Source organism: Panthera pardus, unplaced genomic scaffold, assembly GCF_024362965.1.
Source record: "Panthera pardus isolate Hobbes unplaced genomic scaffold, ASM2436296v1 HiC_scaffold_18, whole genome shotgun sequence".
Taxonomy (NCBI): Eukaryota; Metazoa; Chordata; class Mammalia; order Carnivora; family Felidae; genus Panthera; species Panthera pardus.
In genome coordinates this window covers 30,358,365-30,430,453 of record NW_026526743.1, presented here as the reverse complement: position 1 = coordinate 30,430,453, position 72,089 = coordinate 30,358,365, and the positions used below count along the sequence as shown (strand labels likewise).

Genomic DNA, 72,089 nt, shown 5'->3' with positions numbered 1-72,089 from the left:
CATACCCACCAATAGTGTATTTTGATTCCCTTTTCTCCATATCCTCACCAACACTTACTATCCTTTTTTTTCTTTAAATACCAGCCACCCTAACAGGTGTGAGGAGACACCTCACTGCGGTTTTAATTAGTATTTCTCTCATAATTAGTGATGTGGAGCACTTTTTCATCTACCTGTTGGTCATTTGTATGTCTTTGTTAGAATGCGTATTCAAGTCCTTTGCCTATTTTTAAATCTGCTTTTTAGAATTTTTTTTTTTTTGTTATTGAGTTGTGTGAATCCCTGGTATATTATAGCTATTCACCCCTTATCAATGTATGGTTTGAAAATATTTTCTCCCTTTCTGTAGGTTGCCTTTTCATTTTGTTGATTGTTTCTTTGTGCAGAAATTGTTTAGTTTGATGCAAACCCACTGGTTTATTTTTTCTTTTGTTCCTGTGCTTTTGGTATCATATCAGAAAAAAAAAAAAGTCATTGCCAAGACCAATATTAAGGAGCTTTCCCCCAGTGCTTTCTCCTAGGAGGTTATAGCTTGAGGTCTTCCATTTAAGAGTTTAATCCATTTTGAATTGATTTTTGTGTATAGTGTTAGGGTCCAATTTCATTGTTTTGTATGTTGATATCCAGTCATGTTGATACCCAGTTTTCCCAACACAATTTATTAAATAGACTATCCTTTCCCCATTTTGTCTTATTGGTGTCCTTGTCAAAGATTAATTGACTGTATACACATGGGTTTATTTCTGGGTGCTCTATTCCCTCCATTGGTCTCTATTTCTGTTTTTATGCCAGTACCACACCATTTTGATTTCTAAAGCTTCATCATATAATTAATTTGAAATCAGAAGGTGTAATGCCTCCAGCTTTTTTCACCTTTCTTAAGATAGCTATGGCTCTTTGGGGCCTCTTATGGTTCTAGATGAATTTTAAGATTTTTTTTTCTATTTCTGTGAAAAATGCCATTGGAATTTTGATAGACAGTACATTGAATCTGCAGATTACTTTGGGCATAATGGACATTTTAACCATATTAATTCTTATAATACATAAATATGAAATATCTTTCCATTTATTTGTGTCTTCTTCAATTCACTCTTTAGTGTTTTATAGATTTCAGTGTACAGGTCTTTTGCCTTCTTGGTTAAATTTACGACTAAATATTTCGTTCTTTTTTGTGCTATTGTAAATGACATCATTTTCTTAATTTCTTTTTTGGATAGTTCATTGTTAATATATAGAGATGCAGCTGATTTTTGTATGTGGATTTTATATCCTGCAACTTTACTGAATTTGTTTACTCTAACAATTTTTGTGTGGAATTTTTAGGGTTTTATATATATAGGATTATGTCATCTGCAGAGACAGTTTTACTTTTTCCATTCTGATTTGGATACCTTTTATTTCCTCTTCTTGCCTAATTGCTGCTCCGATGAGGATTTGCAGTACTATTTTGAAAGGAGTAGTGAGAGTGGGCATCTTGTTGTGCTCCTGATCTTGGAGGAAAGATTTCAGCTTTTCACCATTGAGTATGATGTCAGCTGTGTGACTGTCATATATATCTTTTATTATATTGAAGTACATTCCTTCTATACCTAATTTGTTGAGAGTATTTATTTTGAATGGATGTTGAATTTTGCCAAATACTTTTTCTGCCTTTATTGAGATGATTTTTTGTTATATGATACTACACCAAGCTGCCTAAAGAGTGATTTTCCAGTGTCGTTGAAGTAAGTGAAAGAGACTGGATTATAACCAGGAACTTAAAAAAAATGTTTATTTACCTATTTTTGATATATATAGAGAAAAAACAAGTGGGGGAAGGGCGGAGAGAGAGAGAGAGAGAGAGAGGGCGAATCCCAAGCGTGTGCTATACTGTCAGTGCAGAGTCCAATGCAGGGCTCTATCCCACGAACCGTGAGATCATGACCTGAGTTGAAACCAAGAGTTGGACGCTTCACTGACTGAGACACCCAGGTTCCCCAAGACCAGGAACAGTTTGACAATTGAAAAAGTGTGTGTGTTTGTGTGTGTGTGTGTGTGTGTGAATATAATGTAATGTAATATAATGTGATATGATATGACATGATATGATATGATATAATATATAATTTAAACCAATGCAATATATTGTTTAGAATGGTAAGCTCAGAACAGAATAAACACAGGTTTGCAACCTTAATTTCTTACTTCTATATCATGGTTCTTTTAGCATTAAATCCACACTGAATACACTATTAAGCACAGTAATAAGCTGGAGATGTAATTCTGATTAATGCTATGTCATTTCATGGTGAAGTAGAGAAGGTCATTCATCCTGTGGTGACAGTGTATTAGAGGGCTTCGTGCACTGGGCTCAGTGTTGGAAGAGCTGTGGGCACAGATCTTCACATTTGTTGTGGAACCCATCTAGTGAATACTGCCGGTTAGTTACTGTATTTTTCAGCTCTCTGATTAATTTTTGGTACTTCCAGTATTTTCTATCTCTTTTTTGAAATTTTCACTTTGCTCATGCAAAGTGTTCTCCTGACCTTCCTGAGCATCTTTATGATGGCTATTTTGAATTCTCCATCAGATAAATTTAATTTCATTAGGGTTCATGTCTGAGGATTTGTTCTTGTGCGTGGAACCCATTTCCCTGTTCCTCACTTTCCATGACTCTCTGTGTTAGTATCACTGTGTTAGACACAGCCACGTTACCCAGTCTTCATGGACTGGCCTCATACAGAACACCCAGACCAATCAGCCTGGCCATGGATTTTGGAGGTGTCTCTAATTTTGTGCTAGTCTAACCTGCCTTTTTTGTTCTTAGCTTCCCCCCTGGGGATCTGGAGTATACTAGGTCCTGTCAGCCCTCTGAGACAAGTAAGACTAAGGCCAGTTCATCAGAATTTGCAACTCTTTTCTTCCCCCAAGGAGAAGCTGGGAGCTGGAGGGTTTCCTCTCAATCCTATGGCACTGTGCTGGAGGAGGAATTATGGAAATTCATGAAGGTGTCTTGAATTTTCAATGTGGATAGTTTTGTGCTCAGCCACAGTGCTGGAGCCTCTCAATTGATTTCTGGATTTCTCACAAAAGGAATTTGTCCACAAATTGTCATTGATTTGCTGTATTTGTAGGGGGTAGGAGGGTCAAGGACTTCTTATTCTGTCATCTTGCTAATGTCACCCTTCTCCTCCCATAAAATGAAGGGATTAAAGGAGATGATTTTGGCAGACTCTTCCAGTTATAATAAGCTTTGGAAAAGCAAGTATATTCTCTTTCTCTCAAATCATAATTTGCCACATAAACCTAATTATATCTCTACTCATTTCCTCCTGCCACGAGTTTTCATACAACTCAATGATAGCAAGTAGATCTTCATCAACACCAGAGCAGGAACAGGTTGATGGACCTCATTCGATTTGCCTGGCCCTTCCTGCCAATCTGATCCATGGAACCTTGTCATGAGATAGAAGCCCCAGAATTACATGTGATGGTTTCTCATTCCACAAAAGGGGAAACAGATGTCAAAGATCTGCTCAGATCCACAGAAATTCAACATGGGATGAGGCCTCTTGCATTATTTGCCTCACTCCGTCACCGTAGAGAAAAGGAAATAGAGCTGTCTCAGCCACCGCTACCATCACCTAATCTCTTAATTAATTGTGCTCCATGCTCAGGTCTAACCAGATTGGACGCACAGAGTCCAAAAGTGCAACCCAAATCAGATGTGTTGATGAGTGAATGCTTCGTGATGCAAACTCCATCCAGTGAGAGAAAAAAGGCAGCAAGGAGTCTGCACATAAATTATTTACTCTTTCTTCTTCCAAAAGACAGTTCCCAACTATAATGATTCCATAGATTTTCCAGGGATGTCCTTCATGACCAAGAGATTGACTGTGTTTGTTGTGAGTCCGTGGCAAACTCAATGATACACCGCTTGTATTGGCTTTTCCCCCATCCTTGCTCGGGATCTCTTTTCCCTCACTCTTGATGCCTTGGTATTGTACTCTCTAAGAAAACCCTGGCATGTAAGCTTTGCCTCAGGCTGTTCTCCAAGGAACTGTGCTAAGACATCTCTTGGCAACATTTCCCACAATACCGGATACTCACCACTTGCATTGGAGATGTTACTTTGGGTGCCCCACACAGACACAACAGTGAATCCTATGGGGTGAGAAAGTTGCTTTTGTATCACTTTGCTTTTTATCTTGTTAATTAACCCACGGGGGGGGGGGGGGGGGAGGAGGGGGGGAGGGCGGGGAGGGGGAATTCTATTTGGAGCAGCCTTGTCTTAAATAACTCTCCACAACTCATAAGTTCCCTCTTGGCAGAGACCAGAGCTCAGCCACAGAACTTTCAGCAAAAATTCTAAGTACCTATCATGGAATCACATTGTTTCATATCCAGTGTATTTAGTCTCTATTTCCGCTTTTCTCTGTGGTCAGTGATACTCATTTTGCAGTAACCCTACTGACATAACATTTCCCTTTTAAATAAAATGAGCTTTAAAAAGCCAGTTAAAAATAAATAAGCCAGTGAAACAGGGAGATGATTGAGGATAGTGAAGAAACATGCCCTTTGTACATAGTGCAAGGATTTGGTCCAAAACCATGAAAACACAATCAGCTGAAATCTGGGAAACCACCTTATGGTGAAGGCTTCTGCTTGGTATCATGGGGGAAACAAAATTCTATCAATTGAAAAATCCTCTTTTTCCCTTTCCCAGAGACCTTCCTCCCAGGGTATAGGGCCTCCTACTCTGCAAGCAGATTTTGGCAACTGTGTTTTATTCAGGGCAACAATCACTGAGATTCTGCCTTTCTGCTGTGACTGCAGGCCCTGAACTAACCAGCAAGAAGGCTCAATGATAAATAGACCCCAGCGCTAAACATGAGCCCCATCCCAGTAGCCCCCACCCGCAGTGGTTTCTCTAAAACTGTTCTGGTTGCTGTGTGGCCCCAGCCTTACCATCTATTAGCTCCAACTGCAAGATCTTCTGTGATTCACTTCTTGGCTTTCTTTCCAGGTCAGTACACCCAGTGTTGACACCGAGGGATGCCATTATGCCCCCATAATCTCCACTGCCCCACACTGTTTGAGATGGCAATTGATGACAACATAGCCTTCTGTAAATACTTCTAGAAGAGCATCTTCAAGTCCTCCTGCCTGCCAGCTTTCTTCTTCTAGACCCCTCCTCCTAGCTGAAAATTTTGTCATTCCTGAGGGCCCTTCCCTCTTTCTTTGTGGCTTTGTTGGCCTACTCTGCCCTCACTGCCTGCCATTTCTTCTTTCTTTCTCTTCCCTCTGTCTCTCATTCCAGATCTCCTGGGTTTCTTCTCGAAAGTTCTCTAGGCCTTCTTTTGACCTTACTCACTGTGCTGAAAACACAATGATTAATTTTTTTAATGTTTATTTATTTTTTGAGAGACAGAGGGTGAATGTGAGAGGGGCAGAGAGAGAGGGAGACACAGAATCGGAAGCAGGGTCCAGGCTCTGAGCTGTCAGCACAGAGCCCGACGTGGCGCTTGAACTCACAAACCCCCAGATCATGACCTGAGCTGGTCAGACACTTACTTAACTGACTGAGCCACCCAGGTGCCCCTGAAAACACAATGATTAAATGTCACCTTTCTCCCATAATCCACAGAGGGAGGTTCCCCAAGGTTTAGGAAAGACACCAAGTCCCCTTCCTATAACCTGTCACTGTCTTCTCCTGGCACCCACACGTTGGACCAGAGGTGCACTTCCTCCTGTGATGTGGTGTTCACTTCTGGGACACCTTTACCCTCCAGGAATTCCCTTCGTGCCAGAACCAGCAAAGGGGACAGCAGTAAGGGGACAGTGAAGTCTCTCCTGCTCCTGTGCTGTAGGCCTCACCAGACCTGGGGTCAAGCCAGGACCCCCTGCAGAAGTTGTGATCACAACAGGAAAGCCAGGCTGAGAACCACAGTTTTTGTTCAGATGGAGGAGGCTCCCAGGAGAGTCCTAAGGACATAGAGCACCCATACTGAGCTCCTTCTTCCAGCCTCCCTTTTGAAAGAAATAAGCCAGAGAGAAAAGAAAAGGGAAAGAGAGGAGGGAAGGAAAAGTAAGGAAAGGGAGGAGGGAGAAAGGGGGGGATGGAGAGAGGGGAAGAAAGAAAAGAAAAAGGAAAGGAGGCTTCCTTTCTGTCTCCATCTGTGAAATGCAGGTCTTACGTTTTGCTAATAGAGCTGCCTCTCTCACCATGACTGCTAGCATCTGGGATAAAGGGAACACAACATCGCATCATGCTCTAAACTCAAGGGGAAAAGACCTTGGTAGACATTTGGTGAGGCCTCCAGTCACCCTGAGAGGGCCAGTCACCTTGAATGCCAGGTTTGGAAAGCAGCGAGACTTCTGCCCTGCTTCCCAAGGCACTGAGGGCACAAGTTGTGTGCAGTCCCTCCACTTATACACAGAAGATTCTGGAAGGAATGGAGCAATTTTCCTGCACCTCCTTTTGAGGCAGCCCCAGCCCCACCACCTTCTGGAAGCCTTCCAGAATTACCGAGTCTCCTCTTCTCAGGGACAGTGCAATTCCTAACCTAATTATTCACCATCCTGTCTTTCTATTAAGACATACTACTTTTCTTCCCTTGTTTTCCAACCCTCCCCCAAAATGGTGTCTCACAGAGATACACATAGTAGGTGGTCAACAATTACTATTTTTTTAGGTTTTTATTTATTTTTGACAGAGAGAGGGAGAGAGAGAGCACACAAGTGTGAGCTGGGGAGGGGCAGAGAGAGAGAGAGAGACACAGAATCTGAAGCAGGCTCCAGGCTCTGAGCTGTCAGCACAGAGCCCAATGTGGGGCTTGAACTCATGAACCATGAGATCATGACACATAATTGACTGAGCCAGCCAGGCACCCCAGCAGTTACTATCTGTTGAGTGAACAGACCAGGGAAGTACTACGGTCCAGGTAAGAAAGAATGAAGGAGTCTTTGGAATCCCGCATTCCATCTCCAGCTGTGCCATTACTTTATCTGTGAGGCTCGGGCAAGTCTCTTCAATTCTTTGCCATGTGCAAAAGGAGGGTAATAACACCTACCTTACAAAAAAGTCTTAACATTTACAGGTTGTGATGGACAGGATAATGCCTCCCCCTCAAAGATATCCACATCATAATCCCTGGAACCTGTGAATATGTTATGCAGGTGGAGTTAAGGATGCTGGTAATCATCCTGGATTATCTATGTGGGCCCAATGTCATCACTAGTGTCTTTAATAATGGGAGAAGGAGGCAGGAGTGAACCAGAGAGATGGTGCTACAAGAAATGCTCAGCCACCACTGGCTTTGGAGATGGAGGAAGACTCCAAAAGCCAGGAATGAGGGTGGCCACTTGAGACTGGAAAAGGCAAGGAAATGGAGTCTTCCCTAGAGCATCCAGGAGGAATTCAGCCTTATTGATACTTTGCTTTTAGCCCAGTGAGACCCATTTCAGATTTCTCATCTCCAGAACTGTAAGAGAATAAATTTGCATTGCTTTGAGTCACTAAATGTGTGGTAATTTGCTACAGCAGCAAGAGGAAGCTAATACAGCTATTGTGGGTAAGACCCCTGGCACACATTGGTTGCTTTAATACCAATTTGATAGCAGAGAAGGAAGGAAGGAAGGAAGGAAGGAAGGAAGGAAGGAAGGAAGGAAGGAAGGAAGGATTAGTGTTTCCAGCTAAACTATCATCAATGTGAGGGCAGTGTTTCTTGTACATTTCACTCACCACCTGGGAGAGTGCTGGGCACACTCCAACTCAAAAAGGCTTCTAGAATCAAACTGAATTTCACCTTTGGGGATTGATGCTAGCAGGAGGGATGGAAAAGAGACGCTGCATTGAAGAGGAGCCAGAGGGGTTTTAAAGCACAATCTGAGTTCCTCCCAAAGGGCAGGCTACCTCTCAACGTACATAATACAGAAGCCATGTTTTAATGCCACTGTGCCATGGGGCTCCAGACAAAGATGCTGGGGAAAATGGGAAAGAGGACTCTTACCTCATCTCCAAGACACAGAAGAGGCTGTTTCTGTCAGTGAGAGATGCTATCCATCAGGGGGAAATGTTCATCATGAGGAAACTCGTTTCTATTTACTGACACTGTTTGCCGAGGCATCAGGCTGAATTCACCCAGTATCTAAAGAGCCAGGCCCTGGTGCAGGCTAAGACAGTGATGGCCGTAGTAGAGCTGGATTTTGCAAATTTTCTGGATGCATTTGGGCCCTCCCTGAAGTCCAGTTTCCAAAGAGGAGACTCAGTTATCGGGATACCACTGATGGATTGATCAATATGGCTCTGTTGCAAATCACCAAATGTCTTCCTTCATTTACAAGAAAGGAAAAAATTTGGTTTCAGTTCTGAATGCATGGGGTAAGAAACCCAGAGGTCACTTTCTCTTTCTTTCGAGCTCTCTCTCACTCTCTTAAATAAGGAGAAAGGCTATATTTTTCCATGGATTAAGTCCAACACAGAGAAAACTGTCACTGTGAAAACAATAGAATTTATCTCCACTGATATAGCTTGACACTGGGACAAGTGCCTGAATTGTTGCCATAGCAATAAATGTGTCGGACTTATGCATGCGTTTTCTGCTATAGGATTTTGATTAATGGCATTGACTAAATGGTGTGAAGGGGGAGAGACCATGCAGAAGGCCCAAGGAGGGAGACCCAGGCTGCATAGGGTTTGTCGTGGTCCACTACGGAGGATGGCAAACGGGCTTGGCTGGAAACCAGTTAAACCGGGGTAGAATCTCATCCATGGAGCAGCATCTGTATGCCAGCAGTGTCTCATGGCAGGGATCTGGGAGGTGGAGGGGAGGGTGGAAGATACTGTGGCCAGAGCTCAATCAAGGCCAGAGAGCTAATGAAATCTCACTGCTTCCTGTGTACCTGTATGCTAAGGATTTTGTGTGTCTCAACTTAATTCATCCTCCTACAAACCCTATGAGGTGGCTATTAATTTTTTTTTTCTGATAAGAACAGAGGCACAGAGAAGTTCCTTAACTTGCAAAAAGTCACACAGTGAGGCATTGGCAGAATCAGGATTCAAACCCAGGCTGTCTGGCTCTGGAGGCTGAGCTTAAATCCCATGCTTTGTGTCAGGAACAGATTCTACCCTCCTGACTTTGCCTGTCAAGGATGGTGATGAGCACGGGAGACACTAAGAGAGAAAAAGAGAATGAGAGAGGATGGTTCAGTGAAAGATGTCCCCATGTTTGGAAAATCAACGCAAAGCCATGAGCTGTCTGAGGGGAGGGGGCATACTTTACTGGGGCTTGTGGATGCTACCCGCAGTCTGTACTGAGCGCTTCGAGAGGCAGGGTGGGCAGGGAAGCCAGAGTGTGGAGGCCTAGGAGCCAGAAGGGCTTGGTTCCTGACTGTTGGCTCTCAGTGTGACCTTGGACTGCTCACCTCATCTCCTAATACCACCCTGCCTGTGGCTGTGGGGATTAAATGGGGCGACATAGTACACACTCAAGTGAGTCCTCAAATTAACTCGTTTTTTAAAAGACTCATTTTTCACTAATTTGCCTGGTATTTACTTATTTATTTATTTATTTTAAAGTTTCTTTATTTTGAGAGAGAGAACGAGTCAGGGAGGGGCAGGGAGAGAGGGGGACAGAGGATCCGAAGTGGGCTCTGTGCTGACAGCAGACAGCCCGATGCAGGGCTCGAATTCACAAACCGTGAGATCATGACCTGAGCTGAAGCTGCACCCTTAGCTGACTGAGCCACCCAGGTGGCCCTTGCCTGGTGTTTAGAAAATTCAGTTTTCAATCCTTAGCTCAAACAAGTTTTCGGCTATCATTTTCTCAGATTTTTGCTTCTGTTCCTCCTAGTTATTTGGGTAGTATTTGGGCACCAAAGTCAGGTGCCCCTATTAACCGACTGAGCCACTCAGGTGCCCCTATTTGTTTTTTTTTTTTTTTAATATTCTTTTTGACTTGTGGACTAGATCTCCAGAACATGACCACCCCCATCCCCCCATCTCTCTTCTCTCCTCTCATTTCTAAACTCAATTCTCCTTGGAGGTGAGGCTCCATTTGTCAGGTTTATTCTCACCCCACCCACTCCGTATTTTTCTTCAATACGTATTCTGCTACTCACTCTTCTGAAATGGTTCTTGCTATTATTTATTTATTTGTTTAAGATTTTATTTTTAAGTAACCTCTCCACCCAGTGTGGGACTTGAACTCACAACCCTGAGATCAAGAGTTGTGTGCTTGATCACAGAGGACAAGATTCCCCAGACAGCCAGGCTCCCTGGTTCCTGCTTTTAGGTTATTCCTTTGTGACTGTTTAGTCTACCTTCACAGATGCAATGTTATATTAAATATTTTTGAAATCACTGCTTGGAATTCTTTTAACATTTTGTTTTTCAAATTTCAGCAGTAAATCTACATGAGAAAGGCTGTTTCTCTAAGGTGTCCCTGTTGTGCTGGGCTACAGTGTTACTCTTTTGATTTCATTCATTCATTCATTCATTCATTGACTCACTCAAGAGTCATTTATTGAGTGTCTGTTATACACACATACCATCCGTCATGTCAGATGGTCACAAGTTCTCTGAAGAAAAAACAGGATAAGGGGAACTGAGGGTCGCAGGGGTAGCTATTGCTATGGCATGGCTGGTGAAAGCCTCTCTGTGGAGTCAACATTTAAACAGAATCCTGAAGAACGAAAGGGGGCAAGAGATGTGGATTTCTGGGGTGGGGGAGGATATTCTAGAAAGAGGGAGGAGTCAGTGCAAAGGCCCTGCTCTATTTGCAAGATCAAACCTGTTTGTTCTGAAAGTGGGAGACTCCAGGGAGATGGCTGTCACCTGAGTACTTCTTTCTGCCTCAGGGCTTGCTTACTGCACAGTAAAAGATTTTTTTAGGGTTTTCTCAAATCCCCAGAAATAAAGGGATTTTTCTTTTCCTCCCAGGAGAGGGAATTTTGAGTTGGTCCACAATGCCCCCTTGAATCAGATACAGTTTGCACTGAAGCAGAAATCCTTTGAATTTTGGGAGGCAGATGGCAGGTACCCTAGTTTTAGGGTCTGGTACTGGTATGTTGATGGCATGAAAAGAGGGGTGTACCCCTCTCCACTGCAGACCAGGGATGGCAAATACACAGCCCAAGTGCCCTGCTCCCATGGCAGAAAGCACTTGTGGACCACGGTGCTTTTTTTTACTGAGACTACATGCCACTTGGGAATCCTTCTCAACACTCCCAGTTGGTCATGATCGGCACCCACGGTGAAACCTTTCAGTCATCCTTGATGATGGTTTCTGACAGTACGCACACCAATTGAATTTTTGATTATGTCAGTGAAATTGCTAAAAGGTAACTTTTTAAAATGTTTATTTATGTGTTTTGAAAGAGAGACAGAGACAGAAACAGAGCCAGAGAGAGAGAGAGAGAGAGAGAGAGAGGGAGGGAGAGAACTCCAAGCAGGTTCTGTGCTGTCAGCGCAGAGCCCGACATGGGCTCAAACTCACGAACTGTGAGATGATGACCTGAGCCGAAATCAAGAGTCTGACACTTAACCAAATGAGCCCACATAGGTGCCTCACAAATAGGTAACTTTAAAAATATCCTCAAAAATGGCAATTTCATGTGATTTCATCTAATACATTAAATTAAATGCAATTCTGTTCAGTGAACTTTTGCTAGGAATTCTTTGGTGAAGCCAAGATTTCTTGTCCTCTGTGAACACTTACACCCTAAAATACACCCTACTTTTCATATACTGAATTTTCTTAAAGGAAGACCCACCCGTATTCATTAATATCCTAACATATCTATCTTGGCACCAACTCCATTTCTAGCCTTTGTCTAATTTTTCTTTCCTTTTCTGAAACTATGAGGTGGTCAAACCTAAAATAAGGAGTCCCCAATAGACATGCCAATAGGTCATAGCTTTTTCCTCTAACTTCTATGCAGTAACTTGTGTTAGTGTTCTCTTTCATTCACTCTCCTCCCTGGAAGTTTTTACTTTCCTCACACATCACCATGTGACCTGTGGTTCTTCCCTGTGGGAGAAATGTACTACCTGTCTTCTTGACATTAGGCTTAGTCATATGACTTGCTTTGACCAATGGAATGGGATGTGTGATAACTCTGGGAAGAAGCTTTAAAAGACATTGCATTCACAGTGCTCTTTTCCTTCTGTCATGAGACCCGGATCTTGGGCTGTGGAATATATGGGGAACAGAAGTGTAGAGCCTCAGCTTTGCTTCAGGGACATATGGGGCCAGTGAAAAAGAAACCTTTGTAAGCCACCAAAATATTGGGCATTGTTCGTTACTGTGACCATACCTAGCCAAAACTGACTAATACACTTGGCCAGCATTAGATACCATGTTAAGAAATAACTTTCCCAGAGACCCATTCTGGGTGAGTATTATGTAGCTATAGAGCTCCCTAAGGAGTGTTTCAGTCTACATACCCTGTTGATATTAAGGGAATGGAGGGTGTGAGACCATCCAACCTTCTAGACGCAACATATGATCGATGTGCCAGATACCTTCAGTACAATGCATCTAAACCACATGATCACAGATGCTATGGGGATCAAAAGAAGAGAGGGAGAGAGAAATTTTGACTTCCAATAAGTTTGCAAACAATGTGTTAAATGAAGTTAAACAGGTTTCATTCTGACAAGACTTCTCAAACCTTTTAATATGCTAAGGTGCATTGTGAGTCTCTAAGGGAAGAGAGTATATATATAGAATTCATTGTTTTCCAAAACTGTTTGATCATGGAATTCTTTTTTTTTTCATAGAGTATTTCATGGTCTTAGTGTTCTGCAAAAACTCTCGGCAAACGCTGCCTCCGGTGGCTGCAGACTTTGTGTATTTCTCTTGTATTTCCCATCTCGTCCAGCCATGCATCCTTCTTGCTTTTTCTTTGCCATTATATGACTTCTCTCCTCCTTTGCCACCTGCTTTTCCATTTCCTATCATTCTACCTCCCCTATTTCTCTGCTCTCCTCCCCTCCTTCCCTTCTTTCTTCTCTCCTCTCCTATTCCCTTCTATACCCTATTGTCCCCTCCTATCCTGCGCCTCCTATTCACTCTCCTCACCCTTTTTCTCACTCTCCTTGACTTTTCAAGAAGCCAGAGAGTTTTCTCCAGCTGGATGACTCAGGGGAGTGTCCTGCCTGATTGTCAAGTATCATTCCTGAAAAAGCAAGCCAACGATGGTACTGCCTGCCCTTCCCAGGTGTAGTGTTAATTTTAAAGTGATGGGCTTTAACACCACATCAGCCTCCTTAAGGAGAGATCCTTTGTTCTAGACTCAGACAAAGCAGCACAGTCAGCCTTAAAAGAAAAAAAAAGCTGTTTCATTTTATATTGGAAAAATACAATGTGACATCTGGAGAATAAATTGTTCAGTCAGCCAGAAATACGCCTCGTAAAAATTGCTTAGGTTTCTGTAACAAGATTATTTACTGCGAGTGTTCACCTATAATACAGCACACTTTTGAAATGGACCTTTTATGAAACACATCAAGAACTGTAGAAATGTATTCAGTGCATTAATCTACAACACTGAACACTTTACCACACTTTTAGAGCAGATTTCAAAACTCAGACCATCTAATGAGATAGAAAAAAGTTATTCTTGTCCTATATTCATTCCAGTCATGTTTTATACGGAGCCCTTGGGATATTTAACATAATGCAATAGGTTTTTCAACATACACACACATACACACACACACAATCACACACACTGTTATACTCTCACACACAAACAAAATATATGACTGCTCAGACAAGTATTCAGTTTAGAATGCACTAGGCCCATATTTCAACCGCCTGTGTGCAAGGCAAAGGCTGGCTATTTTAGATACCAGAACTTTATAAATATTTAAAGATCTTGATTTAATCCAAATGAGAGATCGCTCAGGTGCTGTCAGTTACTTTCCATAACTCCTTCTTTTCTGATCAGGGGGTGACAGTTTGGATAGCAATCTCCTGGCAATTTGAGGAACAGCCTCAGTTAGCATCTGGCAGCTAGGACGGGGCCTGAGGTGGCTGAAGCAGGTGGATCATGAGAAGTGGGTCAGGTGGGGGAGGCAGGGAAAAGCATGTCCCATGACTGCCTGCCTCACTGACCTTGACTTTTCTTTGCCACGTGGAATGCACAAATGGGTTCCTCCAGCCACACACCTCAGACTTAGGTGGTCCAGATCCTTCTGCTTCAGGGTCAACTCAACTGCTCCCTTGGTTCCATGGTCATCAGCTCTAGAAGATACAGAGCAGAGAAAAGACCTGCAGAATGATTCTGCCACCAACCAAATGAGAGGCCCTGGGCTCTCCAAGTTTACCTTGGCCCCGAGATGTTAGTGTTGTTGCTGACAGAGTTAAACAAAGGAAAGAGGCCAGTATGGAAATTCCAGGGAGGAGGACAAGAACCACACCAGAATTCTCTCTCTGGTGCCAAAGATCACCTAATTTCTCTGCCATCACCTCTCATCCTTTTGATATCACCATGCAGTAAAGGTTGCATGGAACTCAAGGTAGAGCTGGGAGCAGTTGCATATCACCTGTGTCTTGGAGAATGGAGTTCTGGAACAGTTGTCAAGCTCTGCATTCTGATGGTCTCTCTTCTTAGAGACTGCAGCTCTGGAGAATGCTTGCAGGAGGGCCTTGCTGTTCTCAGTGCAGAGCAGACCCTTTCTTTCCACTGCTCCTCATTTACTTTGCTGAATTTCAAGCTTCTCTTCTGCCTCTTATCTGCCCCCTGGTCTGACCGAGACTGAAGAATGACATTTTTTACTGCCTCTGCTCGGCTTCCTCAGACTTCTTCAAAATGGGTTTTAGCATTTTCCATTTTATTTTTTTCTTAAGTCGCACACTCTGGAAAACTACCAGCCTCTTTGAGGCACTTTCCTCTGCTTACTGTTTCCATCCCTTTCATGGTTGTCTTTATTCTTCATGGTCCAACCTAAGACACTTGTCCTTCATGAGACTTTCCATGACGCTTTGGCTCATACCAATTTCTCCTCTGTATCTTTTCAGGCAATGTATTGAACCATGTAGTTTAACACTCAATCACACATGGCCTGCCTTGCTTCATCTATCTTATTTCCCCATGTATGTTAAGCAGAGACATGGGAGAATGGAAAGCCTAGTGCACCAAGGGTAAGAAAACTAGGCATTCTAGTTTCATTATACAATCATATATGAAAACTTACATCATCATGTAACCTTTGGGCAAGTGCCTTAACCATTTTGAGCCTCAATTTCCTCATCTATCACATTGCTGTCTCAAGAAAAATGTCACTAATATTAAGTGAAGTAAGTGAAAACACTTCTTACATGGAAAATCCTGGAACATTTATAACATATCAAAAGTATTGAGCTTCTGGTCTTATATTTGCTTCCATTTTTCCACAGTGGTCAGAAAAGTGTTGAACACACAGTAGGAAACCAACAAACCTTTATTAAATAAAATGTTTATCTGTTCTTCTTGCCTTCAAGGTGTCCTTACAAGTCCTAGCTTCTGGAAGGTCTACAACAAAGCGCAGAGCAAATCCTAATCAGGATGAAAAAGAGTTGAGGGCCCTGTCTGTTCTTTTCACAAGGATTTACAAAGCTGAGTTTCGATTTTCCTCTACAATTTTCTAGAAGCTGGGTTGAGAGTCTTGTTGTAGACGACTCTTTGGAAAGTTGCTGGAAAGTAGAAATCTGAAAGTTTAGCACGAACCATGAGATGAATTTTCTTCCCTCTTTCAAGAACAGAAAATACTAAAGTTAGGACCATTTGATAGGTCAGAGGTCACAATGAGTTCTTATAAGGTAGTTTTATGTCTATACTAAGAAAAAATGAGAAAAATCTAAAGTCTTGGTGAGAGCCCCTTTGATTAAGAATTTGGTTGGCTTGTTTCTCAGTATTTCTCCACAAATAAACTTTCCCTTGAATTCTGAAGATAGGCAATGGATTTCCTTTGCTGCATTAGTGGCCTGGTGAGGGCAGTAGGGTGTTATTTCTGACCCTAAGGGTCAGAGCCACTCAGATACTTGAAGAAATGTGTGTTGTTTGTGGATATAGTTTGGTTATTAAGATAGCAAGAAAAGGTCAATCCTTTGAGTCAATCTCTTTTTCTCAGAGTTCTAGAACCTCTTATCTCACTGTGATGGAAAAGAGACAAAGTGTGGTCTGCTCCAAATAGGGGAGATGGCAGCAAGTTTGACAGCTCTCATGAGAGATCCTGGGCTCTGCACCCTGGATGGAAACAACCCCTTTTCTCTTCCCTTATTCTAAAGCATGGACACATCTCTAAACCTCAACTTGATGTGGGGGAAGCTGCAGGCTCCAAACTGAGGTCCCCCCACAGATATCACTCCATTCCCCTTCAAATGGTTTCTAGGAAGGAGTGAGAAAATCATATACCAACATGGACCTTGTTCATTGGTGAAATTTTCCCTTTAAAAACATTCTAAAGGCAGTAACTGAAGGGCTTGTAGGTTCAAGATTTTGTGAAGATAACTGTGGGCAAAATGGAGAGAAGACACGGTCTTCTCAATGACACATGATTTGCTGGGTGAGGCTGAGCTGTACAGAAGCAATGATGGCACCATACTGACTGTGGTAAGTACTGTAATACTTGTACAAACGTTCCCTGAAAGAGGCAGAAGAAATTTATGTGGGCTGAGGAAGTAAAGAAAGGAATATCTAACAAGGGCTATCCATGGGGATCAAACCAGTATCTTCAGCCACGGCTGAACCAAGTACACATTAGCCATGGCTTCGGCACCAGATTGATCAAAGAGGCATTTGTGGAGTGGACACGCCATGTTGTAGAAAAGGTCCTAGAAATTGAATGTGTTTCAGCCTTTAGATATTGATTGGGCAATATTTGCCCTTGAGATTTTTCTCATACCCTCCTGTATATCCACTTGGTCTTTATGATTCTTGGTGGCCACTAGCAGGTGGGGATTTAGGTACTGTCGAAAGCATTTGAGTTTCGAGTAACATAAGCCAATTCAAAAGAGTTCAAGCAAAACAAAAACAAAAACAAAACCCAAAAGGATTTACTAAAAAACTATGTCCCACGGAATCGAGGGGAGGAATATAGTTGGGCCACAGAACAGAATTGCTGTCAGAACCATGAACAGTAGCTAGGGATCCAGGCAGTACTCCCTCTCTTTCATTTCTGCGTCTCTCTGAGCATCTTTTCCATTCTCTTTATATACCTGTTCCTGTGCTTCTTCATCCATAGAAAAAATGGCTGTCCCAGATGTCCAAGTTTTTAATGTGTTCTTATTCCATCATTCACACACACTGGTGGTCTGAATTCCTATTTCACATTCCTGGTGAGAATCTGTGTAAAGTAACTTAAGCCATGTGTCTTTCTTTGGTCCAGTTAAGCTTCTAACACCCAATTCCAAAGGGGGGCAGGTGTTCCCCACACATCCATGGAATTCTCTAACACCGGCTGAGTATCCTACGGTTCAACTCAATCCTGACACTATATACCTGGAAGTGGAGCATCAGATTCGCAGGTTAAAGGCTCAGTCCTACAAGACCACACACCATCTCAGACACCAGCTGCAAGGCCAGGTTGTTACCTGTACTGACAGACTGGCTATAAATTAAAGGTTCCCACGATCCCCTCCTTAGGTTTAATTAATTGGCCAGAGTACTTCACAGAATTCAGAGAAACATTTTACTTACTCGGTTACCGGTATAATATAAAAGGATATAACTCAAGAACAGCCAGATGGAAGAGACACATAAGGCCAGGCATGGGGAAGGGACCTGGATCCTCTATGCCCTCTGCAAGCACACAAATCTCCCAGAATCTCCATGTGTTCAGTAACCCAGAAGCTCTCAAAACCCCATTATTTTGGGTTTTTATGTGGGTTTCATTACATTGGTGTGATTGATTAAATCATTGGCCATTGGTAATTGAATTCAATCTCCAGCCCCTCTCCCTTCTCTGAGGTTGAGGATGGGACTGATTCCAACCCTCTGATAGGTGGGTTTCTTCTCCGGGCAATTGACTAGCCCCCAACCCTTGGTGCTTTCCAAATGTAACTCTATTAACATAACAAGAGGCACCTTTATTGCTCTTATCACAGGAAATTCCAAGAGTCTTAAGAGCTCTGTGCCAGAAACAAGACGAAGACCTATTATATATTTCTTTTTATAAATCTCAACATTATACCAATCAACTTTGTCTATAGGATTGGTCAAAGAGTAGAAACACAGCTGTGAAAGTCACATCCCTGTGGTAGAAAGAAGACACTTATAGAGGAGTATTCTTGGGGTTCCTGGGTGACTCAGTTAGTTGAGTGTCTGAGTCTTGATTTCAGTTCAGGTCATGATCCCAGGGTTGTGGGATCAAGCCCCATGCCAGGCTCCACGTGGAGCTTGGTTAAGAGTCTATCTTCTCCCTCTACCTCTCTCCCTGGCTGGCACTCTCTCTTTCAAATTAAAATAATAATAATAGTAGTAGTAATAATAATAATAATAATAATAATAATAAAGGAGGAGGGGCACCTGGGTGGCTCAGCTGAGCATTGGATTCTTGATTTCAGCTCAGTTATGATCTCACGGTTTGTGAGTTCAAGCCCCCCACTGGGCTCTGTGCTGACAGTGCTTGAGATTCTCTCTCTTCCTCTCTCTCTCTCTTCCCCTTCCCCACTCTCTCTATCTCAAAAATAAATAAATACACATTAAAAAATATATTTTTTTTTTTTAAATGGAGGATTCCTTGAAGACTGGACAGATCGCTTCCCCATTCCCCACCTTTGGAAAAAAAAATACTATCTATGCCTTCCTAAGTGCCTGTGCTGCAGGAGAATCACAAATAGGCAGTTTAGGGAAAGCTCATGTACAGGAAAAAGTAAGAAGAAAAAAGAGCATTGCTGATTTTAGATGCCACCCTTCAGAAAACAGTGACACGAACCCAAACTTCTTCATGACCTCAAGCTTTGACCATGTGAAGGTTGTGTTTCTGAGTGTTCCTACAGTGATTCCAAGTCTATTTTGCTTGGTCTCAATAACTTTGTTCTTTACCAGGCATATTATTCTGCACTCCAGATGTGTATATGAAGCTTCCAAACAAGGCAGGTTCATGAAGGCCCTGGGAAGTCCAAACTCTTTGGTATTAAACACAACCCTGTAAACTCTGTCTCCTGTTGTTTGGCCTGTCTCAACTGTCAGCACTCCTGATCTTGCAGTGTATGTTTTGGACATTTAAAAATCCTTATGATTCCTGAAACAATGCATGGTGTTTGTGACTCTGTGCTTCTGAACATCCTGTTCCTTCTTTCTGGAGACTCTTTCCCCTTACCTGTCCATTTCACAAACTCCTATTCACCTGTTTAAACTGGCTCACAGATACCCTCTCCAGAAACTCTGCTTGAGACTTACACACACACACACACACACACACACACACACACACACTCACACACACACACACACTCACACCACTAGAATGGGGTGATGAATTGGCCTAACTCAACACAAAATGGCCCTCCAAGACTGGATGTGTGGCCTCACCTCCAACCCTTCTGTTTTCATCTATGAACTATTCACATATGCTAGACATGACTAAGCTCCCATAAAATGGTTCCATTTTATTTATCCTCATATTCATTCTCCTGAAAACATATATTTTTGCACAGGAAAATGCAGTATAATTTAATCTCCAAGTACAGTTTGGAGATTAAGAGAATATAGTGTAATAATGATCTCTAACAGATTATTCACAAGACATCTGCTGTCAGATAGACCTGCCTCAGTTCAACTCTTAGCTTCTTCCAATTCTTAGCTGTAACCCTAGGCGAGTTCTTCTACTCTCTGTCTCAGTTTCCACACCTATAAAATGGGGAATAATCATAAGACTTAACAGTAAGGGTTATAATGTGGTGATTTTAAAGAGATAATATGTGTGACATCATAAGCCTTCAACAAATGTTGGATATTATCATATAAAAATCTTCTCAACAGAATTACTGTTTTGTTTTGTGACTTAAGCCACTCTATTTCCACAGCAATAAAACATCTTATGTACATTGGGGATCCTCACTAACAACAATGATAAACCATTTTTTTAAATGTTTATTTACTTTGAGAGAGAGAGAGAGAGAGAGAGAGAGAGTGAGTGCATGAGCTGTGGAGGGGTGAAGAGAGAGGGAGAGAATCCCAAGCAGGCTTCATGCTGTCAGCACAGAGCCAGATGCTCAAGTTCATCTCACCTGAGATCATGACCCGAGATGAACCTGAGGTTTAAGAGTCAGAAACTTAACCCACTGAGCCACCCAGGTGCCCCTAATGTACGCTTTTTGCCTTTGATTCCATTTCCCTTTTCCTAGATGGCAAAGAATTGGAAGGACAGGCTGGGCTTTGATTTCACACTTAGGGATTCTCTTCAATGACCACCAGGTTATTGGGATAAAATGTCCTTCCAGAGCTCTGCCATCCATCCTTCTCCCTGCTTGCCAGCCAAAAGCCTCTGGCCGATTCATCCCAGAAGTGTGTTCCTCTCAGGACAATAGAGGAGCTTCTGTAAAGTTCTAGAACTCTGAGTTTCTCAGCCAGAACTCCAGGGGGAATAACCTTTTATTGTGCAAGAGAAAGCAGAGATTAGAGGGGAAGAAAGCAAAGGAAAATTCTCTCTCCTGCTTTCTCATGTGGGCACGCATGCGTATATACACCCTCTCTGTTTGTGAGCTCTTGGATTTTTGGATTTGGAAGAAAATATGCATATTTTTCTCAGTCTGCTGGTGACAGCCCTTCTTCCCAAATCTTATTGGAGGCTGCTCTCTTGTGCCCCTTGGGGAAAGTCGCAAAGGCACACGACTCGGCGCCTCTGCATATATATTGGTCCCCACTTTCCAATGCTTTCTCCCAGCCTCCCATGCACTTGCTCGCCCGTCCCTTTTCTTCTTCCGTCTCTCTTGTCTCTCTTCTCCTCTCCTTTCTCCCCTCTTTCCCTCCTCCCACCTCTCTCTCCCCCGTTACCGGAGGAGCAGGTTCGTTCCTGGTCACATTCTGTCCTTGACTTTAGGAGATGAGACACATTTCCAGCTCCACAAAACCAGCCCCAGGACTGTGCTCCTCACGCGTGAGTGCTGCTTTTGTGGGCAGGCACATGCCCGGAGGGATTCTGGCACCTGCACACAGCCCGGCGGCCTCTTGCATCGCGCTGTAGAATGCAGACAATGTTGCTCCGTCCAGAAAAGCCTGTGCTTCCCTGCCGCGGCCAAGCTACTCTTTGAGCTCTTTATTTTGAAACCATTTCTTGTTGGATTCTGCGACAATCTGTCTCAAATAAAAGAAAATAAAAAGCCACAAAAAGAAATGGCCTGATTGCCATGCACTGATTGCCTGGCCCTGGAACATGATAGATCTCTGGAATGACTCGAGTAACTGTTTTAAATCTGCTGCCACTTTTCTAAATATTAGCACTGGTATTAAACAGAAATGTCTCCTGCCAAAAAAAAAAAAAAAAAAAAGAACACTAGATTTAGGGCCAAAGGGAGTCAATTCTGACACTCATCATTTTTTTTCTTAATATTTCAATTTGGAGAAAATGAGTTAGGGGATAACTGGGTACAGAAGAGAGTTGGGTGTTTTTTTCTTTCCTTTTTTTTTTTTTTTTGTCTTCTTTTGAGGGGGGTTGGGGCTGAAGCCGTGCATGTCAGAGAATTTACCCAGGAGGATGGCCAACCTTCAGCAGAGTCAATTTAGTTACAAGATCAAAATCTCTTGACTCACAGGAGACAGTGTTAAAAGGTTGGGAACAGCTACAGATCTGTTAAAATCATGCTTTTGCAGCAAAATCAGATTCTGAATTGCTTTACAGGCTCTTCATTTATAAAGCCCCTTTCAAGCTGTCAGGTTTTGGTCCAAGCAGTCACGATGCTTAGGAAGCTGTTGAACCAAGGCATTGACTTCATGCAACCCTCCTGCCCCACCCCCACCCCAAATTCCAGCCCCCACCTAGGTCAAGTCCAGCTGCTTGAGGGACAAGAAGGAAAAGTAAAGTCCCAGAGGAGGCCTGGTTTTCAGGTATTTGTGGACTAGGAAGCCACTGCCTGATGCTCTCTTGCTAATCTTTTTTTTTTTTTTTTAATATTTATTTTTGAGAGAGAGAGACAGAGCGTGAGCAGGGAAGGGGCAGAGAGTGAGGGAGACACAGAATCCAAAGCAGGCTCCAGGCTCTGAGCTGTCAGCACAGAGCACGACGTGGGGCTCAAACTCACCAACTGTGAGATCACGACCTGAGCAGAAATCAATGCTTAGATGAATGAGCCACCCAGGCACCCCTCTCTTGCTAATCTTAATAACAAACACTTTAACAACAGCTCTTGAGCACTTACTCTGCGCCAGACTTCGTGCCAAATATTTATGGACTGGGGTCTGCAAACTACAGTGCATGGGCTATTTCTAATCCACTTCTTTTTGTACAGCCTGTGAGCTCAGAATGGTCTTGACATTATTTTAATGGTTAAACATATCAAAAGCTCTTTCATGACTCATGATGATTATATGAAAATCCAACTACAGTGTCTATAAATAAAGTTTTATTGGCTCAGGGCCATGCCAATTCATTTTATGCGTTATCTGTGGCTGGTTTGGGGCTACCATGGCTGGTTTAAGCAGTTGCAGTAGAAATTGTATGACCCACAAGGGACGCCTGGGTGGCTCAGTTGGCTGAGTGTCCAACTTCGGCTCAGGGCATGATCTCGCAGTTGACGAGTTGGAGCCCCGTATCAGGCTCTGTGCTGGCAGCTCAGAGCCTGGAGCCTGCTTCTGATTCTGTGTCTCCCTCTCTCTGCACCTCCCCTGATCGTGCTCTGACTCTCTGTGTCTCAAAAATAAAGATAAACATTAAAAAATTAAAAAGAAAGAAATTGTATGACCCACAAACCTAAAATGTTTACTCTCTGGCCCTGGAAGACCCAAAGAGGGCCATTGACTCTCTGGCCCTCTCTGGAAGTTTGTGGACCCCTGTTTTTGTACATCAGTCTCATGCTTACCGTGGCCTTCCGGAGTAGGGCCTACAGTTACCCTTAAAGCTATATGTGCAGAGGGAATGGAGATGCAGAGAAGTCATTGTACCTGCACTTCGAATGGCTTCTGTCTTTAAAAGTCACTTGTGATGAGATTTCTTTTAAAAAGAGGCACTTCTGTAGGTGCTAGAGAATTAGAGAGGAGCAGCAGGGAAAGTTACTGACCCTGGAGAGTTTCAGTTGAAGGTGGGAACCAGCTATGTGCAGTTAGTGTGATTCTCTGAAGTCATAAAACACTTTTCTTACGTTTATTGGTTTACGAAACACGCCTGCGGCAATCGGTATGCGGCAGGGGTCCTAGGCCAAGTGCTTGGCAAATAGTAACTCATTTAATTCTCTCAGCCACCTTATGAACGAAATATGATTGCTGCTTCCGTTTAGAGATGGGGAAACTGAGGCACATACCGTTAAAGAACTCCCAGTCATACAACCGGCCGATGGCAGAGGTGGGATTTGAATTTTGTTGACCTTGGTCGGAATGCCCTTGCTGTGCATCAGTGTGCCGTGCTGGCTTCTGCCCTCTCCACGTAGCATTTGCTCCTTACAGAAATCCCATGAGAACAGAAGCGTACCTGCTATTCCCATTTAATCGAGACACAAACTGAGGACCTGAGAGGTTAAACGAGCCAAGGATGAGCGCCTATTTCATGGCAAAGCCACTCATGCTCTGCCAACCCCTGCCTACTTCACTTCACACCACCCTCTTCTTGATCTTTGCCCTCAAGCAGCCCCTGATTTTCTTGTGGGTTCACTTCATGGTTCTTGCCTATGAGACTCCCTTTCCCTGCAACACTCTTCTCCTGCACTCCTCATGCACGTGGCTCCTTTTCATCTCTCAGATGACCTTAGCAAACGATAGGTCCTGCTTCTCCCACAAAGAGATACCCAAAGAACAGTCTCTCTTTCCTTCTCATGCAAAAGTGTGTGTAGACATCAAAGGCTGGTAGGCAGCTCCATAATCGCGAAGGACTAAGCTCCTTCTTCAAAATGGCTCCATCTTAGAATCCAAAAATATTGCTGCAGCTCCTGCCATCACATCAGACTTCCAGAAGTCAGCCAAAAGGAGGCAGAGAGAGCGGAACAACCCACCTCTTTTGCTCATATTCCTTAGGCCAGGTTTAAGTCAGATGTCTACACCTAGCTGCAAGGGAGTTTGGGAAAACCAACCTTTTTTCTTGAAGGCTTTATGTGTAGCTAGAAAATAGAACATTCCGGTGATGTGCAAGGAGGAGAGAATAGATATGGAAAGACAACTGCTATAGAACAGTTTTCCTTAAGAGTACTTCTCCAATTTATAATATGATTTGATTGGTGTGATTATTATTTAATGTCTAACAAAGCCAAAACTGAGACCTTCTAACCTGTTTCTTCTACGGCCCCAGCACTTAGCAGAGACTCAGGCACATTGTAGCTGCTCAGTATTTTTTGAATGGATGCCCCAGCAGAGTCAGGGACAGAACTCAGGACACCAAGCTCTTGGCCTGTTTCTCCAGCTCTAAGCCAAGGCAAGCAAAGGTCACCTTATCTTGTGTAAACTATAAGATAAGAGAATTCCAGGCAATGAGTATAAAGGTGAGCACTCTTTTCCTGACCCCTGGGTAAAGTTGTATTGTCCGATCAGTAACTAACTGCCCAGTTGGTGACAGAGATACCCAGGGAGCATGGGATACAATGAACCCATGTACATGTCAACAGCAGTGGCCTGACTCAGTCACAAGAGGGCTGGTCTCCTTTGTGCCACCCTCTAAGTCATGCTTGGCACTTCCATTTTGTAAGCCCCAGACAAGAGGGAATATAACCATGAGTCCATTATTTGAACACAGCACCAACTGAGATCCCTGCTGGCCAAGGCCACTGTTAGAACTTTCTCATCAAGGAGTATCTTTTGCAGCCACTTAGAGTTTTCATTTTGCTGAATGGTAAGTAGAGATATCATTTGTCAACTGCTTACCAAGTGATGGGAACACCGAGTCCCTTGAATATGACATGATCAGCCCAAGAGCTCAACTACTATGAGAGGTTGCCGGTGGGACCAGGGGAAGCAACAATGTTCCGTGTTCACCAAACTATTTCCTTTTTCCTCTTGAGCTCACAGAAAGGCTACCTTTTTATTTTCTCTTTGATGGGGGTGGGGCAGGGCATGCAACCAGATCCAGTTGGTAAAATACGGGCAGAAATGACCTATGCTGCCTCTGGGCTTGGCTCCTTCTTTTTATGTATCTTCCCCTTCTATGGTGTGGTTAGCATGTGTGAAGATGGTCAAGCTATAATATGGAAGAATCCTATACCGGAAGAATACCCCATCGCCTCTTTGTTGGTGGTTGACATAAGACAACTCAGAGGTGTGGGGTGGGAAAGCCTCATTGGGGCAAATTTTGTTTGTTTCTTTGTTTTTTTCCCAGTTTTATTGAGAAATAATTGTCATACATCACCGTGCAAGTTTAAGGTGGACAGCATGATAATTTGATTTACCTATATTGTGAAATGATTATCACCATAGGTTCAACCCACACCCACCATCTCATATAGATACAATATAAGGAAAAGAAAGATGAGAAAAAAATCTCCTTGTGATAAGAACACTTAGGATCTACTCCCTTAACAACTTTCCCACATATCATACAGCAGTGTTAGCTAGAGTCATCATGTTGTACATTACATCCCCAGTACTGATCTATCTTATAATTGGAAATATGTGCCTTTTGACCTCCTTCCTGCAATTCCCCCTCCCCGACCCGCGGCCTCTGGTAACCACATGTCTGATCTCTTTTTCTATGAGCTTTTTAAAAAATTCCACATATAAATGAGACCACACAGTATTTGTCTTTCTCTGTCTGACTTAATTTCACTTAGCATAACGTCTTCGAGGTCCATCCATGTTGTCACAAATGGTAGGATTTTCCACATACAGTGTGTGTGTGTGTGTGTGTGTGTGTGTGTGTGTGTGTGTGTCTCACAACTTCTTTATCTATCATCCATCAGTGGACACTTAGGTGGTACTTAGGCTGTTTCTATGTCCTGGCTGGTGTAAATAATGCTACTCTGAACATAGGGGTAAGAATATCTTTTCGGGTTAGTGTTTTTGTTTCCTTTGGATGTGTTCCCAGAAATGGAATTGCTGGATCATATGGTGGTTCTATTTTGCATTTTTTGAGGAACCTCCATACTGTTTCGCATAATGACTGCACCAATTTACATGCCCACCAACGGTGTACCAGGGTTCCCTTTTCTCCACATCCACACCAGCATTTATTAGCTTTCTTGTATTTTCGATGATGGCCATTCTGACCAGTGTGAGGTGATATCTCACTGTGGTTTTAATTTGCATTTCCGAAAGGACTGGTAATGTTGAGCATCTTTTCATGTACCTGTTGGCCTTTCGTGTATCTTCTTTGGAAAAATGTCTGTTCAGGTCCTTGGGGCTAACTTTTGATCCATGGGGATGGGAGACAATGGATAAATGCTTCATTATTTTTCTGTCAGATACATACTAATGAGGTGCATTTTATGTCCTTTCCCGGAGTGTGGGGTCACACAGCCTGTTGACCTCAGTGGCCTTCCCGAGCTGTTGGCTTAGTAAGGTTTCCTTGTACTGACTTTTCCTTCTAACCTGCTTCATTCTGCTTGTTCTCACTCCTGCTGCCCGCTAACATGGTACCCAATAAAGCACTTGCACATCAGCCTTTTGCTCAGGCTCTGCTTTCTGTGGGACCCTGTTTAAGTTACTCCACTGGACCAAGAGCTTTCCTGGAGAGCCACCTAACCGGGAACATCAATGTTGAATTTTGTGTGAGCGAGAAATAAATTGTGATTGTCTGAAGCTATTGAGAATGGGTTTGTTTATGACAGCAGCAAAGGCTAATTACCCTAATATATTATTCCCCTCTTCCAGATAAGGGAACCGAGTTCAGAAAAATGAAATAACTTTCCTCAGTTACACGATTTGTGTTAGAACTGAGGTTCAAATCAAGGTCCGCTTAATTTGCAGTGAGTCCTAGGCCATCATAATTTGCGCGAGACATTGACAAAGTGTCCACAAAGTGGTGATCTTTTAGAGGAACATCTTCATCGTTCCCTCCATCTCATCCAGTCTCATGGGCTATGTCAGTATCGGCGGACGTAGTTGCCTGGCGAACCTCAGCCCAAAAAGTACTAGTATATGCAACCTTCCCCTTTCCATCAGTTAGCCTCCATTGATGTGCCTGCCTGCTTCTTTACTTATTTTATTAGGTAGGGATTGAGGGGGAAACTTTCTCTGAGGACTATGGAAATGGGTGGGTGAGGCATTGGAGAGGTCTCAGTTCCGAATTTTCTCTCTTAGGATTGTTCAATCAAGCAATCCTCATTTATTATATGAAAAAAAGTATTTCTGTGAAACATTTAGAAAAAAAAGCAAAAAGAAAGGGAAATAACCTATAATATTAGGAATGAAATGAATTCTTCAAAGCAAGAGGGAAAGAACTCCCAGCCTCCACAAGTCCCCAGACTCTATCATTGCCAGACTCACCTCCCCAAGAAGAGCATTGTTAAGAGTTTCTTCCTGTACAGATCCCTCTGTCTTTGTATCTCTATCTATCATCTATCTATCTATCTATTCACATATATAGTTTTGATCGTTTTGTGTGAATACACAGTTAGAAACAAAAAATGGGTGCCATTCCATACGGCTGAAATCTTTTTCTCTTAATTCCATATTATGAAAATTTTCACTGAGCACGTATTCAACAAATATTCAGCATCATTTATTCATCAAATATTTACTGATCACCTGCTGTGTTCTAGGTGCTGTCTTAGGCTTGGGGACACAGTGGTAAATGTGACCAAGTTCCTGCTCTAATGAGTCATGCAATAAAAATTGACCTTATGATGTAATATTCCATTGCTTGGAAGTACCACATTTCACTTAACCAATGACCCATAGACAGGCATTCTAGATTGTTTCAATTGTATTTGCTTTTACAAAAAAAAAATAGTGTAATGAGCATTCTTGAATATCTATCTTTACATACTCATGCTAATATTTCTGTGGAGTAGAAGCCTGCCCCTAAATAGAATTAGTAGCTCCCTTTCAGCATTAAACAGGTACTGCTAATTTGCCATCCAAAATATTGTACCAGTGTTTGAATAGAGTTTGAATCTGCTCTATTCTCCCTACCCTGTCCTGCACTTAATGTTAGCAGTGTTGGGTTTTCTTTCCCCACCTTTAAGGAAAAAATAATATCTCACTGTTGCTTTTATTCTTTAATATGTGGCAAGGCTGAGCACCCTTGCACATGTTGGCTGGCTGAACGCTTCCCTTTCCTGAATGGCTGCTCATGTCTATTACTTGTTTATTTCTTCTCATGATGTAATGTTGAACCCCTGGTGTTGTGAACACAACAGATAGATTCCTTCATGGAGTCTCCAGTCCAGCAGGGAATCCAGACCTTGGACAATGGTAAGAAGAAGCAGATGTATGCATGAAAGTGCTAGGTCAGTGGGGGCACAGAACAGCCTTGGGTGGGTGTCAACAGGGAGGGCTTCTAGGTAGAGAAGATATTTAATAGTAGATTTGGCCAAACGAAAGCAAGGAACAGACTTAAATTTCAGGATAAGGATGCAGCTAGCCTGGTAGCCATGAGGAGACTCAGGTTTTGCTTTATTGTTTACTTACATATCTATATAAATATAAGTTCTCGTACTCAGACTGATGAGACCGAGTGATATTAAAATTACAGAATAGTTAGTCCTCAATAATAGTAATAATAGTAATAGTAACAACAAACATTCCTGTCATCTAGTAATGTTCCAGATACTCCCATGAGCACTTCACATGTATTATCTCATTTAATCCTCCCTTAAGCCCCTCTACTAGGTACTCTTTTATTATTCCCATTTTACTGATGAGGAAACTGAAGCACAGCCTGAAGTTGTGAGGTCTGTTCTTTGCACTTGTATAGTAGGTATCCCTTGAGTTTCCTTGAGTTAGGAAATCTCTATTTCTGTTGTCTTCCCTTAGTATCCACTTTAAGACCTGGGGCTTCATTGGGCTTCTGTCCCATAGCCGCTGCGTGATGCTGGGACCAAAACTCTGAGCTTTAGATTCTTCTTCTGTAAAATAAAAATAATGACAATAATGATACTGAACGTTGGTAGCCCACTTTCTGTGTCATTAGATAAGTTGGCTAATATTTCAGTTTTAAAAAAGGCTTATAATCACAGAGCGTTATTTCTTGCTCATGCTACATCATAAATTGGCTGGGAGCTCCACTCTGCACCTCCTTACTCTAGGACTTTGGCTGTGGGGGCTCCATCATGGCGTGGGTGTCCACGGTCCCTGCAGCTGGGGGAAAGGGCACTACGTGTCTTCCGCTAGTAGCCACAGGCTTCCATTCAGCACTGGTGCATATTCTTCCTCTTCGGCTTCATTGGCCAAAGCAAGTCACGTGGTCACACCCGAGCTCCAGCAAAGGCAGTCCGGCCAGGTGCACAGAGAGAAGAATGGGATCATGGATCGACTACCATAATCCATGGGCCAACTCTGTTTAAGTGTTTTACTGTAACAACCTACTTGCTAATAACCTGGTATAGTAACTGATTGCTGTGCCCATTTTAAAGATGAGGGAATTGAGTCACAGAAATGAAACTTGGCTATTAAGTGGGAAAGCCAAGTTTCAACCCCAGCTGTCAGTCCCCAGATCCCATATTCTTAAACTTTCTATTATATTTACCCTCCAGGGTTATTGGAAGAATCATAGAAAGGACTTGAACAATGCACATGGCCATAAGGAGTATTCGCATTGTTGCTGCTGCTTCCTCAGTGTTCTGGCCTCAGGAAGTCCTTAGGTGAGGAAATTGATTTGACTCAGCTCCTTCTAGCAGTCTTCTCCTTCTCCACCATCCAGCCAGAAAGACACAGACTTTTCAGGAAGCATTGCTGCCCTCGCCATGAATGAGTCCTGCCCAAACAACCCGGCACACAATCTTTTTCCAGTCCAGGTCCCATTAACCTAAAAATCTCAGGCAAGTGCGGTGAATCAAATGAATAAATATCAGTCACCAAAGGGCCGGCTCTGTGAATAAGTCATGTAGCACAATGTAAAGTGGGATAACACGTTGTAAATTAATGTTGTTAAAATGAATACTTGATAGTAATCCCAAGGAAGGCTATTTACCATCGGCACTTGAAGCGACAGGAGCGGCGTGGAAGCCAAAGCAATTTGCATCGCATGGAAACACTCAGGTTTGCCACTGCTGATGAATTATCAAACGCTTTGGCTGTTCTCCATGTGCAGCGCTGTTTAATGTTTACCTAAAAAGCAATGGGGCAGGGAGATGCTCTGTGTGCCTTGCAAATGGGCAATGATAGAGGTCAGTGGTAATGCATGAAGCAGAGCAAAGGAAATCTATTTGAGTAGCCATCCCCTGCCCCTCTCTGGGCTAACACGCGTGGCTTTTATCCCCTCTCGTGAATTGGGTCGGACCAGCCCATCCTGGAGCTGGTTAAAAAGAGCCACCGTCAAGATATCACCTGTCCTCCGCTCTCTTTCCCAGCTTCACCTTCCTGGTGTGGTTCCTCCAATGAGCCGCCTTCAGCTTTTTGGGTTTCCATAAGCCTCAGCAGATAGCTGAGGGATGGTATTTTCTATTACCGTAAGTCTTGGGTAAAAATTATATGTCTCTTTTAAAAATTATCCGCAATAATTTGTAAGTGTGAGCTCCAGGATCCTTGCACTTACCTTGAATGCCTTGGGTGCCACATAGAAAGCAGCACCTAGTGTTGTTGACCTTCTCTCCTTCATCAAAACCTAACATTTCCCTGGACCATACCCTTAGAGTCCTAACCCTGTGTGCCTGCTTATCCACATTATAGATGCACTTATCTGAGGAGAATTCAACTGGAAAGGAGGCAACAAAAAGGAGAAAAAGACAAATGTAATGAGGGCTGGTGAGCTCGCCCACACATCCACCTCCCATGAGAGGGAGAATGAGAGCCAGACGGTCTCAGCTCCTGCTGGCCTCTCCAGTACGTGCACAGCTCTCTCTACTGAATGCAAGGTCTAGCTTTACAGAGACACAGTTTTTATAGAACACGGCCCTTGACTTCTTCTTAAGGGATTTCGAGGGCAATAACTTGCTTTTTATCTGAAGAGGTTGAACCTGTACCCCGAGGTGATGGGGGAAATAACAGTAACAAGTTAACACCATTTCACCTGATTCTTTTAAACCTAACTTTCAACAGTTTGGGAGTTGCACCTTTCAGGAGATGTACCAGAAAGGGCAAATAATTCCTCTTCCTGGGGCTCCTTCTCCATCACCCCACCTTGAAAGGAAATCCCTGTAGTCTAGACAAGATGGCCCATTGCTTGATTTCCCTTTGGTTCAGACCAGGATTTCCCAAACTTGAGTAAGACATAGACTCTGTTTAGAGGAAAATAATCATCATGGACCCCAATGAGAATATAAATTATTTTTATTAAAATGTTAATATACATAAACGTAAAATCAGATATAAAATTTTGTGCTTATTGTTTAAGCCAATTATGAAACCAAAACAAATTAGAAATTAAATACGGACATCACTGCAGATCCAATAAAATTCAAATTACAACTATTAAATATGATGAATTGTGTTCTTTGTCTGAAATGAATCCTCTCTTTGTCGTTCTCTCATACTTTGGGCTTTGGCGCTGGTTCTCCCGAGGTAGGAGACCTCGGTGACCTGCAGTACTCCGATCTTTCTCTTTCTCGTCACTTGGCATGAATTTATCATCTCATGTGAATTCATGCATTGGATCCTTCTCTGTTGTTTTCTGCAGAGAATAAAGGTAGTTGTGCTTGGCACGTGCATGGCGGTCAATAAAAAGTGCAAAAGTCTTTTCTGAAATGGTGTGGCTGAACCTGATCAGAAGGTGGTCATCTAATGATACGGGGTGGACCCACAATATGCTTCTATTGATTTCTTTTTGCTTGTCATTGAAACTGCAGGTGACAGTACAAATTTCTTTCAGAGAGAATAATGTGTGTGGACCCTCAGGGGCTGTGGGCTCTAGTTTGAGCACAGTGTTCTAGATGAATATTCATCTAGAATTCCCTCTCCCTGCCAGCCATCTCCCTTTGTCCCATGCACCATTGGAGTGTGTTCAATTTAAAAAACCCAATTGGACAATCAGGACACCGGGGCTCTAGCTGTAGCCCCAACTAGCTTAGATTCTGGCCATGTCTCTTCTCAGGTCCCTCCATCTCTACCAGCCCAAGAGAAGCTACCGCCATGTTCTGCCCCAGCTGGAATGGCTTCCCAACTTGTCACCCTGCTTCCGTCCTTGGCCTCTCTCCTGCCTGTTCCTTCTCTGGCAGCAGAGGGTGATTTCGTTAAATTATATATTAATCATCTCACTTCCTTGTTTAATACCCTTCCATCTAGGGCTCCAAATTTACTTAAAATAAAACCCACAATCTGTCAAGATGTATGTGATCCCATTCTCCCTCTCAGATTCTATCCACATCTCACTTCCCTTGTGCCCCATCATGACCCAGCCCCAGGGTTTCCTTGTAGTTCTTCAAACTGCCCCAACTCTTCTCTACATCAAGCCTTTAAATGGGTTTTTCTCTTTTTTTTTTTTTAAATGGGTTTTTCTCTACGTGGAACATTCGTGTTGCTTCCACCAGTCTCCTTCTCTCTCTCTCTGGCTTCTTATTATCCTTTAGACCTCATCTTAAATCCCTGCTTTTTTGGGTAGATCTTTTCTGATAGGACTGCCTGGATTAAAATCCCACATTCTCTGTCTCCATCTTGGGTTAAACCTCATCACACCACAATTTAGTTGTGTGATATGGGTGTGTATTTTCATCTTTGGGTCTGTCTTCCTCTACTAGGAGGGCAAGAGGAACTGTGTGCCCTGTTATCCTGGCATTCACACCCAGGGCAGCACTGGCATAGAGGAGATACTAAATTATTTAATTAATGTTCCTGAAGGAATGAAAGCCATCCATTGGGATCATTTCTTTGGGCTTCTTTTTTTTCTTTTCTTTTTATTTTTTTTAGCTGTGAAGTGGAGCTAAGCATATCTACTTTATTTGACATCATTCACTTAACACGGAAAAGCTGTGTTTTGCAGTCAGACCATGTGCTAGGTACCAGGGACACGGAGTATCTTGAAAAAGTTCAAGGGGTCTTAAGGAGGCCAAGTGTTGGAGGTTTGGTGTCAAGAGCTGGGTAGAGGATGTGTGGAGTCAGGGCTGAGTACTCCCTGGAGAGAACTCTTGGGCACTAACAGCCCAGCACCCCAGGTGCCTTGCCTCCCTCACTGCTGATGGGGCTGCCTTTGATTCAGAACAGAGTACTTTAAATGTGCTTACTGGATGATCATGGGCACATACCTGGGAAACTCTTGTCTACTACCTTCCCACTTTGCCTCTTATGTAACCTAGCTTCCTGTATATCTTCTCCCCATGTTGATTCTGGGGATCTCAATGGAGTGAATGTAGTTTGGTTCATCAGTTCATTCCTTCGGTGAACACGCAACGAGCACCTACTGTGTGCCGGGCGCTGTTCTTGGTGCTCGTGAGTGATTGAGAATTTTGTTTCTGCTGCCTCTGACCCTAACCCAAGCTTGGGGTTTAGTGTGCTGGTTGCTTTTCCGAAGCATATCTCGCTTGCAGAATTCTGTCATGTAATGACCATGTGACGAGGTGCAAAGGATGCTGGACCAGGACTTAGGAACCTTACCTTCTTACATCATTCTACACTAACAGTATGACATTGGGCAGGTCTCTTCACCTTGCTAAGTCAAGGACTTCCTATTGTGTCAAACAGGTTATAAATTCCAGCTCTACCTAATATTTTGAGTTCCTTCCGGTCTTGAAAAAGATAATGAATATAAAGGAGCTTAGATGAAGTATAGAACAAAAGGAAAATATAATTAACCGAATTATCCACTTTAGAACCAAATGGCTATAAAATGCTAAGCAGAAGTAAAGAGAAAGAAACTAATGTGGATTACATATTCATTGTGTTAGTGAGGCTGTGCTGGGCGCTTACGTACAACATCGGGCACCTCCCCCCCCCCCCAAAAAAAAAGAAAGAAAGAAAAAAAAAGAAAAACATTTTATGAAGAGGAAACTAGGACCAAGAATATTTAGGTCACTTTTTCAAGACTGTGCAGATAGTGAGCAGTGAGGTCAGTTCTCAAACCAGATTGGGGTGACTATTAAGGCCGGCATTCTTACCGCTCCAGGCAGTCTAAAGCAACCAAACACTGGACACCATTGTAAAGGGTCATTCAGCCTCTCTACTTAAACACTTCCATATGGCTGTGGTCTGGTTTCGTTGAGGTCCTGACCCTGAGGATAGGTAGGATGGGACCAAGGTCAGTACTTCTCTCTACGAGTAACGTTAGATCTTTTGTCTTCCCTCAATACAACTGGAAGTATTCTTCTGGAAGTCACAAGTTTGCAGGCAATAGGGAAATGTCTTGACAAATCAGTTTCTCCTTTAAGACAATCCGGGTTCCTCGAGCTCACTGTTGCGGGCTCTCAGCCTCAGACTTCCAGGAATGCCTCCCTCTCTGCTGGAAACTCCATCACATTGACAACTGCTTTCTGAATTCTGAGGGCAGCTCCCCATTCCATTGGCAATGGACTAACGGGGTCACGACTGCATCAAGAGAGACGAAGCCTGCAGCAGTTTGGTAGCGGCTAACACCCCAAATACCCTGAGCTTCATCTGTATTCATTCTCCCCTAGTGCCGTGGATGGCTTCTGCAGACTCGAGTTTATCTCAGCCTCAAAGCTAATAGAGTTAAACCAGCTGGTCAATTTAAACACGAGCAGAACCAGTGAGATGTTACTGTATTCTGAGATGGTGCTAATAAACTTTAATAGATTTCAGCTAACAATTTGGTATAAATTAGACATTGCACTGCTGCTGAGGTAATAACTTTTGGCACTAAATAACAGAAAATCAAGCTCTGTGATGTGCTTCAAAAGCACCTTCATTGAGCCTCCGAGATTCAGGCAGATTTCACTATTGATTACCGCTTACTCTTCCCCAAGCCTTAAGAAAACAGTAAAGTGCTCCAAAATGCACCCCCAAAGGAGCTCAGACTTTTTCTCCCACTGGCTCAACAGCTCATTTACATGAAAAGGTTTTGGAATCAAAGTGGGGGACAAGATGGCTGGGGACCTCTCATGGGTGAGTCAGGAACTAAGAGGGTAGACGATCCTCTCAAGGCCATACAAAGTTTTGTTCAGACTTTTCTGGAATCTTCCAGAATGTTGAGCCTGAATTCATTTCAACTCGATCCTATGTAACAACAGAATCTGTAATTAGCAAGGTCTGTGATTAGCTTGGGTTAGGCACTCGTCAGTTGGGTGGGTAGCAAGAGGTCTGGACACAGCATTAGGAGAACTTGTTCAGGTCCTGGCTATGACACTAATTAATTGTGACTTTGGGCAAGTTGGGTAACTCACCCAAACCTAGAAGCATTTAGCTTCCATCATCTGCCTGGCTTAAAACATTGTGCTGAGGTGAAAGGAAATGTGATAATCCCTGTGTTGTAGGTGGGAAGGGCTATCCACACATTAGCTGTAAAATGTAATAGGCCACACAACCTTATTCAGGGGTTCTGAGGTTTAGTGGTACCATCATGGACTTCAGAAATGGCTAGGGGTGCCTGGGTGGCTCAGTCGGTTGTACGTCCAACTTTGGCTCAGGTCATGATCTCACAGTCTGTGAGTTCAAGCCCTGCGTCGGGCTCTGTGCTGACAGCTCAGAGCCTGAAGCCTGCTTTGGATTCTGTGTCTCCCTTTCTCTCTGTCTCCCCCACTCACAGTCTGTCTCTCTCTCTCTCAAAAATAAATAAACATTAAAAAAATAATAATAAAGAAAAGAAATGGCTAGAACGTTTCCTTTTCTACCCATAGTTCCTGCCACCTACCCTGTTCTCCCCCTCCACTCTGTACCTGTGGGACCTTCATAGATGTGGAACCATGCTCAGGGCAAGTGCTATAACTTCTGTGTTGGTTTTCACAGGAGTCAGATTTCTCCAAGAACCAAACTCTGCATGAGGGCTTTATTTATTTTTTTATGTTTATTTACTTTTTGAGAAAGAAAGAGAAGCAGTGTGAGCGGGGGAGGGGCAGAGAGAGAGAGGGCGACAAAGAATCTGAAGCAGGCTCCAGGCTCTGCATTATCAGCACAGAGCCCGATGCAGGGCTCGAACCCATGAACCGTGAGATCGTGACCTGAGCTGAAGTCAGATGCTTAACTGCCTGAGCCACCCAGGCTCCCCTGCATGAGGGTATTATTATTGAAACATTTGCCATATTTCATTGCATCTAAGACATGCTTTTTTCTCACAGTTTAACATCTCTGGGTTGGGATGTCTCTCCATCACTGCCAGGTCAGAGTTTAATTAGTGTCTTTTTCTTTCTTAGTGGTACACAGTAATGATGCATCTTACAATTGGGATCATCCTAAATGTGATGGCATATGGAACCAGGTGCTGTTAGGAGCAAGGATCTCTTCTGGGGCCCAAGGCAGCATGTTCTTGTCTCAGGGTGTTGACGTCCTGCCACAGTGGAGCAGGGCGAGTCAAACAGCTGTCAGCTGGACAGGAGAATTTCATCTACCGTGGTGTTTTGGAACAACTCAACAGGGAAAAGTGATGAAGAATGCCTAGGGGCTTGGGCTACTCTAGTGGAGATGGTCCATGAAGGTCTCTCTGAGAAGATGAAGCTGAGTGCCGGAAAGGAGGTTCCCTGATAAGATCTGGGACGAGGGCCTTCCATTGTGAGGAAATAGCCAGATGGACCTTGAAACGAGAATAAGGTTAGTGGGACGTTGTTGGCATAGATCTCCCAGGTAGAATGATCTAAATATGTGCAAATAGAAGTATATGGGGGCACCTGGGTGACTCAGTCGGTTGAGCATCAGGTCAGGATCCAGGTCAAGCCCCACGTCAGTGTGGAGCCTGCTTGAAATCTTGAGATTCTCTCTCTCTCTCTCTCTCTCTCTCTCTCTCTCTCTCTCTCTCTCTCTCTCTCTCTCCTCTGCCACTCTCCCCTCCATCTCTCTCTAACTTAAAAAACAGTCATATATGTTCTCAAAGACCTTGTCTCTCTGTCCTTGATTTTTTTTAAACCTTGATTTTTTTTTTTTACCTTCCTTAAGGACTATATTAGCTGCTGTAACAAAACCCCACACACTTGGATGGCTTAAAACAAGAGAAATTTATTCTCTCTGCAGTTCTATAGACTACAAGTCTGAAAACACAGTGTTGGCAGGGCCATTCTCTTTCTGGAGGATCTAGGTGGAAGTATGTTCCATGCCTTTCTCGTCCTTCTGGGTTTTCCAGCCATCCTTGGCATTCCCTGATTTGTAGACACCACACTCTAATCTCTGCCCCCTCTGATCCCATGGTACTCTCCCAGTGTGTGTCTTTTTTTTTTCCTTATAGGGATGCCAGTCACATTGGATTAGGGCCCACCCTAATTCTGTATGAGCTTCTGTATGAGCCTAATTCTGTAATCCTAACTTGATTACATCTGCAAAGACCCTATTTCCAAATAGGAGGTCATAGTTACAAGTTCTAGGGGTTAGTACTTAAATATATCTTCCTGGGGGATACACTGCAACTCATAACAGAGAAATTGATGATGCATCTCAAGAAAACGTCTTCATAGAGGCTGATGCTACTTTGATAACATAGAGATCAAGCCTTCCTACACCAAACAGATCTACATTTTGCCTACTAAGGACAAAAAGCATGACCCTATCTTCAGTGTGAAAAACTCAAATGCCTGGCTCACCTATGGAGAGCTTCTCTTTTTTTTAATTTTTAATATTTATTTATTTATTTATTTATTTATTTATTTATTTATTGAGAGAGGGAAAGAGACAGAGCATGAGCGGGAGGGACAGGGAGAGAGGGAGTCACAGAATCCAAAGCAGGCTCCAGCTTCTGAGCTGTCAGCACAGAGTCTGACATGGGGCTCGAACCCATAAGATCATGACCTGAGCCAAAGCTGGATGCTCAACTGACTGAGACACTCAGGTGCCCCACCTATGGATACCTTCTTATTTCTTTGTTGTGATTTTGAAGTCAAGGTCTAAGCTTTATTGGTGGAAACAGGTTACCACAACATCTCTAAATCTAATTTACGTGTAACGTTGGTGGCAAAATTAATGTTACTACCTTTGGGAGTATGGGGGTGGCAGCAATAACAAATAGAGAAGTTTTAAATGACACAGGAGCCAGTTGTCATCATTAGTATTGGCATAAAAATAGGTGCTTAATTCCTCAGTATATTCCCTCTACTATCTCCCGCCACTCTTGAAAGTCATCATAAAATAATAACAGCTAACGCTGACTGAGTGCTTACCATGTTTTAGGCATTATGCCACCGAGTTTAAATGTATGGCGAACCCATTCATTTCTTACACTAACTCCGTGAGGCAGGAACTATTATCCTCACTTTACTTAGGACACGAAGGTTAGGAGAGCTTATGTGTCTCACATGGGCTCATAAGCCTGGTGAATGCCAGAGACAAGATTCACATCCAGAAGGTCTAGCTCTAAAGCTCATGGATGTAACCACTCCTCCTACTTCTCTTCTGTGGTGCAACCCCCTCATTTTTACACCAGAAATGGGAAGTGATGTTCTCAAGGTCACACAACTAGGAGATACCAGAACAGGGGGAGGGACCCAGAATCTTCTGATTCATAGTCCAGTGCTTTCTCATCTGCTCTTTGTTTTCTCAAGGCTTTGTCAACATTCACAGCCAAGTGAGATTTTCCAGTTGATATCTGACCCTCATCCCCAAGAGCAGGCCTCGAGAAGGCCATGAGAAGTCTGGTTGGCAAAGTCCTGTCCAGTGGTGCCGACCCTGCTCAGGGGATATCATCAGACTCTGAGAAGCCCACACATTACTCAGGAACATCCAGAGCATTGTGGACACAGAGTTGCGCATCTTTTTTTTTTTTTTTTAATTTATTTATTTATTTTGAGAGAGAGAGAACATGAGCAGGGGAGAGTCAAAGAGAGAGAGAGAGAGAGAGAATTCCAAGCAGGCTTCACACTATCAATGTGGAGCCTGATGTGGGGCTCGAACCCACGAACCATGAGACCATGACCTGAGCTGAAACCAAGAGTCAGACACTTAACTGACTGAGCCACCCAGGCACCCTTCTGAAGTTGCCCATCTAATCGAAAATTTGTGTTGAGGACCTATATCTTTCCGCAGAGCTGAGTCTGCTCTGTCCTAGCTGACCATTTGGGTGACCAAGACTGGAGCTAGAAACATGTTGCTGGGCCACTTCTATGAAACTGAAAGACTAGATTCTGAAACCGAAATTAGGTTCGTCTCCTGCTCCTCTCAAAACTAGCATGTTGTCTGGGGAGCTAGGTCCCAGTCTGGGGAAGGGAACTAGATGTGAGGGGTGGGAGGGAGATTTCTCAAGTATATACTTTAGTATTTTGCAACCAGTGAATGTATTAGATAACAGGTTTTTTAAAAAGACCTGAAGCCCTGCCTTGGACTCATGAGAAAATGCTGAATACATTATAATCAATTAGTGGGGTCTCCCAGGTACACAGGATAAAGCAGTGTCTGCACATGGGCTCTGCGTTTCTTACCTCTGGACACTAGTCATGATATTCATAATTTATACCTCGTGAAGACAGAATTTCTCATTCTCAGGAAGACTATTCCAGGGCAGTTGTCAATGTTTTGCACATTCCCCATTTTCTCCTCAAAGCTCCTCATGGCTACGTGAGTGTCACAAAATGGGAGGTTCACAACTTCTCAGCTGTAAGAGGAATTAATATAGACAAACCCATGGGATCTTCTTCGTGTCTGACCTTACTCCCTCCTGTTGCCTTCATTGAAAATAGGTGTTGGCATCTTTTTTGCCCCCTGGGGGAGTCCTTCTCCCTATGCTTCCTGGAGCCATCCTTTTCTCTCTCTTGCAGGAATTTGATAGCCATTTTGCAGGCCCCTTCCCAGTGTTTGGGGACCTCAGCCTCCAGCAGATATTTAGGCAGAAGAGGAGCACAGGTGTGGAGTCTCAGGATGAGCCCGTTTTCATGCTCCTGCCTGGGAAAACTGCCCTCAACAAACACATTTGTTGCTCATACATTATCTGTTGGCTATCTACCCACGTGCCCATCTGTTGAGATGGCAATGAGCCTGATCCCAGGCCCCAAAGCCAACTCTATTAAACCTAAGTGCCAACGACCAGTGAGCTGGCTGCAGGAGACTTCACCCTCTGGGGACCCTTTCTCCTCACCTCCCCTTGAGAATACTGAGCCTCCAGAATACTTCTGACTTTCTCACCTGGGTCTTAGCTGGAGGCACAGCCCCCTTTGGAGACCACTGCTTGGGATGAAAAAGGTTTGTCCCCTGGATGGCGAGACACAGTCTAACCCTGAGACTCTGTGAAGAAGGGAATAGGTGGTGAAATTGAGTCATGGGCATGAGTTAGGTGGGATCCTGCCTGCCTGCCCTGGGTGCAGAGGGGACAAAGATGTAGAGTAATTGGAACTACATCCTTTCCATTGAATGTCATTTATGTGAGTGTGAGTGTGTGTATGTGTGTGTGTTTGTGTGTTGGGGGAAGACTAAATTTATCCACAGCATCAGTAATAAATCAAATGTCTTTATTCCATTCCCTTGTTCCAAAATGGGTTTGAAGGGACAGATAAAATGCCAAGTATCTGTAAAACCTGCTAACAAGGGCACATTCCCATCTCCCATGATACATTTAGGCCCCAAAAGGCACCTGGCAGGGAGGAGGAAGATGATTAACTATGGTCTGTGGCTGACATAATATCAGGCACATAGTAGACACTCAGAGAAAGCTGTTGAATGAATAATGGAGGTCTCTTCACAGAGTAGCGTGCGAATGAAATGTGATGAGTATATTTACATTAATTTTTGAGCACCTACTAAATGCCAGGCACCATTCTAGGCTATGTGGGGGTAGTATGAGGCAAGATAGACAAGGTCTCTGCTCTCGTGGAGCTTATCTTCCATCAGGGGACAGACAAAAAACAAACAAATGCACAATGAAACATGCAGAGCTCAATAACTTGCCTTCTGCTCTGAGGGAAAGCAGCAAAATGAAGGAGACTTGCATGCACCTGTATGGTAAGGGCCATCCACCTATATTTGCTAGGTGGTTTCCAAAGAAACTCCCCCTCCATAAACACATACTCATGCGTATAAATGTACACAGTCACGCACAAACACACACACACACACACACACACACACACACACGATATTTTGAACTCGGAATGCTCTTGAATCATACATTATTATTTCTATAAAAAACACAAGATTCAAACCCATGTGGCCTGACTGGGAATCTGGTCAAGAATCCAGAGGTCTCAGTTTGCTTGAAGCCATTGTCAGGTCACTACTTCAAATCAGAACATATGGTCATTACTTTTCAGTCCCAAAACCTGGGTCTGGGAAAGGATCATGGTTTCTGGGTCATGTTCCACTATGTGTCTGCTCTAGAAAGTTACAGAGTTGGAGGATGGCTACTATAGAATCAGGGTATGTGAAAGATGGACATTGGAGAGATTCCTAGACAGGAGAGGGGTTTACTCCATTTCCTCTATGATCTTATCTGCCTTAGAGATTCTGTGATTCCCAGAACATTCCAGAGCTCTGACCTTCTTAGCCTGGTTAGATGGTTAGGAGTTGAAGAGTGGACCCCTGTCCACATGGTTGAAGTCATTTAGGTGTCAGAGAGAGAAGACCATCTACAACTGAGAGGCTGCATTCAGGAAAACTTCATCTCCCACGATGTGAAGAGTGAGTCTCCTCTCTAGCATATTTGGACCACTGTGAGATGTCTAACACCCAAATTACTCATTAGTAGCCCATGATAGTGTTTCCATGGTGATCTCTCTCATTATTGTAGGCAAGATGAAAAAAGACAATGTCTGTGAAGATCTCCATGGCTGATGAATGAATGCCAATGTGAGAGAGAAGCAGATCTGTTTCCACAATGTACTGGGATGGAGGCAAATCCTGAGCCCAGACAGTCAACTATGTGAATATGGTGGAGCGATCTGCTCTGTGAACATAGGGATCTTGTCAGTCTTATCCATCCCCATATCATCAACAGCTCTCACGATACTGGTACGAAGTAGGTACTCACTAATAGATGAATGAACAATTAATGGTTGCAACAATAAAGTGAATGTTGAGGAGTGTAAGTGGGACTACTAACCCTAGTGCAGAGAAATTGGGAGTGTTGGTGGTGGTGATGGGGAGAGCATACTGATCACTAAACTGAAAGATAACACAATACCAGGGTGTAGGTTGCAAAAGTCCAGCATAAATCAAATTGTCAAAAGATTTCAAAAAAGAAGAGTCACGACCAGTGTGTTGAGAGTATCAGTAAACCACTTCCTGCAAGTTTTGTAGAAGCACGATTTTGTACTATTTCTCTGGAGAAGAATGTTGGGAGTAAGTTTCAAAATTTTTTTAAACATATGCAATAGTTTAGGTGGGCCCAGACCAATGAGTGTACATAAACTAGTTTAGCAGTTTATCCTAAGGATATACCTGAGGATGTATATGGATGCGTGTTCACCATGCCTTGTTTAACCTAGAAAAATGTCAGAAATAGCTTAAACATCCAACGATAGTGGGGTGGATGAGGAAGTGGTGGTCTTTCCCTATCCTGGAATGCCATGCTGCCATTTATATAATGTGGTAGACAACGTATTTGTCAAACATAGAAGCTTGTGCATTCATGAAGATTAGGGTAAATTCTAGTAACAGAGACCAAAAAAATGTTTTCACAAAAGAGGAGTTAGTTCCTTTCTTATATGAAAGTTCTGGGCTACCATGAGGCTCTTCAGTCTTCTAGAATTGAGCTTCCAGATTTCTTCTGTACGAGGACTGGTAAAAGTCCTTGGCACTGCATAGCTACCAAAGAGCTGTAAGTAGCACATGGCTTTCCTCCTCGTTGGTCTTTCTTTGTAAAGATGCCCTCATTCTTCTCAACAAAGTTTGGAGTGGTTCTTGTTTATGTGACTTGTACACACTCGGGCAGTGCTTAAGACTCTAGACAAAGGTGTTGGGAATATGAGACTCCAGATTGTCATAATGCTGTCTCACTGATTAGGCTGCTTTAAATTTTTGTTGGCTCTTTCACTTCTAGTATATTCTCAATTAATAAATAGTCAAAATTTATGGAAACACATTTTTTTAAAACTTTGATGCCACAATACTAAACGAAAGGCTTATGTGCATGCTAAGTCAGGTTTATTTTAGTATTTCTCAGCATATCCCCACGTGTAATTATGTTGGGTGATCTCTGAGACACCAAGAAGTGTTTGTAAAGATTTTCTTTACAAGCCCACATTTGCAGCCTTCTATGAAAGAGAGGCAGCATTTGCTCGTTAGGATGGACCCTGTAGCAAGGAAAACATCACCAGTCTTACTGGAACACTCAATTCAATCAAATTAGGCAGGAGAGCATTACTTCAATACCAGCTTTGCAAGGCCATGGCCCCAAGCCAAAATAGCTGGCATTAAGTGTTGACTATGATTACTTCTGGGAGGCAACAGAGTTCTGGGAATCTGGGTGGGGTATGGGAATTAGGGGGTCCCAAAGGACTGAAGTCAGTGGGAATATAGTGACATGTTAATGGTAGACAAAGCCTGAAAGGGTTAGGCACAGCACTGGGCCTGATGGAAACTAGAACAGTTCATCACTTTATACAGTTTTTCCCAGTTTTATTGAGATATAATTAAAATTAAGTGTTATATTAGTTTAAGGCACACAATATAATGATTTGATATTTGTATACTGTAAAATGATCACCACAGTAAGTTTAGTTAACATCCATCACCTCACATAGTTACAAGTATTTTTCTTATGATTCAAACTTTTCAGATTTACTCTCCTAGGTAGGTTCAAATATACACTACAATATCATTACCTATATAGTCACCACATTGCATGTTACATGCCCAGGACTTATTTATCTTATAACTGGAAGTTTGTGCCTCTTGACCACCTTCATCCATTTCTTCCACTCCTCACCTTTGGTCTCTGCCAACCAACAATCTGTTCTCAGTTTACACATTTTTGATAGCAACTCCCATTTACTTATTTTTCATAGGTCCCTTGCATGCACGTTTTCATTAGAGGTGTTCAAAGCTAAAATGGAGAGAAACCAATGATGAGAGTGCTTTGCTATATTAGGGATCCACTGAGCTGCAAAAAAATGGCAACCAAAATGAGTGAGTTTATGTACAAAAAGCTTTTGTAAAAGAAGCAAAAGTATCCTGTAAAACCCAGAGTAAGAAGTATGGCTAGGGGACAAGAGACTGATACCAGGAATTGTAAAACCATTAGGAGTCTGGTAAGCATGACTGGACAGCTCTCTTTTGTTGCTGATGGAGCACAAGGTCCAAGATGGCTGCCACAAAATGGCTGCCCTGGCCACCCTTCATGTCTATGGAATCCTATAGTTTCAGCACCTGAAGTTAACTGATACTGTTTTTTATGCTCCAATTCAAAAATCTGAAAAAATAGATTTCTGCTTTGTGTTCATCCATTGCCCAGTCAGCTGTAATCAAGGGAGGAGGACCATGTGGGGGTATGGGAGCAGAGTCTTTGAGGGAAAAAAAAAGGGGCAAATCTCTAAGGAATGAGGAGTAGTAGAAATGATTACCAGAGAAAATGACTTGCATTTCTTTCTCTCTTTCTTTTTCTTTCTTTCTTTCTTTCTTTCTTTCTTTCTTTCTTTCTTTCTTTCTTTCTTTCTTTCTTTCTTCATTTCTAACATGTTTACCCAGAAGGAGAAACAAAAGTGTTGAGCTCAAAGTCTAGAGGGTAGATTCCTGAGAGACAGGAGTGCATGCTTTTATTTTTCTTCCTTGTGGCTTCTCCATTTACTTCTCTACCACTTTTCTAATTACTACCAGCAGAGCAATCAATACAAGGTTATCAACAATAGGGACAAGTTAATTAAGATGAGCAAATTAATCAGGTAATTAAGTGGCCTTTCCTGAGAAGGTGAGCCTGTTGAGGTGTTAGTGACATTAGGTCACATCCAATTGTCTTTATGCCAGCTCTTACGAAAAATGGTAACCGTAGATTATGCCAGACTGAACCAAAAGTTCCTCATCTTCCTTAATGGCCACACCATTTCTCTAGTCTTATTCATAGTAAGTCCATATTCCAATACCAACTCCTAGAACCTTCATTCTCACTGTATGGGCCATTTGTTTCAATGGTAGACATGAGTAGATAACAATTCAATACTTATTCTTGCCTTTTACAATAATAATAACAATAAACAAAACTCCAATCTATCCCTGGTGGCTCAGCATGAGGACTACATTTCCCAGTCTCCCTAAAAAATACCCAGTAGCTAGAATATATCCAGTAAAATTAAATTTGGAAATCACTGAATTCTGCAGTTCTTGGAGGGCGCTGACCTAGCTAGGAGATAAGCCTTTCTATTTCTATTACATTTTTCAGTCTGTAATTTCCATTTTTTTAAAACTTTCTCTGCTGAGATTTTCTATGTTTTTTCATTTTCTCAAGAAAATTTGTGGTTGATTGTTAAAACACTTTAATGATGGCTGCTTTATTTATTTATTTATTTATTTTTATAAACAATTTTTTAATGTTTATTTATTTTCAAGAGAGAGAGAGAAAGTACAAGCAGGGAGGGTCAGAGAGAGAGGGAGACACAGAATCCAAAGCAGGTTCCAGGGTCTGAGCTGTCAGCATAGGGCCCAACATGGGGCTTGAACTCATGCACCGTGAGATCATGATCTGAGCCGAAGTTGAACACTTAACTGACTGAGCCACCCAGACACTCCAATGATAGCTGCTTTAAAATCCTTGTCAGCCTGGGTGGCTCAGTTGGTTAAGCGTCCAACTCTTCATTTTGGCTCAGGTCATGATCTCATGGTTCATGGGTTTGAGCCCACATCGGGCTCTGTACTGACAGCTCGGAGCCTGCTTGGGATTCTTTCTCTCTGCCCCTCCCCTGCTGTCTCTCTCTCTCTCTCTCTCTCTCTCTCAAAATAAATATATAAATATTTTAAAAAAATCCTTGTCAATATAATTCCAGCGTCTGATTCATCTCAGTGCTGGTGTCAGTTGTCTTTTCTTATTCATGTTGTGGTTTTCTTGGTTCTTGGGATGATGGTTTTCTATTACATAATGGATATTTTAGCTGTTATTGTTAGGAGACTCTGGGTCCTATATAAATCTTTGATTTTAGCAGGCTGTTTAGGTTCACCACACAGGTCTTGGCATGCTTTTGTGGGCTGGCAAGAGGCAAAGTTGAGATATGATTGCAGGATGAACATGTCCAATAACAATTTAATTTTCAGAGCCTTTGTGGAATTATTTTGATCACTTTATTTTTTTTAATGTTTATTTATATTTGAAAGAGACAGACAGACAGAATGCGAGGGAGGGAGGGGCAGACAGAATCCTAAGCAGGCTCCAGGCTCTGAGCTATCAGCACAGAGCCCGATGCGGGGCTCAAACCCACGAACTGTGAGATCATGACCTGAGCCGAAGTTGGGCACTTAACCAACGGAGCCACACAGGCGCCCCCTTTGTGGAATTATTTTGATCTGCTTGTTACATCTGGTGCTGCTGGGGCTCCCACTGGTCTCCATGGAGCTACCTGAGGGTGAAGAGGACTTTGCCGAGGCCAGCAAAAAGGTGGCATTTGGTGGAGGGGAGAATCCTAAGTCCCCAGACACAGAGGGTTCCTGGGCTGGCCCACTTGTTGGGGCTGGATATCTCTTAGTCGGGTCAGGAAGTCGGGTCAGGCCCTGTATGAGGAAGAAGAACATTTCTCCTGGCTGCTTATTTTTAGGGACAAAAAGGTAGAAGAAACCTTGTTTTGCAGCTTGGAACCCACCATACCAGCATTGGACTAAACACCTCAACTCTCCTTATGCAAAAGAAAAAACCTCACTTCAGCCACTGTTGTTTGTGTTGTCTGTAATATACTACAGAAGTTAATCCTAAATGACATACTATCTAAAGGAGGGAAGGACTGGGGCACCTGGGTGGCTCAGTCAGTTAAGTGTCTAACTTCGGCTCAGGTCATGATCTCACGGTTTGTGAGTTGGAGCCCCGTGTCCGGCTCTGTGCTAACAGCTCAGAGCCGGAAGCCTGCTTGGGATTCTGTGTCTTCCTCTCTCCTCCCCTCCCCTGCTCACACTCTATCTGCCTCTCTCTCAAAAATAAATATTAAAAAATATAATAAGAATGAAAAAGGACGGAAGGACAGAACTGGTGGTCCTCAAAGTTGGCTGAATCCCATTCTTCCAGACAGAACAATCTGCCAACCCCATGTCTGTGACCTATGCTGTCCTCCTTGGCGACAGGCATCCACTCCTCTGAAGAGCGCCTTCTTGAGTGAAGGGACAGAGTGACCATGATGAAAAAGCTTAGAATCTGATAAACTTGAGTCTGAATCCCAGCTCTTTCACTTAATAGCTTGGTGATTCATGCAGTCACTTGAGTTGCAACCATAAAAGAGGGATAAAATCCCTGTAATTCAAGGTTGTTGTAAAGATTAGGAAATATAATGCACATAAGACACCTAGTCTGATAGTTACTTGATCAGCATCATCACCATTACCATCATCTTCTACCCATTAAGAGTAATTTTCTAAGAAATGAGTCACATAAAATGCAGCCTATACATAATCATAGCTAACATTTACAGAGCACTTACCATGGGCCAGACACTGGTTACACACCTTGTGTTCATTCATTTAATCCACACAAACAGATGAGGCAATTATCATAATCGTAACCATCAATACTCCTTTAATAAGTTGAAGAGACTGGAGTTCAAAGGCTGAGAACTTTGACTAACACAAGGGCAAGAGGTGGAGCTGAGACATGATCCTGGATCTAACTCCAGAGTGAAAGATTTCACCAAGTAGAGAATAGAACCAGAAGAGGTAGCTCAGAGTTTTGGGTTTGAACAATTCATTCGTTCATTCATTCATTCATGTAGTATCCATTGATTTCTTATCCTGTGCCAGTTCTATGTTAGGCTCTCTACATACAAAGAAAGACAAAGCATGGCCATGTCCTAAAGGGGCTTCTGGCATGATTCTAAAAAACAGACATGTAAAGAAATATGCACCAAAAAACCTGAGCTGTGATGATATGTGTGTGCAAAGGGTCATTTGGGGGGCACACAACAGAAAGCAGTCAGTTCTAGGGGAGTGAAGGAATGGTTTAGCCTTATAGCTCAGAAAGCCCAATTCTGCATTTCCCAGAAGGTCTGTTTTCTAATAGAATTTTGAAGGATCTCTATTTTTCAGCTTTGCTTATGGCAAAGAAGCATGAACAGCACTTACCAAATCATACCTGAAAAGGACTTTTGTTAGTTGTGAATGAAAGAAACCATTGTCCGTCTAAAGACAGAAAATCCTAGAAGGTGCTTCAGCAGGCATCGTGCTTCCCTTCCTAGAGGTCAGAATATGTGCCAGGGTTGGTTGGGCTTTGTTTCTGCTTTTGCTGTGGCAAAAGCAGATTTGGGCAGACTTTTGATTTGGGTTCTGGTCATGATCTCATGGTTTGTGAGTTTGAGGCCTGCATTAAGCTCTGCACTGGCTGTATGGAGCCTGCTTGGGATTCTCTCTCTCTCTCTCTCTCTCTCTCTCTGCCCCTCCCCTACTCTCACACTCTCTCAAAATAAATAAAAATTAAAAAGTGATAATAATAAAAGACCAATTATCCAATAAAAAGTGAACAATAGACTTGAACAGGCAGTTCACAAAATAAAATATGCAAATGGCCAATAAGCACGTTAAAAGATGCTCACATCCTTAGCCATTAGGGAAATGTAAATTTAAACCTACAATGACATACCACTACATATCCACTCGAATGGCTACAATTTAAAAGACTGAAAAACCAAGTGTTGGGATGGATCCGGAGGAACTAGAATTGCCATCCATTGCTGACAGGATTGTAAAGTGGTATAACCACTTTGGAAACCAGTTTGGCAGTTTCTTATAAAGCTAAATATTTACTTCTGTCATGAGCCTGCAATTCTATTTAGGGATGTTTACCCATGGCAAATGAAAACATATGTCTCAAAAAAAAAAAAACCTTGTACAAGAATTTTAAATATTGCTTTTAAGTTTATTTATTTTTTAAGAGAGTGAGAGAAAGACAGCCTGAGTTAGGGAGGCACAGAAAGAGAGAGAGAAGAGAATCCCAAGCAGGCTCCACACTGTTAGTGTAGAACCCGATGTGGGGCTCGAACTCACGAACCATGAGATCATGACTTGAGCTGAAACCAAGTCAGACACTCAATCAACTGAGCCACTCAGGCGCCCCTTGTACAGGAATTTTATAAGAGCTCTATTCATAATAGTACAAAACTGGAAACAATCTAAGTGTCCGTCTATTATCTGGTGGATGGATAAACAAAATGTGGTATTGCCACACAATGAAATACCATCCAGCAAGAAAAAGGAATCGCCAACAGATTAGAGTAAATCACTGACTAATCTATAGATTCACACAACAACAAGGATGAATCTCAAAAACATCAGGGCTGAATCTGCGCAAAAGAAGCCAAACACATACTGTACGATTCCATTATATGAAACTCTTTTTTAAAAAATACTATAAGGGCACCTGGGGGGCTCAGTCAGTTAAGCATGCGACTCTTGGTTTTGGCTCAGATCATTTCACAGTTTGTGAGGTCAAGCCCAACATCAGGCTCTGTGCTCACAGTGCAGAGCCTGCTTGGTATTCTTTCCCTCTCTCTGCCCCTCCCACATCTCTCTCTCTCTCTCTCTCTCTCTCTCTCTCTCTCTCTCTCAAAATAAACAAATAAACTTAAAAAAATACTATAATTCTGTATTGGTTTGCTAAGGCTGCCATACGAATACCACAGACTGGGTGGCTTAAACAACCAGAAATTTATTTTCTCACTATTTTGGAGACTTAGAAGTCTGAGAGCAAGGTAGGGGCAGATTTAGAATCTTCTGAGGCCTCTCTCCTTGGTTTATCGATGACCGTCTTCAGTCTCCTTTCTGTGCATGTCAGTGTTCTAATCTCTTCTTCCTTTATTTTATTTCATTTCTTAAATTGTTTTAATGTTTATTTTTGAGACAGAGAGAGAGAGAGAGAGTGCAAGCAGGGGAGGGGCAGAGAAAGAGAGAGACACAGAATCTGAAGCAGGCTCCAGGCTCTGAGCTGTCAGCACAGAGCTCGATGCAGGTCTTGAAACCCACGAGCCGTGAGATCATGACCTGAGCTGAAGTTGGACGCTTAACAGACTGAGCCACCCAGATGCCCCATCTCTTCTTTTTATAATAACAGTCGTATGGACAGGGCCCATCCATATGACCTCATCTTACCTAATCTACCTCTTGAAAGGCCCTATCTCCCGATATGTCACATTCTGAGGTACTGGGGGTTTGGGACTTCAACCTATAAATTTTGGGAGAGACACAATTCAGCCCGTAACAATGACAGAAAGTTGCCTTGGAGCCAGAGGAGTTTGACTAGAAAGGGACATGAGGGAACACTTTAGGGTAGAAATTATGTAGTAATTCTATATTTTAACTGTTCTCTGTCTTAGTTTGTCAACGACATGGGGTATATACATTTGTCAAAACTCATTGAAGTGAATACTTAAGATGAATGCATTTAATTATATGTAAATTATACCTCGACAATTCATTTAAAATGAAAACCTTCACAATATTTTTAGAATTTTGAATCCTAAAAATAATAATTGTTCATTGTAGAACATTTAAATTATAAAATAAGTGAAAAACAAACTATAATTACCTATAATGCTACCCTTGCCATAATTTTGTTATATGTCATTAAGACATATACATATTACATATTTGTACATACATATCTTCTAGTGGCAAAATATAACACGTTTTTGCAACCTGTTTTTTCTGACTTGCCAAGATCAACACTATTTATTGTCGTTAAGTTTTATCTTATTACTTCATTTTGAATAATTTCCCAAATTGTGGGCCATCATTTAATTGGCTTGTCTCAGTTGTTTGATATTTAGGTCATTTGATATTTCTCTTCTTATCATAAGCAAAGCCATGCATTTTTATAGTTAAATCTGTGCACAAACCTATAATTATTTTCTTATGCATTCTAGAGGTAGAATTTCTGGGTCAAAGGTTAGATTTTAAGGCGTTTGCTATCTCTATGTAATACATAGAAAATTGTTATCTATGGTATCACTTATTACTGGAAAAATTTATAGGAAGTATAAAAAGCGTAATTAAAAGAAGTGTTTAGAAACATGTTTACCAATTGAGAAGAGGAAAATGGTAGCCCTCTGCTGCTCTAGCTGGCATTTCTTTGAAGGCTTCCATCAACCTATCCTTCCGGTCTTGGCTAGGAAGAGATTGGACTCAAAATTTTAACATGACTAAGTTCAAAGGATGGAGCTGGAGCAAAGATGGATGACTTCTGACTCTCCAAATCTGCCTGCCCCAGGGTCAACCGGCTAATACTGGCTCTGACACTAAACAGATCCCCAGGCAAGGGGAGTTTCTGAAGCACATCCTTAGTTCAATTACAGCCCTGGCCAGTGGGTAGGAAAAATGCCTCAGTGCCCAAAAATCCTGGTCCAACTTCAGGCAGTTAACACCTAGGGAAATGAACTCATTCACACCGAAGGGATATGAGCTAGTATGGCCGGCACCCATTCCATCATCATCTCCTTCTGAAGCATAGAGATCTATTAACACTTTCGTCCAGTTACTGAGCTCTCCCTTAGGGAATCAACAGCAACAACAACAACAAAAAGAAAAAACATCGCTAGTCAAGGAGCATCAGTCTAAAATGAAGGAAGACTGAGGCCAAGTAAATGCTTTTTTAGCACTTACAAAAAAGCAAAGCACTAACTGGTTGGGAGAGGAACAGATTTTTCTTTTCTACAACATTCCAAGCTCTTGCTCACGCCCCTGACTTTTGCTACACTTTCCTGATGAGGGGGAAAGTCTGTTCATCCTTCGGTCTGAAAGAAAACCTTGAGACTGGAAGTCTCCATAAAGGCAGAGCTCTTGGTGCCGGTAAAAGAACAATGTCGTGTATTGTGAACATGAGAATTGATGAGGTCAGAACCACCCCAGGGACATGAAAAGATATATTTATGTAAGAGGCAGTAAAATTTGTCTGCAATTAAGTTTTACCAAAACCCTCAAATCTGTTGTTTGGTTTTAAGCAGATGTTGAAAAGGTTTATCCTGGATTCTGTCTTTATTGATAGGATGTCTTTTGATCTGCAGCCAAATAAGAAATCTGGATGTTATTTTGGATTTGGAAATTTCCTTTAAATAAACATATTAGTTAAGTATGTAAATCTGCTTATCATCACTTTGGGCATATTGCCAGAGTGGGAAACATCTGGGGCCTGGTGTCAGCCGACTTATTAATTCACACTTAGAGTATGTTTCACCCACGTTATTGCTGAATAATGTTATCTTGATTGCCTAAGTCAGCTGTGTCTTGACAACAGTTCGTTACAAGTTGGAGGTTTAAATTTTGACTCACGAGAAATCCACCCGGCAAGGCCTGTCTGGGCCCAGCGATTTGGGCTTCCAGCCCCCTTCAGGATTGATTTCGGAAATTAATTGTTAACATTTTGGATTATGAATGGTGGAGATCTGTGTTATTTATCTGAACTGGCCAGCATGTAATTCTGGGAAGGGATTATATGACCTCCTCCTGATAAGCACCGAAGTGGGGTCATTAATACAACTTTCTGCCGTAAAGCTCTTGCCATTTTATGGAAGTGCCTTTCCCTCCAGTTAAAACGATACTCAGTCGACTTCAACCTTTAAGTCTAGAGTGAATCATTTTTGTCTGGTGGGCTGGTGGGTGATGAATGGCTGCAGCCTAGCATTCTCACTAATACAGGTAACAGAGCATATAAATCCAGAGAGTGCTGTGATCCTCACACACTTCCAGGCCAGGAAATGAGCACCAGGGAATGGATGTGTTTGGAGAGCACCCTAATGAATGAAGACTTTGTGCTCAACAGAGAAAATGGTTCTAGGCATTGGTCGATGGAACAGCTGGAATTCATGGTCCAAGGTCCAGGAGAAGTGAATTAGGAGAAAGGGGAATTTCAGAGAAGCTATGATTATTTGTGTCTTCTGGTTGGTCCTTACACACCATCTGCAAGACTTCCTTCGTGTATTAGCTAGGGTGGGGAGTACTAGCTACTGTAACAAAGACCCCTTCAAATTCAACAATAAAAATAAAAAACTTGTGGGGTGCAGTAAAAGCAATAGTAAGAGGGATGTTTACTGCAATCAATGCTTACATTAAAAAAGAAGAGGGGCACCTGGGTGGCTCAGTTGATTGAGTGTCGGACTCTTGATTTTGGCTCAGGTCATGATCCCAGGGTTGTGGGATTGAGCCCCGTGTCGGGTTCCACACTGAGCATGGAGCCTGCTTAAGATTTTCTCTCTCCCTCTCCCTCTGCTCCTCTCCATGTGCTCTCTCTCTCTCTCTAAAAATTAAAAAAATAAGAAGAAGAAATAAATAAAGAAGAAAGTTATCGAATAAAAATGTAACTTTACACCTCAAGGAGCTAGAAAAAGAAGAGTGAACTAAGTCCCAAATTAGCACAAGGAAGGAAGATTTTGGCTACCATGAAGTACAATGGAGGGGAACATTGTAGAGTAGTGAGGTAGGAAGTGTTGGGCAGGAGTAGGCCTATATTGGGTAAGGTAATCAAGGATGACCTCACAGAGGAGCTGCTGTTTGAACTGAGACTTGACAGATGGGGAGGAGCCTGCCATGACAGAAAAAAAACAGCAAATGGCAAGACCCAGAGGCAGAAACAAGCCTGGCATGGTGGAGGACATTAAAGAATGTGCAGCTAGGAATAAGGGGGGGCTTTCTAGGGAAGAAGCTGAAGGGATGTCAATCACACAGGGTCATAAGACGATGTTATGGAGTTTGCATTTTATAATGCAAGAAAGGGGGCAAGTGACAGGAAATAAATTGAAGCTCTTCACTACTTTCCCCCTTATCACCCTAGTTTGCATTACTGCCTCCTTTGCTCTGTCACTTTCATGTCCAGTAGCTTCAACCAAATGTTCTCCCTCATACACAGGTTTCTCTGTTTCTTCAGAGCGTACCTGCCCCTCCCCCTTTGACCCTGTTCATTTATTTACCTTCTGAATGTCTTCTCTTTGGCATCCAATTTCCCAATATGGTGTTTTCTCTACTCTGCAGACTTGCAATCTAATGAGGAAGGAAGGTTTGAATGGTTCTGGACCTCATTCTGACAATTGGCAATTGTCGAATGCCACACCAGTTGTCTAGTTGGAGGAGATCGACCAATTGAACCCATGTCTTCCTTTTCTCATGAATGTCATTCATTACCTTGGACTTTCCCTTGAGCCTTTCAGGGAAAGAGATGAGCCTATGAGTGAGGAGGAGCAAGAAGGAAGAATGGAAAGATTAGGAGCTCTTGAGGCCTGGGAGAGTTTAGAGAGAAGAGTAAATGTCAACCAGATATGCCCTCGCCTGACCTCTGGGCTGAGAGAAGTTATCTCCAGCCACTGAGTATATTTCTCTTTCCGTCCTCAACAGGATCTTCTTCTTTCTGACTTTGTCTGTGGATTTGAGAAAAAAACAACCATTTAGGAACTTAAAATGTAAACTCACTTAGGGTAGAGAAAATCTGGTTATCTTCTGATTAAAGAATAAAAATAATGGTGTCCTTTCTCTCCCTACACACACACACACACACACACACACACACACACAATTTGTCAACAGCTGGTAAGAATTGGTTGCTGGATTCCACTCCGCTATAGGTCAGGTAGATTCTATCTTTTTACTGGAGTGGAATGTGACTCCTCTGGGGTTCTTACTTTAGTTTTTCATCTTTTCTTTCTTTCTTTTTTAAATAAAATAAATTATAGGAATAATGCAGCAAGTTACAGCAACGAATGATTGGAGTCTTAGAGGACAAGAAGGAAGGTGGATCTGGGCTTCTTGCCTAGAAAACGTACATGCCTTTTATCTTAGAAAGAAAGAGTTGACACTTAATTTCAGGTTTCTATAGCAAGGAGGATAATATGAGCCTCAGATTTTTCCAGATTCTCTTGAGGAAGACGGCTCAGGGTGGTTTCTGAGGATACCTTAGATACTCAAGCTTACTTGTTCACCTATTGTGATGGTTGGAGAAGCTTCTTATATTCCTGCTGAGGAATTAGGCCAAGTTAAGCAAGATCCCCATACAGATGACTTCAGAGAGTCAAGAACGAATATATCCTTTGCTCTTCAAAACATGATTTGAGAACCAGACAAATATTATGCAATCATTAAGAATTTATTGATCACCCACTCACCATTGGATCCATACCAGACAGACAGGATCTCTAACAGTAGTATCTAGTTGAGGAATGGAGGCACATCTTTGTTGTATTAGGATTCCTTTCATCTCAAATGATGACCCTAATCCTAACTAAAACAAAAATAATAATAATAATAATAAATTACTGATATGTATGAGTGAAAAACCCAGGGTTAGGGTTGTGTGTTATTAGTTAGTTGTTAATGAATGATAACTCACCTCAACATATAGTAGCTTAGCACAACTACTTATTTAGCTCAAAATCTGTGGATCGGCAATCAAAGCTGGGTTCAGTTGGATGGTTATTCCAGTCTCCTGGGCTCCCTCATTCATTTCAGTCTCCACTGGGCTGTTAGTTGTGGATGGGCTTCTGACAGTTGGCTGGGATGCTTGGCTGTCCTCCACAACATCTCTCACCTCCTAACAGACTAGCCCAGGCTTAGCTGCACGGTGGCAGGATTCTGAGATAGAGTGATAACACACACTGTCACTTCTGCTGCATCACATTGGCTGAAGCAAGTCACGAGACCAGCTGGATTGAAGGGGTAGGAAAAAATCTCCACCTCTTGACGCTCTCAGTAAGAGAATGTGTAAAACCACAAAAGGTTTGGATGCAGAGAAGTGTAGAATCTTGTTTATATTTTTCCCCAATCCATCTCATTAAGGCTGGCTTTAGGTAAGGTTGTCCTGGGGGCTTGAGCGATGTCATCATTCTACTCTGTTGACTTCAGCCTCGGGCTCCACCGTAGCTGCAGCAGTTCTAGGCTCCCACATTCAACTCTAGTGGAAAAGAACAGCCCATCTGATCACTTACCACATCTCAGTCTTATTGGTTAACTGCACATATAACTAAACCAATCTGTGTGGCCAGTGCATTGCACTGCATTGATTGACCCAGGCCTGGTCACGTGTTCCATCCTTGTGCTGGGAGTGGAGCGCCATGGAACATGTAATAAAGCCTTCAAAATTGGTGGCTCTTGCTCGAAGGAATAACGGGTACTGCAGGTGATAGTCATGAGGGTGAAATGAGAACAGACATCCATAACACGCCCATCACGGAACACGACACATTTGCTGAGGCTCCATTTGCTGGTTATGTAGGATAATGCAGTAGGTTAGAAGTTCAACGCATCCACATCTGAATCCAGATCTTCAGATACCAAACCCTACATTTTGGCTTGAATTATTTTTCTCCTCAACACAGGGCATAATTCTACCTGATACGAGGGTTAGATGGTCCTGCCTGGAGGGGCTTTTACTTTGTAATAGAAACATCATCCTGATGGCAGCTTTGGCTTTTCGCGATCATCTTCTACATGTTGTGGGATCAATACACTTTCAAACACTTGCCCATTCACCAAGGCATTATCTCCCCAAACTTCTTTGTCCCTGCTTATATTTGTCAACTTTACAATCCTTTTATTACCAGCAAAAGCTTTGGGAAGCAACAAATAAAAGCAGGGATTATAAAAGGATTCTTATTAAAGCATTCTTTCTTTGAGCACAGAGTACAATGGCCTCCGTTCTCCCCTTGTGAAAAGATGTGTTTTCTTGTTTAATTAGAACAGACCTCTATTCCATTAGAAGAGGACAAGTAGGGCAGCAGGATTGAGACTCCAGGCCCCAATGGAAAAAAAGGGGGGGGGTATTTATTTCAGCTCCAGCCAACTTTAAAAGCATATTGTAACTTTGTGAAATAGTCTATCATATTTGGGATGAATGAATACATGTAAAGCACCACATCCCTGCCACATAATTGGTCATAGTCCCCACTTTTTGTTGTTGGTTTTGTTTTTGTTGTTGTTGTTCCTTTGCAATTAGAGCTTGTGTTGGAGAAATGCAAAGCCAAGTGCATCAATTAGGGTCCTAGCAGGAAACAGATGGTACACTCAATTTGGATAATTCTAGGGGAGCTTAGTAAAGGAATTATTTTCAAAGATGGGAGCAGGGTTAAAGGAAACCACAAGGGACAGTGCTGTACCCCAGAGTTAGCAGTGTGGGGAATTGTCTCACTTAGAGCAGGGGTTGGCAAACTACAGCCATGGGCCAAATCTGGCCCACATCCTGTTAATGAGAATAAAGCTTTATTGAAACATGCCTATTGTCTGCAACTGCTTTTGCAGTTCAGAGGCAGAGTTGAATATTGCATCAGATCGCTTCTCTGCCTTTTGGCTAAGATCAAGTGAATATTGCATCAGAGACTGTTTGGCCTCTAACACCTAAAATATTTACTTTGGCCCCTTACAGAAAAATGTTACATCAGGGCTGGGACAACGCATGGACCCAAGCATCACAACTGCCTTAACTTTTGCAACTAGCCACCCTAACTTGCCTTAGTCTCAGCCTGATTTGCTGATCTTGGGTGCAGAGAGTAGTTATATGGAGAGAGCTGCCTGGCAGGAGCTGTGGCTTTCTAGAGACAGATGTAACCAATACATGGCAACTGTACAGATGAGGAGATGGTGTACAAACCATACAGCCTGCCTCCAAATCCTCAAATGGCCTCATTCACTTGGAAGGCGCAGGGCCAGGGAGCCAGTTGATCGGGTCCATAAAGATCAGCTTTCTGGGGAACAGGGTAGTTTGAAGAAAGGTGCAGAGCATCCTCTGGGGCAGACCTGAGGACAGGCAAGAAGAGAGGTAGGTGGGAGAACTTGCTCCAAATCCTAAGGGCCCCCAGCAATCGTTCAGCCCAAAGAAACTGCATTAGCAACACATCAAGTTGTTTCGATATATACAATTGTTTTGAAATATACAATATACAAAATTTTGATTTGTAAAGTATATCTCAGTAAAGCAAGAAGAAAAAAAAAGACACTGCATTAAAAATTGGAAGGGACATTTGCTGGCTTATTTATTCAAACACTTATTTTACTCTTCCAAAACAGGAAACCCATCCCAGTTCTGCGTTATATAAAGACAGGGTGAACCTTTCCTTCCCCATCCACACATCACATGTATCATGAAGTGGCCATTCTGTGATTGTGCACTTAAAGTCTGTTTTCCCCACTGTGGCCTCTACCATTCAACAATCTATTCCCACACCCAGTCCAGTGCCTACTATAGAGCAGTAGTTCAACAAATGTGTGTTGAATAAGTTCACTGAAGACAGAATACGTGAAATACTTTGCACCTAAAGATGACAGTATGTCTACGGGATGAAGGGTATATGGGCAAAGGGAAACATGAAAAGCAGTAATGTGGAGATCCTCTTATCAGAAGCAATTGGGACAAACAGGTAAAGCTGAAATTTGGAATGATTAAAAAAACACATTGCTTAAATATGTAACTTTTTTTTTTGAGCCGCATGTCAGGCTCCACACTGAGAGTGCCAAGCCTGCTTACAATTCTCTCTCTCTCTCCCTCTCTGCCCCTCCCCCACTCGCGCACACGCACGCATACACACACACACACACACACACACACACACTCTCTCTCTCTCTCTCTCTCTCTCAAAATAAATAAATTAGAAAAAAAAAGAAATGATACATGGAGAATCTTTAGGAACAAGGAAACTTGAGAAATGTCTGTTTCCTGCCTTAGTTCCTCAGTTTCTCCTTTCTCTTCCCTCTCCATTTTTCTAAACTCTCCCTGAAGGAAAGGATGAGGGTTTTAGGGTCAGGTGTGGGGCTGAAGAAACTATTTCTGCCTGTCCTATATCCTCTATCCCCAGCCACATCAGGTGATAGGCCAGTAGAAGCCGGAGTGAATGCTGATCACTCAAGGTCATCTCAAGGCCGTCTCAAGTAGTTGCTATGAGAACTCCTGAAAAGCATCTCTCTGGGGGACTTGTCTAAGTCTCTTCAGGAAAGGCTCTGTGGTATCCAGCAATGCTGATTCTTCTCGAACTTCTACCTGCATCTGTATCACCAAGGGATCTTGTGAACTGCAGATTGTGATTCTTTAGTTCTAAAGGGGGGCCCAAGATTCTATACTTCTGAAAAGCTTTCAGGTGATAACAAAGCTGCCCGTCTTTGGACCATGCTTTGAGTAGTGAGATTCCGGGGTTGGGGGGAGGTGGTGGAAATGAGGATACAGGGGCCATGAACTTCAGTAACAATCTTGGATCTACTACCGGGGGAATTGCAAAGCTTGGGCAAAATGCTTATCTTTTCCAAAACTCCATTTCCTCATCTATAAAGCAGCAACAATAATCATACCACCCCCATGATGTTGTTGCAAGACTTAAATGAGATCACATACGTGAAAAACTTTGTTAACCGGAAAGCCCTGCAAAATAGAAGTTATGGGTAGCTCTTCCGACTGAAAGCACCAGGCTCTCTCTTTCTCAACCAGAAGAGAAGCACTAACTCTAGCCCAGGTACACATATGTGTGGGCAGGGAGCTTGATGGGAGGGTTGGGGGTGGCCCCAAAGCTAAGGAAAGTTGGTATAAATGGTTGGCGTGAAGGCATCTTAACCAAATAGAACCTGTTAAACCAGGCCACAAGCAGTGAGACCCCACTTCTTCTTACGGGATGCGGTGATAAAGAAATTACATAGTTATTTGAGAGGAACATAAATAAAGATTAATAGGTTAATGAGTTATTTTCCTTTCATTACTACACTATTGTACTTTATTATAATTGCTTTGCACTCATTTAATTAAATTTGAACCGGGGCCAACACAAGATAATTTGTTTTCCCTGTACTGAACAATGAGTATGCAGATTGGATGTACTGAAGCAGTAATCAGCCCTCTGTTTGCAACACTTTCCTACTCTGAGTAGACATTATAATTGATAATTTGATTGTTGCAGCACTCTGTGCAATATATTTTAAAGCAACATTAACATAATGGAAATTATGTTGTGAGCTTAATCTCAGCTTTTCACTGAGCGGCTATCTGGCTCCTCGGTAAAAACCAGTGAGGGTCTGACAGCAGCAGATCTTCGTCTGTCTCTGTCTCTGTCTTTCTCTTTTTCTCTCTCCCTGCCTCTCTCTCCTTTCTTTCTCCTTTCCATTCTCTTCCTTCCTGCTCCTTCCTCCCTCCTTTTCATCCTTCTCGTTCCCACACTTCTTCGATTTCCTCTTCCCTTCCTTTCGTTTCCTTCCGTCCCTCCTCCCATAACCACATCCACTTTCTTCGCTTGCTAGCTTCTCTGGATCCACCGAAGAAGGCCGAAGGATGACACAGGGAGTGCCGAAGGCCGAGAGCAACCACTCCCCAGCTGCATTTCCTAATTTTGACACCCGCCCACATCTGGGGCATTTGGGAAAAGCCTTTCCCAGAAACAACCGAATGAGAAATTATTCAAGGTGGTCGGCCCGACAGCCAGCTGTATACTGTGCTGTTGATACATGTAATGGATTGGTTCACATGGTGGTCGTGCACTCTTTGAGGGCATTGCTGCAAATTTTGGCAGATGTGGGGGAAAAGCCGCTGACATTTCCTTTGTCTAAAATCCATTCTTCCCTCGGAGCTGCAAACACTTTCTTGAAAAGATGCAGCATTTACTCTTCGGCATACATTCTGGGAACTCCTCTCTCTGGCCCAAGGGTTTCCTGTCCCACAATGGAAACTAGGTGTGACATTTTGTTTAATAATCCCGGGCCAGAGAGCTTGAGCACAGGTGGGGAAGCCCTGTGTCCAGGTGACTTCTGTTGAATTTTCATGACTCTGTAAATATTTGTTTCTGTGTTTGTTCTGGGAGGAAAAACACCTGTGAGTGGTTGGGAACGACCGTGTTGGTTTTGGAAGAGCCTCGGGAGGGGATTCTGAGAGTTCTTTGTCCTCCTCCAAACTGTCCGGGCCCTGATTTGTTACAAAAACCAAATTTTTTTGAAGGAAAGCCTGCTCTTAAATCTCCTTGCTCTTTCTAGTGCCTGTGCAGCCACACTCTGGTCTCCTATTTTATTTTCAAACTCCCGGTCAGTGTGGAGGCAAAATGCCACAACCCAGAGCGTGTTCCTTTCGTGTGGGCAACTTTGCAGAGAAGGCAGATGTATCTCTGGAATGCAGTCACTGACTCCGGGGAACGCTTGAGTGTCAGCACTGACTCTGAGTGTCTTGCGTGGGTTTTCCCCCCCTCTCTTCTCTTTCTGTGTTTTTATTTTGCATAGAGACTTGCACTAGAATTTGATTTATTCACACACCAATTACCCAGTTCAGAAGCAGCACTTCTAAATTCGATTTTCCACTCACGGGCTCCTTATCTGGTCCAGGAGGGCATCTTATATATAGCTTCTCATTTGCCTCAGATGGACTTCTCTCGGCTGGGTTTACTGTTCTAATTATTACTATTATTTTTTAATGCTTATTGTTTTACAGAAAAGGGGCCAAATACTGGTGTTTTGACATTCCATCCCATTAAAAGGAAGAAGAAGGAAAAAGAACAAAGAGAAAACTCCAATCTGCCTGCATGGAGCGTGCTTCCTCTTGTTCAGATGCCGTGTTTACGTTGAGATGCCCACAGCTGGGATGTTGTCCCAGCCTACAGACACAATCCTGGCTTCTTGCATCAGCCCCCCCCCCCACGGTCCCCAGCCTCCAGGGACATTACTAAGGAAGCCTGCTCCCAAACAAGGACCCGCAGGCGGATTCATGGAGCGCAGGTATCGGTCTTGAGGTGTCGGGCAGTTTCCCGCTATGAGAAACCAGGGCAGAGAGGCTCTCTCTCCAGGTCCTGGCCACGGATTCCTGGCATCTGCAGCCTATACAGACATCATCACACTTTAGGATATTCGGCTTGGCTTCTCGATTTGTATCTATCATAATTTGGTTTCTAGGACTAGGATTCAAGTGCAAGTGACTTCTTTGGAGATGATCCCGGCGCACACCAGGAGGGGAATGAGGAATTGAGACGAGGCAGAAGGACGATCAATGAACGATGTGTCATCAAGCCAGCGGGCAGTTGGGGAACTCCAGAAGCCACTGCAGAACGAGCACCACGGAGTTATGCCACCGAGGAAGAGGAAGCAGGTGGCTATTTATACAGATGCTCTTGTCAATCACTGGCTGAGGGTTATTCCTTGGGTGGTGGTGGGCTGGCGGGGGGCGGGGAGGCATTGATTCTCTGGGATGTGTGCCCAGCTGCACACGGGGGCGGGACAGGCTCTGGGTGCCCGAGAAGGGTCTCAGGTGAGATGCAGACGACGGCAATTGGCAGGTGGGCCATTGCAATGCACACGAGACACGAGGCTAAAGCTCGAGAGGATGGCAAGGTGCGTCCTGGCAGCCTCTGCTGGAGCTTTGCCTGCTAGCCTCTGCCTAGATCGTACGGCAGTCCCCCCCACCTCTCCGCACTCGCTTTCGGAACTACCCGTGGCCAACTGCGGTTCAGAAGCAGACGGTGCTCCTTTTGACGCAGATTCAGAAGGTCGGTGGTGATGCTGCATTGGGTCACGTGCCCAGGTCATTCGCCTCACTGCATCTTGTCACCTAGGCATTTCATTGTCTCACATCACGGCAAGACGCAGAAAGGTGAGTGCAGTGAAAGAGGATATTTTGAGATAGAGAGAGAGAGACCACATTCCCATCACTTTTATGACGGTAAATTGTTAGAATTATCCTACCTTATAATTAGTTATTGTTGTGAATCCCTTACTGTGCCTAATTTGTGAATCACACTCTGTCATAGATATATACGTACGGGAAGAAAACACAGGATATTTGCAGTCTGGTACTATCTTTGGTTTCAGGCATCCATTGAGGGGCCTGGAACGTACCCCCCACACGTAAGGGGGGACTCCTGTGCCTACAACGACAAAGATGTGTGCCGAGCTCGCACATCTGTGTTCCGTAGTGCCCGCCTGGACACGAATATTTACCATCCATTCAGCCCTCTCGGTGGATGTAATGCTAAGCACACCACGAGGTCAGCCCCCTCAGTCTTTACGACAACGCCACGGGTAGGTACCGTTATCTACACCTCACACATGAGGAAGGGAAGGCACTGGGGTGTTGAGCAACTCGCTGAAATGGTAGCATCAGGGTATTCAAACTTACAGCCTGGCACCAGAGACCTACCCTTGGGGTGCTGCGCTGGACTGCCCCTCACAACTTTCCGGTTCGAATCTGGAAGCTCTGGAGACCACGGCTCCCCCAACTATCACCGCCATTTATTGACTCCATCACCTGCGTCCCATCCTCCAGTTCACCGTCTTACTTTCGTTCCATTGTGTCGACTTCCTCGCTGGGGCTGAGTGGTATGCGTTGTTCGCCCCATCCTAGAGCTCAGGAGAGTGAGGTTCAGCAAAGTGAACTTGCACAGCTGGTGGGTGAAGAGTCAGGGTTCAGACAGAGGCACGTGCACACCAGACCCCCCAAGCCATGGCTCCAAGATGTGTTTTTCACCCGGCGCCACCGCAGCAGGGAGCAAGCAAGGAAGGAAGGACATCCAAGAGAGTAGCACCCCCTGACTTGCCTCAGAGCAGGCAGAGGGGTCAAGGGCCAGGCAAGAAAGGAAGGTCATTAAGGAAATCACGGACCCTCCCCCCACCCCACCCCCCTATCACGGATGTGACATAATGAGGCGAGGTGGTTGCTATTTCCTAACCAACTTTGATAATATCCAAAGTGCTTTACAATCTACTTCCCTTTCACCTGGCACACTGGCCGGACTACCTGGATGCAGCGGAGCCGGCCAGGCTGTCAGAAGCCACCCCTCCAATGCTTTTTTGAAAACCCTTCCATCAGCCCCCCGAGATTAACAACACAGCCCCACGGTGTCCCACAAGCTGGACTTTGGGGGTTGCGTGCATGTGCACGAGGACAACAGCCATACCCTGCCCAGGGCGTGTGGGGGTGCTGGAACAAGTAGGAGAAGGAGGGCTAGCCCGGGTTCCACCAAAAGACATGCTGGGTACTCAGGGTGGTGCTTATGGAGGAGCTTCCTTATCTCTTACCTTTCCTTCCTTAGCACCTTCTCCCCTTTTCTTCTCCCTTTGTCTCTTGCTTCTTTTATTTCCTTTCTGGAAAAGGAAGCCCCGTGTGGGAGAACAAGCACTATCCAGGAAATCCAGAGACCTGGCTGTATAGTCAGCAAAAAATGAAAGATGCCTTGTTCAAGGGCGGCAGTCCCAGCCCTGGGTTTCTGTCGCTGACCAGCCAAATAGCCGCCTTCTTCTCTCTAGATTTCAGCCCCCAAATTGTAACCACAGGACAGATACATTAGATCAGGGCTTCAGGCTTTTTGAAAAGATAAAATTTATTTACAACTGTTTACAATTACAGTAAAACCTTGGTTTCTCAGCATAATTCGTTCTGGAGACTTGCTTGAGATCCAAAGCACTTGCCTACCAAAGCGAATTTCAAGAACCGTTGGCTCAGTTGTGATCCTGTGACGTTCGGTGCCACCTACTACTCGTATTGCAAGACACTGCTGGTTTATCAGGTTAAAATTGATTGGAAATGTTTGCTCGTCTTGAGGAATGCTCGCAGAACAAGTCACCCGCAATCCAAGGTTTTACTGTATTTTTGAGCCTATATTTTGCAGATAGTAGATTTTACATTAAAAAAAAAATTTCAAGACTATTGGCCTTCCTTGAAAAAAATAGACCTGGTCACACAGGACCTACAGTCTTCATGCTAGTTGTCTGTTGGCACTGAGGTCCTTTGCCTCCTCTAGATGGAGCATGCATTCACCACCCAGAGCTCACAGTCACTTGGTCTTACCCCTACTCTGCTCCTGGGTTTGTTAGAGGCTGGGGAAAAGACCGAACCCACAGGCACCTCAGAAGCTCCTAAAAATGCATATGGATAGAGGATCTTTTTTTTTATTTTATTTTAATGTTTATTTTTGAGACAATGAGAGAGACAGAGTGCAAGCAGTGGAGGGACAGACAGAGGGAGACACAGACTCTGAAGCGGGCTCCAGGCTCCGAGCTGTCAGCCCAGAGCCAGACGCGGGGCTCGAACTCACGAACCGAACCGTGAGATCGTGACCCGAGCCGAAGCCAGATGCTTAACCGACTGAGCCACTCAGGAGCCCCTGGATAGAGGATTTCTAAGCCTTGCCTTCTCTGTGTGAGAAAGCCTGAAAACAAGGTGAAACAAAAAGCCAGCCCAACCTGACACTGAGTGCAGCCAGTGGCAGAAACGCCATGTCCTGCACACACCATTTTCAAGGTGTCTTCACACATGGGAGCTCCGGGATTCTCCCACCCGGGGAGGCACAGGTGCCAGGTTCCTGCTCAGCACATTGCAAGATGAGGAACCTGAGCTGCAGGGAGGGGAGGTGACGCGCCCATGTCACAATGCTGCCATTGTCAAGGGCTGAATCAAACTCGGGTTTGCTCCCTCCTGCCCGGTGCTCCTTCCCCTCTACCAGGAAGTCTCTCCGTCTCAATTTGAATACTAGCTGTTTCCCCACTACATTGTCCATTGGTTCCTCTAACAGCTTGGCAGGTGTGCTGGGCAGCTGCTACTAAACCCATTTCAACAGATGAGGAAACTGTGGTGGTGTGGCCTGTTGGCATAAAAGCAAAGCAAGAAATTTTCCCTGGCATAACTGGAGGGAGAATGGGAGGGGTGAGTCTCACTCTCTCCCCTCCCCCTCCCCTCTCTCCCCCTCTCTCTCTCTGCGTGGGGGAAAGGGGGACCCTATTACACTCCCCCCGCCTCCTCTTTTTCTTCTTAAGAGAGAAAAAAAAGGGGCAGGGAAAAGGAAAGATTAAAAAGTACCAAACACCAATCGTACTCACTTTGCAAATTTGGAAACAGCAGTCCTGGATTCTTTTCTCTTTTTCTTCCCTCCCTTCCTTCTTTTCTTTTTACTATGAAAACAAAGAATTATCTAATGGCATTTGAGCTTTTCAAGACACTGCATGGATTTCTCAGTGGTTCTTACCCAAATACATAAAAGGCAGCGTGGGATGCTGAGTTGTACTTCCCAAGTTAGGATACTGAATCAGTCATGGAACTAACAAGCACAGTTTCACACACTGGCTTAGAAACGACGGTCAGAGGGAACCCCAGATCACTTGGGATTTCAGAGCGAACCAAGCTAAGTCTCTCAGAATTGTTGTTCTGGTTTGGGGAACATCTACAATGTGCCAGGTGTCTCCTGGGTACTTTATAGACAAAACCTTTAAATCCACAAAATATTCCTAGGAGGGCATTTCTTATCTGCATTTCCCTACTGAGGAATCGGAGGTGGGCCAAAAATGTCTAGAATGCTGCCCAAGGTCATCCCACAAGCCTGGGTCTGACTTTAAAACCCACATTCCCTCTACCACACTGAGTTTGCAATAGAAAAAAAAAAAAAAATGCACCCCCTCCACCAATATTCCTGTGAGTCAGGGCCTTTCCTTAATCCATTTATCCCCAGTGACTCTTTCTGTGTGTTTGGGGGGTTCCTACAAATCCTTTGGGGTTGTCTGAAGGATAGATCATGTTTGGGCTACTTTGCCATCAAATAAACTTCAACAATATAATCAAAATCCTAAATAGTAGCCAATAGTGTACTGGAGTCAGCTCTCAGTTCTCCACTCATCTTAGGCTGTCACTTTTAATGTCCCTTTGGAAGGGATAAAGCCAGTTTAAACTAAGTAACGAACATTCAGGAAGCAAACACCCATGCCACACCCTTGACATGGTGTACTAGGGAGGAGGGAGTAAACATTAACCAGAAAGCAAATACGGAAACATCAGAGAGGTGGTGCATGGAGCAAAAAGCAAGCAAAGTCGGGTAACAGTAGCTAAGCTCGTGGACTTGGAAATCAGCCAAAGTCTGGGTTCAAATCCCTCCTTTGATACTTACTAGCTGCCTGGTATTAGGCAAATTACTTAACTGGTTTTAGCCTTAATTTTCTCTGTAAATCTGGGGTGATAATAATACGTTCCTCTGAGTCTTGTTATATAGATTAAATGTTATAATGTATAGAGCATGTTTGGGAGAGTGCCTGGCATTATTATTATGGGCTCAATCAATGATAGCTGTTATTATATACAATCAAACTGCAATTAACCTATTTTGAGAGGACTCTCTCCTCTCAAATTTCGTCACTCTCCACTCATATTTCAAGAAAAAGGTCACATCGGAGTTTTTTTTTTTTTTTTTAATTGTTATTATACTATTCTTTTTACATTTCTGGAGCATGTTCTGTGGTCACTACAGATTCGAGCTAAATTGCCCACAATGTGAATATTCGCCATAGCAATAAGAGTGGCTCCTCTATGAAAAGCAGGTGAGACTGTAAGCACAGAAGAAAGAGAGTGATATGTCCATTGGACTCAACCTGTGGAAGAGAGCAGGTGGGTAGGAAGCCAACAGGTTTCGGGAAATATATGCAGAATGGAACTTTGGGGAGAATGCCAACTGTCTATCCACCCATGCCCCAGTCCTGGGTGGGGGCACCCCGGTCAATTGATATCACGCAGAAATGGAAACCGGCAGGGACTGGAAAAGAGCAGCCAGAAGACGTAGAGAAAATAAGCCCCTAGTTCATCAGAGGCAGGATGAAAGCTGACGCCACTCCTTCCTGAAAAGAGAAAATGAGGGTATCCGATAGAACAGTGCTTGGTATCTGCAATCAATGCAGCGATTCTGGCCGGGCACAAAAGTCTACTGTGCCATTTTGGATGCCCTATTATGAAAAGGATACTGTGCCATTAGTGAGGCCCGGTGCAGTACAGCCCAAGTGACCGGGGGGCACAAAGATCCACGGATATTTTAAAGGGGAAGTGAAAACAGACTGGCACTCTCCAGGAAACGAGACACAGAGAGGCGGGAATTCGCAGAGGGACATGGCATCGGGAAGTGAAGACAGAATAAAAGCTAAAAAGGACATTGGAGTTCATTGGTCTGTCTCCCTGCCTATCTTGTGCGTCCTCTGAACCTAGGTTAAGGCAGGATGGTCCGAAAGAGGTATTTATTAATGAGGGCACTTAAAAAAATACTAAGCATTTACCCGGGAACCAAACAGAGAACAGACAGGAGAATAATGAGTTCTGGAATTAGGGTAAGAAATGCCTACAATGGGGCGCCTGGGTGGCTCAGTTGGTTGAGTGTCTGAGTCTTGACTTTAGCTCAGGTCGTGATCTCGCGGTTCGTGGGATCAGGCCCCGAGTTGGGTTCCAGTCTGACAGTGCGGAACCCACCTGGGATTCTCTCTCTCCCCCTCTCCCCCCTCCTCCACTTGTTCTTTCTCTCTCTCTCAAAATAAATAAATAAACATTTTTTAAAACGTGCCTACAGCAACCATTCCAATGACTTTGGAATAGCATCAAATAGCTGGAGAAAAGGAGAAAGGAAACCAAGAGATACTGAGCAATTGATATGCTTCAGAACTGGCTTTGAAGTCAAACACCTCAACCCTCACTCATTAGCTGTGGAACTTTGGGCAAGTCCCTCAACTTCTCTGAGCCTCAGGAACAATGTAAGCCTCGACTTCATTGTGTTTTTGTGAACATAAGAAATAACAACGTGTATGAAACACCTAGAATAGTGCCCACCATGGAATGGGCCCCCACAAAGTGGTGGGCATTGTTGCCGTTATTATCGGTGTTGTTCATGTAGCGCGCCAGGGAGAAGGGCCATGTTTTACACGTGAGGAAATCACGGCTCAGAGAGATTAGATAATTTGCCCAAGGTTGCACAGGCAGTAAATAGTGGAACTTGTACTTGACCCCTGGTTTGTCTGACATACTCCCTCCCCATCCCGTCCCATGGCAACTGATAAAAAGGAAGACAAAATCCTTGCTTCATCTATGCTTAATTCACGCTTCCTTCATAGATAACACATTTTCTAGGAACCTAACTCATTAGCACATACTTATATGGTTTCTACAGCTCTGAGGCCTCTGCAGGCCTCAGTGAAAACCTGACTTATATTTGGGGATCCTGGGAAATGGACGTCCCCAGAAGCCAAAATAAGTAGAGTAATGGAGACTGCATGCGTTACAAATGGATAAAAATAGCATTTGAGACGATGGTTTGGAGAGAGAGGGGTCAGTTATTTGGCAAGTGACTACAGAGCATCTCTGAAGACTGATAAAGCTTCTGTGCACACGGCCATGTTGCCTCCTTCAGCAAGCTTACCGTCCTTCTGGGACCTCTCTTCCTCCTTCTTTTTTGCTTCCCAGCTCAGAGCCTAGGTTTTGTTCAGGACAGTCTAGCTCTAACAATGGATTGTATTTGGCCTCAAGCAATCTGGACAACCCATTCTCCTTTGCCAGTGATAGGCCATGGATGGGTGTGTGTCCCAGTTTTAGCCAGGAGATGCAAGCAAATGTCTGCAGGAAACTCCTAGGCTCTCTTGCTCTGGCAAGAGATGTGAGAAGAACCCTTCTTGGTTCCTGCTTGGTATGCTGGGTATGAAGATGTGATACCTGGAGCCACAGCAGCTGTCCTGCAGCCATGAGGGGAGACATTGCTGATACATTGAGAATGGCAGATCAGGAAGAAAGAATGAGCCTAAGTTCTCAGTGACATCATTAAACTGCTGTGCCAATCCTGGAACCACTTGTTTCCATATACCTTGCTCTGTCAGTAAACTAAAGGTTTTTGTTGCCTTCCCATCGCTAGTTGGCATTTCTATTACCAGACCAATAAAATGAGACTACCTTGGAATGGGACCAGGTTATGTGTGTTTTAAATATTCCCAAATCACCCTAATAAGGTTAGGGTTCAGAACCACTTTTCTATCCCCTGAAAAGCTTAAGCATCGTGAGACGTGTTCCAGCTATTCAGAAGAGGAAAAGACTTCTTTCTGGGCGGATTAGCAGTGAAAACATTTGGGAGAAGGTAGCATTTGATCTGACCTGGGTGAGATGGGTAGGATCTGAGCCTATGAGGATAAAAGAAAATGGTACTCGAGGGAGCAAAGCCCTGAGGAGCACAGGCTGTATATGGGGATGCTCAAGTAGCTCACCTTGGCTGCATCACAAGGCATGAAAAGTAGGCGATGAGGCTGGAGAGATGGTTTGGGGCTGGGCTGGGTATTGGGTGGTGGTTTAATGCCATGCTAAGGACTTGGTGCCCAAGACTGAGCTAGTTGCTAGAGATGATGAAAGAGAAGTTTAAGACCCAGCCTGGTCCCTGAAATGTTTCCAGAGTAGTGGGGATGTCAAGGGTTACTCATGAAACTCTCGGGAAAACAAATGTGCCATATATAATTAAGCTCCCCAGGTGCCAGCACAGAGAGAAATAGCCTTAGGATGTCAGAGTCAGGAGAGAATGGTGTGGGGTAGAACAGGATCGTGAAGCTGTAGGATGCTAGGGGTGGATGGATACCTATGGGCACAGTGTCTCACTTTCTAAATGATACTGGAATGCTGTCTATGCCACTCCTGGGAAGTGAGCCCTTAGACTCTATCTAACCTCTTCTGGCACAAAGACTTCACTGGTTGGAATCTATTATTAGACAGTTTCAATGATCATCCAGTTTTTTATTACATCATACCAGAATCAATCTTTTTAAAGCTTTAGCCCACTGACCCTCATTTTACTCTACTAGTCTAGGGTGAGATGAGTTGAATTATTGGTTCTACTACTCTGTAATGTTAATGCATTCAGCCCCTTCCCACAGTCTCATAGTGAATAAAGTATATTTTCCTGACCCTTGACTTTGAGATGGCTTGATTCGAGCAATTGGGATGTTGGTGGATGTAATGCCAGCAGAGGCTCTTAATGTGTGTGTCCATTTGGGAAAGCACTTTTGTACTCTTCAATCACGATGAGGAAAATATTCCCAGGGGCACCTACTGATTTCCAAAGAAAAAGAAACACATGGGACGAAACTGACCCAAACCATGACCTTGATCCAAGCACAGCAGAGACCTCATCGGATCAGACAAAGTCCAGCTCACCTGTGGAGCTGCAAGAAGTAAACAGATGTGGTTAATAAGCACTCATGTGGCAACGGCTGACTAAGACATACAGCGACAAAGAACAGGTTTGCTCCCTTCACACCAGAATGTTCTTCAAATAGATGGAGGTCACTATTATTCCCCCCAAATATTATCATTTTGTTCTCATATATCCCAGTGCCGATAACCATTTCTTGTGTGGCGTGCGTTCCAAACCTTCCTGAATGTAATTGCTCACTCTTTCACCCAGAACTGAGCACACGGTGCTCCAGATGTAATGTGCTCCTTGCAGAACCTATTAGGATTATCACTGCCCTTCAACTGAAAATAATACTTTATTACCACATGTAAAATTGCTTTAAATACAAAAAAAAAACCCCAAAACTTCTGTTGTTGGATCATATGGAGCTTTGGGTTGATTAACCCTCTGACCTTTTCTGAGTCAATCACTGTCAGTCTGGCTCTCTGAACCTATACGTACACAGCTGACATTTTTTTGGATGTATTCAATATACAGATTCTATTACTCTTAAATTGTATATGGCTGTTCCTGACCTAACAACCTGGCCTGTCAATACAATTTGAATCCTTATTCTGTCATCAAACATATCAACTGTTCCTTTCCTACTTAGGCCATCCATAAATTTGGTAAGTATGCTTGCTATGTCCTCCTCCAAATCATCACAAGAACAAATATTAAACACAACAGTGGTAAAAACAAGAACCTAATGGCATATCTCTAGAGACTTCCAGGATGAATATGAGTAGGCTGGTTGAAATTGAGTAACAAATCCCTTTTCAACTATATCGTCATCCTGTCTGTGTTTTGACATGTTGTCCACAAGAATATTATGAGTGACATGACCTTGCTTATAACAGTATATATCAGTGAAGTAACTTTATCAAAAATGGAAATTGGTTGGAACAG

The 72,089-nt window shown here is 43.3% G+C and overlaps 1 long non-coding RNA gene across 1 annotated transcript; it reads left to right on the top strand.

The window, feature by feature from the left end:
- The first annotated feature begins 41,688 nt into the window (after window positions 1–41,688).
- On the top strand, window positions 41,689–62,871 carry LOC109270935 (uncharacterized). The gene is made up of 4 exons (XR_002081752.2): window positions 41,689–41,829; window positions 61,682–61,965; window positions 62,140–62,332; window positions 62,796–62,871. It is a non-coding gene; the product is annotated as an uncharacterized LOC109270935 (long non-coding RNA).
- The last annotated feature ends 9,218 nt before the right edge of the window (window positions 62,872–72,089 follow it).